Below are 64,270 nucleotides of genomic sequence, written 5' to 3'. Positions count from 1 at the left end.
TTAATTAATTGTTAAATAATTAAGATTATTATAATGTATCTAACACATGGATTGTATTCCTTTTCTTTTTTGCTTTATAATCATGATTTTGAAAATTATCAACTCTAGGCAATTTTTTTAGAAGAATACAGCTAATTCTTATGTGGGAAATTACTTTATATTGAGCCAGAACATTAGTTCACATAGTTTAATAATGTACATTAATTGACAGTAGCCTTCCAATATTTTATGTACATCTTAACTGTACTATCAGGAACCATACAAATTATATCCCCAACTATCCTCTTTAATCATCTGTTCAGCTGTGTCACAAAATGTTCATCCTTAACGTCAGTCCATAATATTGTTGAATGTTTTTTGGCTTAGTGTGATGTGTAAAGTTTAACTATTCTGGTGTAGTGTCAAATACAAACTAGGCCACCATTATTTGTTCAACAAAATTTTGGCTTGATTTTATGCATCAGTACAGTTATTATACAGTAATATATTCAACAAACAATCAGGGTCTGTACTAGCCAGGTGTTTATTTTATTCTGTGTACGTAATTCTTAGGACAGACTGAATTCTTAGGTATATACATGATCATTTAAAATTTTAAGACAAATATGTAAAATGTGTCCAAATGTGATTTTCTGAATTGTATTGATGCTTTTTTCCTCTTCTCTTTATATAGGTAGCATCAGTTTTGTACATAACTTCTATATTACTGTACCAAGGAATGTAGTATCATAGAAGATTTCTTTTATAGAAATTGTTGCCACAAAAAAAGCCAGACATGGCACGGGTAAGTATGTATATCGTTGTTTAATAAGTTGGTATGCCTTGTGTAGGTTAAGTAACTTTAGAGTTTTCATGCTTTAAGAATGGTACAAGTTTGGATAAATAGTCCAGCTCCTGTTGATTGTTAGGGTTCTAAAAAGAATTTTTGATAAATGAATCTGATTTATTAAATCATTTCTTAATCCAAAAAATAAATTCTCAGGATTATTAGTGTAGTTATCTTTAATTAAGTGTTCTTGATAGTATGTTCTTTTATTTTGAAAATTTAACATACTGTTGAATTGAATAATTTAGATAATCAGTAACTGTAGATCATGTCTTGCTTCTCCTTTAGTGGATTAAGTAGTCTAGTCTGTTTCAGTTTAACAAACTTAAAAATCTATTATTTCCATTTCATAATAGGGATATGATTTGAGAGTCTATTCTTCATTGAAGCAGTCTACTATGTTCTATCTACAGAATAGTTTTCTAATTCTGAGCATAGGTTGAATTCCATCAATGTTTTTATTGTTGTTATTGTTCCATTGCCACTTTGAAGCAAAAGAAGGAGATACTCAGGGCATAAATTACTGTTGATCATAGTTGTGGTTTGAAAGAAGCAGTTATGCTTAAAAAGAAATGGTTAGTCCTGTTCAGCCTTGAATTCCTTAATAAAATACATTTCATGTGTCTGTACATGTTATACAGGATGGAATTTCATTATTATCAGAGCTATATAATGTAAAAGTTTTCAAGTTTTTATGCTGCATCCAGTGTTAAAATGTGTGTTTACTTCCATTAACTGATATACTGATTAACTGATATGTGTCATATCTATACATGACACAGATTTGCAATGATTTGTAATGACTTGGGGAAAAAAATATAATATATAGAAGTATTGAATAGCAAGGAATAACTACACTAGCCTTGGTCTTTTCCCAAAAGACAATTCTTACTCTCCATTGTCTCACTTCTGATAAAACTTACAGTACGAACCTCAGAGCTGGCAAAGCACAAACAGGATCTCAGAGCCCCAAGAGAGATGTTACTTCAGCAACAGTCTGGCTCAAGCTGAGAGTGCAGAGAAAAGCTTTCGTGAGCTTTCAGTCAGTCTAATTCAGGCAAATTCCCAGAGGGACTTCCTCTTCTAAATAATCACACAAAGGAAGCCTAGGTAACAGGGAACTGGACGCTCTGTTGAAGACACCAAAAAGGCAATTCTGGAGGATTTAGCTATCCAGGCTAAGGCCATAATGATTACAGCAGCTCAGGGTTTCATGGTAGCTATGATGAAGAATTCCAGCCTTTAATAGCTCAAAAGTTATAGCTGGCCACATGCTAGATTTGGTTTTCTTTATTAGGCAGTACTGTCGTATGATCTGGAGATGAAGAATTTTATATATATTATCTGTCATGGCGCACTACATTTTGCTGAAATTTAGATTTATAGTTAACCATAGTTGTGCAGGATCTACAAGTGTAGGATCTACAAACGCCAAAGAATTCCATGAGACTATGGGCATTTTTCTGATTAGTATGGTGCGTGTGCTTCTGTTGAAGAATTATTACTTGTTTGTCGAAACAAATTGAGGGAAACCTGAAAAAAGGAACATGGGCTTTAGAAAAAGACATTTGAAGACACATTCCAGTTATAATCTGCCAACTTGAAAATAACATTTCCAACAACTCGAGGATTTAACACTCTAAAAGCATAGTTATTAGTTAGGGAGAACAAGATCATGAGAATCTGATACTTTTCATTTGCTTTCATTTTTAAAAAATTGCAACAGGTGATTTACTATAGTGTTTGATTGGATACATTTATATTTTGCCTATGCTTGAATTCTGATAAACACTTGTTAGAAAAATAGAACAAGTGTTTAAGACTGAAATGACTTCCCATATATTTTGAGGTGCAAAGAAACACATAAGATGATGAAATAGTTTAAATATGTCTCATCCATATAAGATTTCCTAATTTATTGTAAACTTCCTATACTTGAACTCTCAGACTCCTTATCCATTTACTGAATATATGAATTAAATATGGTTAGAGATCAAGAAGCACGGGTCATGTACTTGTTTCTCCATTTCTCTTGTCAAATGTACAGTGTATAGTGCAGAATGCTAAATGTTGCCTATAAAACAAAGGATGGAAAATGGGTTTTATTAAACTTCAACACCCTGGTTGAAGCATGGCTGATGAGGAAGGATGCTGGGCACTCATACAGTCATAATAACATAGCTAGAAATCCCATTCTTCTGTTTTAAATAGCTTGGGAATGTGATATGTCAAAGAATATATGGTATTTACTTCTGCCACTAGATAAGGTGCTCAAGCTTTACATTCTCTATTGGAAACCTGTCACTGGGTGTCTCTAAAATTTCTCAATTTAGTTGGGTGGTCTCTGAAAAAGGACTTTCTTTGATTTGATGATCAGGGAAGTTTGCAACCCACATATTAGCAGAATGAATGGTTTGCACAATTTAACACCTTCTTTGTGTGAATTCACTATCCCCTGATTTTCTCTCTCTCTCTCTTACATAGTGTTTAAGAGATGGAAATCTTTTTGTCCATTAAGACTATTTTCTCTCTAGTGAAAATATATATCTATATTATCTCATAGTCAACTATCACTATAGTGATATAAATCCTGCCTTAAATTATTAATTTCAAAGGCTGGATAATGCTATAAGATGCTAGTAAAGAGATAACCTGTGCCATCATAGTTATATGTGCTTCAAACCACTGCTGACTATTAAACACTAAAAGCCACCTTTAAAAAGAATAACTTCCAAATATGCATTATACTGAGACAGTGACTTTGTCAGCTAATGGGAATCATCCCAATGTAATTATATTTTTCTCCTGTTTGAATCTGCTACAGAACTGCTCTGGTTGTAAAGAAAAGAGACCTGCACACAGTTTGTGTACTAACTGCAACAAGTGGCTTTGTAGCTTATGTACAGAAGAACACAGCCATAGCAAAGAAGCTGGAGGAGAACATTTTTTGCCAGTCTCCTTGAAAGGATGTTCAGGTAGAAATGGAACCTGCTCATGTTTTTTCCCATTCTTATGCTGAACGATATATCTTTAATTCAATTATAGGACCTGTGTGTGTATAGAAACAGTGCCTTAGCTAATGTGATGCAGTTCTCAACAGAATTAAGTGAGCTTCCAACCACCCAGAGGTGGGTTTCAGCAGGTTCTAACCAGTTCTGGAGAACCGGTAGCGGAAATTTTGAGTAGTTTGGAGAACCGGTAAATACTATCTCTGACTGGCCCCACCTCCATCTATTCTCTGCCTCCCGAGTCCTAGCTGATTGGGAGGAAATGGGGATTTTGCAGTAACCTTCCCCTGGTTTGGGGAGGGAATGGAGATTTTACAATATCCTTCCCCTTCCACGCCCATCAAGCCATGCCCACCAAGCCATGCCACGCTCACCAAGCCATGCCCACAGAACAGGTAGTAAAAAAATTTAAATCTCACCACTTCAACCACCCCCACAGAAAAACCTCTCACCATGGAAACTGTCCCTGGTGCCCCAAAGGTTAGAGGCTGCTGGTCTAGAACTTCTATATCCTTCCTGAAAATTGCTGAAAAGGGCAATCAGCAAAGAGAAACTGAAAAAGGTTCTGAAATGTTGTGGACTCACCTAAACGCATATTCTTTCTCTAATTTTGTTTTTTTTCCTAGCTCCTTCCAGAGGAAGGACATAGTGTATTTTGAAGGCACTGTACAAAAAGTCACATTCTGCTCTTTTTTCCCTACAAGATTTTCAGTTCTAAATGAAAATAGTGGAGCATAATAAATTTATGATATTTGCATGTGAAGGATTTAGATGATTTACATATGAATGTGAAATTTAATGGATGTAAAAATACATGACTCCTGACAACCTGAGATTAATTTTATTAACTTTCAGAATTTACTATACAAGACCGTTTAGTAATCATACATTTATATCAATCTTTCTCTAAAAATCAACTTCATCATTTTATACCTGCATTTTCTTTCCTAGAATTTTTCCTGAAAATGCAGGGTCCACTTTTTTCAGTTCAACTGACTGCCAATCGATGGGCTGTGACAGGAATTGACTGACCAGCTTGTCACCCGAGCCTGATATTGTAGGCAATTGCAACTGTTCTTATTTTATAGCAATGTTTTCTTTTTCAGGAGTTGAAGGGGAAGCCAATGAATGTCCCTTGTTTTGTCCAATTCACAGCCAAGAGAGGCTTAAGCTGTTTTGTGAAACTTGTGACGTCCTTACCTGTCGCTGCTGCCTCCTGACGGAGCACAAGGATCACAGGTAGAAAATCAAAATTGCCATGTTGACTCACCCAAAGGTGGCTTGGTACAATAAGAAACACTTTTAAGACTTAGGCAGAAAAGGCAATTGTAGCAGATGTAACTTTTCAAGCAAGCTATACCTGCTGGAATTCCTCCCTCCTTTCAGTTTTTCAACAGCCACGTGCCCGCTCCTATTTTTGGCCACCCCAAGGAAGCTTCTCTGTCCTACTATAAATCAGTGCTGTAAGGCCAGTGGGAATGCATTTGAGGCCCTGCTCATTGTAAGCAGGACTAGAGTCAAAAATACATTTGTTTTTATACACTGTTTAATTCCTTTGGAATTGGAAGGGAGAATAGAAATGAATTTTAAAAGGATCGAATTTAGGAGGAGGGATTGGCAAGCTGTTGGGGAAACTGTCTGATTGGCCTTTTGAACCCAGGTAAAACTTTCAAGACATTTCTTTTTTTCTGTAGATTCAGGCATCTTCAAGAAGCATTGCAAAATCAGAGGGTTATCCTGGAAAACATAACCTGCAAAGTAGAAGAGAAAAAAAATGTAATGCAAGTCTCAGCTAAACATATTGAAGACAGGTAACTGAGGAGATCCCTCTTTTAAGAATTCTGTAATGACTTTTTTCATTGACAAATTGATTTGTAATCTTAAGAATTAATTCCTGGGACTACCTAGAGAATGATTTGGTACCTCTGCCTTTTTAACTCTGTAAATTCTCCATTCATGCAAATTCATAGCGTCTTTCACTGTGGATTGACATCATACAGTCATGCTGTTGTTTAAAGCACCATAGCTGTGGTGCACTAACTAATAATCCTCAGCTATGAGAGAATCCTCATATCAATCTTGAGCATTCCACATTTTTAAGGTTTCCTCTTTAATCTGATTTCTTTAGTGACATTTTTCTATGTTTACAGAGGTGTAACTATGGTATGGACTGTGACTTACTGGGCAGTAAGTAACCTAGTACAGGTTAGGACATTGTTGGCATATATAGCCTATATGGTGGCATCATTTAAATAACCTGTTTATTTATTTAGTTTCTGAAATATTTATGGAGGTTAAAATAGATTTTTATATTCATAAATATTAATAAAAAGAATGAAGCCATGTTCTATGGGTATAAAGTTATATTGTGTGATGTCACTCCAGAGAAAAAAGTGGTGGAACATTAGGTTGCTTTTTTTCAAGATGTGAAAATAGATACCAAAATACCCTTAAAATAAAATTGAAACACTTATTTGTGACAAGTAAATATTGAATGTTATACAATTAATAGTTGTTCAAAAGTCCTGGCAAATAAAAATTTAAAATGTAGTGCTTAATATTGGCAAAAATATTCTCCACTTTTGAGAAAAAAATGATAAGCCCATTAAGTATACCATTTAAATTGTTATCCGTGAACAAATGCTAAAAAGTAAATATTAGGTAGATCAATGCATCCTGCAACTTGAAAAATTCATTCCCTAAATCCATATACAAATTCATTCTGCACACATTATCTGCATAGATAACCCAGATAATCACATTTGTAACCTCCATAAATATGATTTCTTCCAAACATTTTGAAACATGATTATAATTATTGAAATTGTTAATCTTTCTCTACAGATTGTTTGAAGCAAAACACTTGCAACGGAAAATAGAAAATCAGATCAAAATGGCCAAAATGGTCCTAATCAGTGAAATAAATAAGCGGACAAATGTTCTCCTTGAACAGTTGGAGGTAAATAGGATGGTTCCTGAAGCTAAGAAGATAAGGAGGCAGGAGATGCCAATTTACTGCAGCACTGATTGGTTGATAAATTCACTAATTATATCCATGTTTTCCTAAAAATAAGACTGGGTCTTATTTTCTTTTGCGCCCCAAAATAAACACTAGGACTTATTTTTGGGGGTGTCTTATTTTTTTTTCCATGTAAGGGAGGCTCTCTTCTTCTGCTTGCTTGCTTGCAGCGGGGCAGGAGGCCTCCGTGATGCAGGGGGGTGGAGCTGCCCCATGCACACCGCACCAGCTTACCTTAGGGCCCCGCAGCCAGGCCACCCATGCTCCAACATGTTCCTCACCTCTCAGCAGAGACTCCACTGGCCCCACCCAGCAGGACCCCATGTGGCCATTGGCCCACTTCTGCTTGCTCGCAGCCACAATGGAGCAGGAGGCAGAGCGACATGCCAGTTTTGCAGCCATGAGGTGAGGCGGGGGTGGGTGGAGCTGCCTCGCTTAGTGGCTGTGGCATAAAGACATACCACTCAACCTCCTGCTCCATTGAGGCCGCAAGCGAGCAGAAGTCGGCCAGGGGTTATGTGGGCTCCTGCTGCACATGGGTGCTGGTGATGCCCCTGTGAGGCAGCTGTTGGGGCATGGATGGCCTGGTTGCAGGGGCCCTGAGGTAAGCTGATGAGGGGCTCATAAGGCAGCTCCACCACCACCCCACCTCACCTTGTGGCTGTGGCATCACAACAGCTGGATATTTATTAGATCTGTACCATCAATGGGATTCACAATGTCAACCTAGATCTGCAGTAACTTAGTACTGAAGGCAAGTTCTGTTCTAAGAAAAAGAGAACAAATGAAAACTAACTTCTCCCACTCTTTATTGGTTAAAGTGTTAGTATTTAATTATAACTTGAATTAATTTTCAAATAGTTTTTAAATTAGAAATAAATTAGCCAGTGTGCTAAAACCAAAACATCAGGCTCTTTTGATAATTGTATTTACAAGAATGCTTCAGGTCCCACCCAAGTCTTACAGGCCATCTTTAAAAATAAAAACAAAAAAATGGCTGTTGTATTGGTTGCTTGCTCATCTACACAGAAAAAGAGACAAAAATAAGCTCCAGTCATAAAATTCTTGAGATGATAGAGAGCTACAAAAACAGTTTATTTTTCTGGGAATGAATACTTTGTGAGTAGCTGTGCATACTGGGGGCCGTGCCTAAATGTTATGTGAACAAATCACTCTTGTGTGGCAGCCATTTTCTGAGAGTGTCGAGCGTAGGCATGAACCATTTTATTTGTGCCTATTGACTTAGCAAAGGTTCTTTACTCCCAATCTAATTTGTGGATTTTTATATCTCATTTTGAACATAAATGTCATTTATTACAAAGCGAACTATATTTTAAAATGACTGTTTGTTTCTTTGTTTCTGATTGTTGACAGCGGATCACCAGTGAAAGGAAGCAAAAAATGGAACAACAGCTTCAGGGAATCATGATGTTAAATAGGCAGTTTGAACACGTGCAAAACTTTCTTAGCTGGGCAGTATGCAGTAAAAGCACCGTTCCATTCCTCTTCAGTAAAGAACTGGTAAGGGTAAATGCTCATCCCAAGATACTTTAGATGGGCTTCTTGTCTAAAGTATAGTTTGGCCTTTTAAATGAACAGAGGATTTGCTAAAAGAATTACTCAGGTTGATTTTTCTTGAATGATCGGTGAAAAATTATGAAGAGAAAAATAAAATAAGTAGACAATGAGAAGAAGGTAGTACTGATAGATCAAAAGTGCCTTGTTCCTGTGAATAAAACGTTTAAAGGATTTTAAGCAAATAAAAATAGTCATATCAACAGAAGTAAATAGTTGTTAAGTCTCTAAGAAAAATACACGTAGTCCTCCGCTTATGACAGTTCGTTTAGTGACCATTCAAAGTTATGAATGCACTGAAAATGTGACTCATAACCATTTTTCACAGTTATGACCTTTGCAGCATCTCCATGATCATGTGATCAAAATTCAGATGCTTGGCAACTGGTTCGTATTTATGACTGTGGCTGTGTCCCAAGGTCATGTGATCCCCTTTTGTGACTTTCTGACAAGCAAAGTCAATGGGGAAGCCAGATTCACTTCACAACCGGGTTACTAACTAAACAACTGCAGTGATTTACTTAACAACTGTGGCAAGAAAGTTGTAAAATGGGGCAAAACTCACTTAACAAATGTCTTACTTAACAACAGAAATTTTGGGCTCAATTGTGGTCATAAGTTGAGAACTACCTGTATAATAAACTTTATTCTGGAATGGCTTTTCACACGAGCCATGTTGATTTTATCCTCATTTGATTACTATGGTGGCCAACCTTTGTTGCCTCCAAAATTCCTAATGCTGATAAAACTGAGTTAGTCTCTATTGTCTAAATGCAAGATAATTTATTTTATGGTAAATAGAGTTCTATTAATTTTTTTCTTTTCAGTTCATAATAGCTTAGGAATCTCCACTTAAATATGTAAGCAAGCCCATAGTGAATGGGAACAATATACGACTAGGTGCCCATTTCAAGTCCTAAGGTATAAGCAGCCAATTATATATTTATTGCATCAAACTATAATTCTCTGGTTTGTTACTAGATTGTTTTTCAGATTCAGCGTTTGCTAGAAACCAACTGTAATGCAGATGTGGGTTGTCCTTGGAAGATCAGATTCACATGGGACCCGTCTTTTTGGACTAAACAACTATCCAATTTAGGTAAAAAGTATATTGTATAATTGTACAATTTTTTGAAAAAATGTATGTATTTGTATGTGAGAGAGAGAAAGAAAGAATGAGAGGGGGGGTGTCTTTATCTCTATGTACAGTAAGTGATATTGTCCTTTCTCTAATGCTTTTGTGGCCTAGGGAATGAGGAAGCCAGCCCAGAATTGTTTCTTATAGTTCCAAAAAAGTTTTAGATGTGACAGAACAGAACACAATCAGAATCTAGGAGAGCCCATAGTAAGAAACTGCAGGCTGGGCATTTCCCAATAAAAGAGCTTTGTTCCAGCAGTTCTCCGGGGTCACTGGAAGGTTTTAGATGACTGGCAGAGCCAAAGGATTCTTTAGCACTTTCCTTCTTGTTGCCATATTGAAAATAAAACACCTCTGATTATCATAGTGATCCAGTCTCCTGTTTAACTGATAAATGGAGAAAGTAAAATATTATATTTTCAGGCTAAATGGTATAACAGGATTGCCAACAGTTTTCCCAAAATTGGTGTCTTCAGGATTTTGAAAGGCTCCTGAACCTGGGAATATGATATCCTGTTTTGATGGCATTTTGTTGATGCGCAGATGCACCCAATGTGCTGATAAGTACTGGGACGACCACATTATTATTTTGATTATTAAGGAGTTCCATGGATTGGTATTCTATTGATTACTATACTATAGTGCCCTCCTTCAATGTACATTAACTCAGTCTAGTGTTTTTTTGGGTAGACAATCAACAATGACCGCAATTAGAAAAGGGCACATTTTAGACATGTGTTTTATGGTATCCTTTTTTGATTCCTGATGCTTAGCATTTTGGTAAAATATCAACAATTTTAGTCATATATTAGTCTCATACTTACTTATTAAAAAATGCGAACTGATAGATTGGATCAAACCATTATTTTCACTCAGTACTATGTTTTTAGAGTAGATCTGTCTTTCAGAGTTTAGTTGATCAGTGCTGCTTTCCTGCTGCTCTTATACTTATTGTATAAGGTCAGCAGAATTCTAGGATGGAAAGCTTTTAGATGGGTATCTTCGCTACATCTACTGAACATGAAATTGTCCTATTCTGGATGTCCCAAAGATACTTTTTCAAGAGGCAACTGGACACTCTTGTTTTTTCTTTGAAGACATTTTGCTTCTCATCCAAGAAGCTTTTCCAACTGCTGTTAGAGCTGAAGAAGCTTCTTGGATGAGAAGCGAAACGTCTTCAAAGAAAAACCAGAAAGTCCAATCACCTCTCAAAAAAGCACCTTTGGGACAACCATGACCTGGATGACTGAGAATCTCCATAGACATCCTATTCTGGATAAAGAGTCTTAATATGGGGATTAATACTCAATATTAATACTGTCCTCCATTATTTCTGGTTTGTTCTTTTTAGGCCACTTGTCAATGGAAGGGGGGCCAAGCCACCATTCAGATGTACCAACCTATGCAAGTATACAAGGAATGCAGCCATCTCTGTATCACCATCATGGCCATCATTCTCCAGTGCCACAACATGACCCACTCAATAACCAGCCCCACCAATTTCAGCCTCCTGTCCATTGCCTGGCACCCATGTGCTGTGCCCATTGCCTTAATATCCCACATATGAACAAAGGGCAGCTTTCTCATCAAACTGTGAGCCATCCTCAGCCTTTCCGCCAGCCTTCTGAAATGCAGCAACACCACCCACAACATTTCCCTGTGCAGTACAGCTTGCAGCAACATGAGAGGGAGCAGAGGTGTGCCCCGCGAGTGCTGAAAAGCATGCAGCCGTGTGCTGAGCAGAAATCTCATCAAGAGCCTGATAGCCTAACTACCAGGTTGAGCAAGAACTCCCAAGAGCAGCCAATGCACCATGCCCTTCCACCTATTTATCCCCTTTCGTCACAGGATGGCCACCAAAGCAAAGGTAGTCACTCCCAGCAAATCCCTGCACAGTCTTCTCTTCACAGTCCAACAGTGCAGGTTCAAGTCAGTCCCCTCCAGAAGCTAAAGCTGAATAATTTGCAGCAACAGCAGCCACCGCCACAACCACAGCCACCGCCACCACAACAGGAACATCCATTGCCACCCCCACCACCACTCTCACCTCAACAGTCGCCTGCCGCAGGCCCAAATGAGAAGTCTCACGAACAAGTGATACAACAGAGCTTGGACATCATGCACCACCAGTTTGAACTGGAGGAAATGAAGAAAGATTTGGAGCTTCTCCTTCAGGCTCAGCAACCAAGCCTGCAGCTCAATCAGGCCAAGCAGCCTCAGCATGTTCAGCAAACCATTGTTGGCCAGATAAACTACATTGTCAGGCAGCCAAGCACAGTTCAGCAGCAAAACCAAGAAGAAGTGCAGCAAGTGAGCTGACTAGATTTATTTTCTTCTTCTAATGTTAATGAATATTCAATCTTAAACAGAGCTGGGGAAGGATTGACTAAAAGACAATTAGCCCAGATTTGACCTTATTTATTTCTTTATTTGTAAAATTTATTGGTCATCCATCTTCCCACAGGGTAACTCTTAACCTTATTTTAAATAAATCCAAGTAGATATGTTTATCAGGTAACTGATCTTTAAGCTAGGCTTGAAATATTCAGCTTTCCATTGAAATTTATGTGAAAAAATAAATTTACAGAACAGTTTCTTATGGATTGCGTTTGGCTCCCGTTCACTCATCTTTTTAGGGAAATCTGCAAAGATGTTTCTCTTTCTTTAGGTGAAGAGTTGTTAGATAATTGTAATATTTATTTAAGCTGTTTTTTTAATGTTTTAATGTTTGTTTTTGTTTTTAAATGTTTTGGGCCTCCTCAGAACAGAGCATGCTCAGCAGATCAGAAAGATGGGGTGCAAATCAAGAATAACATCAAGGAAAGGATGGTGGATTAATATTGTCATGTTACTCAGAACCCCATTAAACTGTGCCTTGATGTGATTTAGGATGACTAGATTTGCCAGGCTCTTAGACCAGTACAAACCCTAAAGAAGAATACTTAACAAATCAACAGTTAGTGCATGGTGGGGCAGAACATGGTGTCTGACAGGTCAAGAAAAGAATGAGGCTGGACATGTCACTCCAAGGGTCAACTAGCATTAAAGTTATACCAAACATTGTTTAAATAGAATCCACTGACAAGTGCCTAGTCTATCATTAGAAGTAAATTTTCTCTATATATTTCCATGCTGTAAGAGGGCTGACCTGTTAAGATGCTGGGCTTGTCAATCGGAAGTTGGTAGTTCGAGATCTAAGTAGCGTGTGACGGAGTGAGCTCCCATTCCTGCCCCAACTCTTGCCCACCTAGCAGTTCAAAAGCAAGCAAATGCAAGTAGATAAATAGCTATCCTTTCTAGGTAACAGCGTTCTATGCGGCTTCGGCATATGGTCATGCCAGCCACATGACCACATAGGTTTTTGGACAATTCTGACTCTTAGATAGATAGATAAATAACCTTTATTGTCATTTTTTACTTTGGGCACATATTAAAAATGCATTTCTGTTGCACTGCCCCCTAGAGTTGGACATGTTTGGTAGGAGAAATCTTTACCTTTTCTTTTTTTAGATAAAAAAAATCAGGATAAAACTCATCTTCCCAAGACATTAGTCCTTTTCTGGGAGGAAATCTGGTATTTTTCCCAGGGCCAAATAATAGTTTTTTTTTTTAATTTTTTATTATATTTTTATTGTTAAAGAATAACAGAAAGAAAAAAAATCAATACAAAAAATCAATAGTAAGGAAAGAAAAATTTTTTTCCCCCAACGTGCTATACAAACGGAAAGGAAGTTTTAGGAAATTGAAGTCTTCAATTCTTCCAGAAATCTCTTTGATAAGGTACTGGTGCCGATTCATCCAATCTCCCAAGTACAAAGTCCACAAATGGTTGCCAAGTGTTCCAAAAAACATTTTCTTTATATATACCACTTCTAATTTTAATATCACAAGTCAATTTATCATTTAATGCAAATTTCCATGTTTCATTGTACCATTCTTCTAATTTTAAGTCAACATTTAATTTCCAATATCTAGCAATTATAATTCTCCCCATTATAAGCAAAATCCTCACCAATTCTCTTTCTCCAGTTGTTAATGTTGTTTCATTCAATATTAATAATAATATGGTTTCCAATTTCAATTTGACCCTCTTCTTAATTATTTCAAATATTTCATTTTCTATCCTAGACCAAAAAAGTTCAACCCCATTACATTTACACCACATATGAGCATATGTCCCAAGTTCCACTTTACATCTCCAACACATTTTATCCACTTTATTATCCATTTGAAAAAGTCTTATTGGGGTCAAATACCACCAAATAATAGTTTTGAGGAAAATATGTGCTCAGATTCATTACCTGGGGAAATGATGTGAGAATATTCCGTAAAATAAACATTTTCCTCTTCATAATAGATAACATTATAAGTTTAAAATACCAGTGGAATGAAAATGCTGTCTCACAGGTGAATAATAATGAAATATTATTTTAAGATAGTACAATGTTTTATTTATAAAAGTTATTAATATATTTTCAGCTGAAAGGCAATCAATATGATTTACCATGTTTTAATTCAAATAATATTCTTTTTAAATAATAAAGTTGAACAAACAAAAGTAGCAAGAACAAAAATTCAAACTAAATGAGTGAGAAAAATAGGATCTGGGGACTATTTTTACCACTCTGCTGATTCCCAGCAACTGGTGGTCTCCCAGGTTTCCGTAACCTCATAAATGTTTCCTATATGTGAGAAATTTTGAAAGAATTATGAAGTTCATTTGAGAAGTGACGTGTTCACTGAAATACTGGGGTAAGGACATTTAAGAACCTCAAAATGGATACCAACATTTAAACTGATAGTATCTAGGCAGCCAAATGCAGGCAGGTTAACACAGAATATACATATATATGAAGCCTGAAAAGTATCCATTTGTTTGGATAATATAAATGATTTTATTTATATACTGTAAGTGATCTTGTTGCCATGTGCTTATTATTCGTTTATTTTGCTGGACATTGACTGAATAAACTATTATATCTATGTACTATTTCTTTATGAAAGATTGGTGAAGATTCTGCTGAATCAGAAGGTCAAAAACCAGCACTTCCTCTTGACAGAAATGTGATTCCATCTATGTCTCAGCCAGGAGATGAAGCCACTGTCAACATGCAATCTCCAGAGAGTATATTGAGTCCAGTCAGAAAGGTAAACCTTCCTTCCTTCCTGTAAAATAATGTGTTTTTTTTTTAAAAAAATTCTATATGACTGCTTTAAAAAAACCTCTTTCTCTACCATTATAAAAAATGAAGATGAACTTTTCACCTTTGTGGAGAAATTCTGTGTAGAAACCATACATGGTATCGTGCTATTTATAAGCACATTTGATCATTATGAATGAAGTAAAACATAGGAAAAAGCGGTATTTGTTAGATGAGCTTTCTGGATAAGATGATTTTGATATTTCTGTTGCAAAGTAATTGAAGCCATTTTAAGGTTAGGGTTAGTATCAAAATGCCTTTAGTTTGTTTTAGATACCATTATGGCAAGATAAAACTCTGAAAGGATTGTTTGATTTGACAACAAAATTGCTCAAATCACCCTATCAAAGCAGATTTGCAAGGTGAAGCAAGGACCCACTTTGATGTAATAAATTTAATAAATATGCAGTACTTTGATTTGATTTGCAAATTCAGAGGCTTTTCTGCTGCTGGGAGTGTTACAGACAGTACATTGTTGCAATTTCACTTCCATATATTGAGAATATTGGAAATGGGCAGAAATGATGTGAAACAGACTCTCTGACCTTGACATGAATAACCAGCATCTCATGTATGATTTCATTCAATTGCCTGCCAACCAGAACTCTTTTGGGATGATAAAGCTAACCTTGATTTGAGTTTCATTTACTTTTTCAACTGCCAGTTTCTGTAATATGGCCAACCGCAAGCCTTAACTCTGCTCTTTATCGTGCTGGTTATGGAATGTAACCAGTGGTGGAATTCAACCAGTTCGTACCACTGGTCGAACCGGTTGTTAAATTGCTGGCTGGCCCCTCCCCTTCCTGCCCCTTCCAGAAATCTCCATTTTGGCTCCCAGGGGGGTGCAGGGAGGCCTACTAGGCCCAAAACGGGTCATGGGAGGGTGCAGCACCCCCCCACGGCCCATTTTTGCTCTCAGGAGGCTGTGGGAAGGCCTACTAGGCCCAAAATGGTGCACAGGGCGGCAGTGTCCCCCCCACAGCCCATTTTTTCTCCCAGGGGAGTGCAGGAGACCGAGTGCTGCCTGTCACGCCTGCCGGCCATGCCCACCATGGCCATGCCCACCCAGCCGATCATTAGGGCAGAGAACCGGTTGTTAAATTATTTGAATCCCACCACTGAATGTAACATATCTGATGTTACAGTGCACCATAACTCTGAGCACTTTAATATGGGCTCATGGTTATCCAACCCACTATACTTTCCTGGGTCAACTTTTATTTTTAAATTCTTCATGAGTGGGGCAGGTTTAACTCATCCACTAAGGAATAAATGGGTGCAAGGCTAACATAAGCACTGTCCCAAATGTTTGCTGCTCTTAAAAAAATCTGTTTTATCTATGCCAGATAATGGCCTGCATTTCTCTCAAAGCCTGATGTTTTCTAGTGTCAGCCTGTTTCTACTGACAAATACTGTCTCTGCTGACAAATAACATTGTGTAACTTTGAATCCATTTGCCTTTGAATTACAACTAGAGCTGAATCATTCCCTGCCCCCTATCCACACCTTTGAATCTTTGAAATATAATTATACCAGAAAAAATCCACAAAGGTCTATCTTCAGTGATTTATGAGTTATTAATTTCTGGATGGACATTCATGTTTTAGGGGTGTTTCGTAGATTATCTTTGTTTATTTGTATATTTAAAATAATATTTTGTTTTGTTTTTATTTTGAAAGCATAACCAAAAAAAAAAAAAAAAGAGGGAGAAAAAGAAGTTGCAAAGAGATTTTAAAATTATATAAAACTGAAAAAAAAATCAAAGCAATGTTAGATAATACTGCATATAACAATAATCTTTTATCAATGTAGCATTTTAAAACCACAATTAAAATCAAATCAATACTTAATAATTAGCAAAGGCAGCCAATAAACAATAAGATTTAACAATCAAAACATTTTGTAGGAGCTTCTATCTTTTCTGGACAACTCTGCCCTTATTATCACAAATCAAGCAAGATCTGGTATTTTAAAGCCTTATGTTTACTTGTATTTTTTATTAAAAAATAACTTCAGTATTGCTCCTTCGTGTGGAAAATTATTTTTGTTTCTTTTATGAATAATTAAAATTTATAACTAAAGGCTTCTAACTAACATACAAAATTGGAGCAATGATGTTGGCAAATCTGACATGTAATATAGAAAAATGCAATCAATTGGAGACTGTTGTAAAGGTAAGAAAGGCAGAGAAGTAAAGAATGACAATCCTGATATCAGGATGAGGCATGTGGTTTTTTTTAGTTCCTACTTTCACAGGTTGTGGAATTATCACGTGGTTTAGCTCTTTCCAAATTCTTGATATGTCAGAGCTATAAATCTCAGAATCCCCTTGAAAGTGGCCACCGGGTATTATGTATTATTGTGAAGATAAGACTGCAAGGTGGCATATGCAAACTGGGAGGCTGCTCACAGAGCATGATAGTTTGTAGTGAGTACAAAAGATGGCCTTGAAAAGAAAAGGGAAGATCTGTTAGCAAGACAATGATCAGATAAATGAAGCTTGAATCCCGGCCAAAAAATGGTATATGAGAATGCCTCAGATAGCCCTTGCCCCCTACCCTACATTTTACAGGAAGAGAAAAAAGAGAGGAATACAAGGATTTGGTAGATTATTAAGGATTCTGAGGCTGAGGAGGTAGATGATCTTTCTTTGCATAATCTCAAGTGATGTCCCACTGCTCTGTTGTTGAGAAGAGTGATATTTTAATTATCTTCAGTGACAATAACTAATGATACATTTATGTTGATATCAATATAGATAGATTGGAGGGAAGTTTATGGTGTGGACACATAGGAAGAATTGTCCTTACTAATTGGTTTGTATTGGTAAAATATATTTTGTTTTTTAACATGCACAAAAGGTATTTTTCCTGATATTACATGTACAGCGAGACAGAGAAATAAATCATTAAGGACTGTACCAATGATTGCTATATATGTGATTGTTGTTTCAATTCCAGCCATGCATGATGGAACCTCCTTTTGAAATATAAGTAATATAACATTCTGAAAGCTGCTTACTTAAGTTGACAGATATGGAAATGAGACAGTTTTTCTTGGAATCACAACTCAAGCTCTTCATGTGTCAGCCTTGATGTTAGCTCTTCCCAGGTTCTTGGCCTTCTTCTGTTTTGTTCTCTTTTCCGTGGTGTACTTCATGGCCAGTATGAAATGCTTATAGATAATAAAGAAGGGATGCCTTACAAACCCAATTTAACAGTGAATTTGTTGGAGCCAGACAATTATCATTTGCAAAGCAACAAGCAAAGCAAAAAGGCATGTTTGTTTATAATTCTTACAGAAAAACATTGAAGCATTTTGCATATATTTGACTACCGGTAATTAGATACTGTTCATGTGTAATAGAAAACCACTGATAGATAAAACAGAGAAAGGCTATGATTGCCTCTTATTGCTCAATGTCCTTCATTAATTAGGATCTGAAGAACTTTACAACTGTCTTAACCGATAGATTGGAGATCAACACCCAGTACACCCATTCTGATCAAATGGAATTCATCCCCTGATGATACCTGATGGACAAAGTCTTCTACATTTTTGATATAATGCACAAGAGAGAAAAACCTATCATTTGAATCCCATGATAAGAAAGCTGTTGTGCTGAATTTACTCATCTATTTTCTTTGTCAGATGCTTTCTGGGTTTAACTCTACCATGGCTTTTCAGGCTAATTATTTACATTGCTATGAGCTGATTTAAAGAATTGACTTTTATGCTTTTCATCTCAAAAGGAATGTTAGACAAGCTATCTGTCGAACTATAACAACTTCTATACTGTTGTAATGAAGGTTATGTCAATGAAGCATGTGTCCATGAAATCACCAGATTGCGAATACGATTTGAAGAAAACTTTTTATTGGTGAACATAGTGAACCAAATACGAAACAATACGGCCTTTTTCTCTTATTGGACCTTCAACATCTTCCTATCAGGATTGACTTGATAGATTTTGTAAAACATCTGAATATAAAGCCAACTATTACTGGAATTCAGTTGCGCCTAAAGCAATTCATCAGTTTGTTCAGCATATCAAACTAGTGTCACCTCAGGTCTTTCTGGTACAATCAACAACTGCTTTTTAATCAACTGAATGCTAGAAACAAGTTAATCCATGGACTCTTCTATTATTTCATCAGTTTCCCTAAGTCAACATAAAACTCTTAAGGATAACTATGACTAAATCAGTCTGATACAACAGAATATGATTCATTGTATTTTACACCAACTCACTACAATTATTAACTGAATATCTGTATGTCTCTCAAAGCTTCAGCGGATTGGGCACCCCAATGCCAGTCACTTTACTCTAGATCAGTGGTTCTCAACCTTCCTAATGCCGTGACCCTTTAATACAGTTCCTCATGTTGTGGTGACCTCCAACCGTAAAATTATTCCTAAAACCATTGAAAATATGTGTTTTCCGATGGTCTTAGGTGACCCCTGTGAAAGGGGTGTTCGACCCCCAAAGGGGTCGCGACCCACAGGTTGAGAACCACTGCTCTAGATGCCTTGATTTGGAAGGTTTTTTTTTACTTTTTTTTATTTTAATTACATTTGTATGCCGTCCTATCTCCATAGGACTCAGGGCGGCTCACAACAATTAAGATATACAATCTCAATCCAAGTAAGAAACATGTTAAAATACATATTAAACGCATATTAAAATACATTAAAAATCAAAACCCCATCAGTCCAGTTCCTTTGTTTAGGAAATATCATAGGGATAGGCTTAGTAAATACTCAACATGTTTTCATTAAAGATACACTATCTGTTTGGAACTACTGAAAAAACAATCTGCTTTCTGGCCTGATGTTACATAGGATTTATCCTCTCCGCCAACTGGAAAGCAGCAAGAGCACATCAACTTCTTAAAGAAAATTCTTTCTTCTTCAAAAAGCTGAAGTAATATAGTTTCAACGTTGGCGTTTTCAAATGTACCATTTTCTCAAATCAGTCAAGTAACATGTGGAAACTTTACTGACAACATTTTAAGCATGTAGTTTAATAATGTAATGCTATCTTTCAAAGATTTTTTTGTCCCTCGATTTGTTTTTTTGTCTTTCAGTTTTTAAGAAGAAACTTTCATAGAAGGACATTAGAAAATGGAGGGGGTGATTTAGATTACCAAATTGGCAAAATATCTGAAACTCAATCTCTACTAACATTAATTTAAAGAAAATGCTATTTAAAATGCTTTCAAGCAACATCATTTAGTTCAGCTAAATGAGCTAGGACTTTATCTAACTGTGATGGGAGAATTTTTCAACTGACTAGCTGCACATTTTTTGCTAAATATGACTTTAAAGCCACCTATTCATAGAAAGCAGTCTATGTTTCCTTCGCAAAGTCTTGATGAAAAAAATAAGATAACCAAATGCCTAGGAAAGATTTAAAGAGTATTTGTATGTTTGGTACCATCAGGCTGTTGCCAATCCCTCAGGCACTGACATGGCAACACTGTAACTGCAGCTAGCAGATGCCACATATGAATCAAATCCAATAACAGATTTATATAATCACCTTCTGCAGATAGAAGATACATTTCAAAAATAATGCAGTTGCAAATTTGGAAACACTGTTTAGTTTCAGGATTTTTCAGATACTTTATGTGGCAGAGTGCAGTAGTACATATTCAGAGCTATTTCAAACAGTGATTGAAAATATACTGTAATTTGGCAATTGCAAGATAGCATCACAGCAACTCTTTAAGAACACAAGGATATTCCATCCCAGCCCAATAGATGGGGCTATAGTCATGCTGCCATTTGTTTCCTTTGTGAAATGTTAGTTAGACATACAATCTTGTACAGTCGGTTCTGTATAAAGAAGAGGTTAAATCTTGATACCTTGAGAAAGCAATTGTGTCATGAACACAGGAGGGAAGATGTGGAACTTCACGTGATAGTTGCCAGTGATACTGTATATTGCATTCTCAGTGTCAATGCTTCTGGGAGAAAGATCACTAAGTATATAATATTCTTTGACTGTTCAACTGTAGTTTTGTAACAAAAACTCTATTGTATTTGGTAATGTGTGGATGATATATAAAAATACAGTCATGTGCAACTCATCAAGATATATGTAAGCATATCAATCATATGGATTTGTTGGTAGAAAATTATACTGTGCACAAAGATGGTGATAATTATTTGTACTTTGTTTGCAATTGCTGTGATGACCTAAGTATCATACATGTAACCTGTTAAGAACCCAAAGCATCAAATGAGCCCAATAGCAATACTACTCAACTTTCATTTTAATTCTCCTCAAGCTTACCACACATGCAAACACTGATCATTTAGGTACCGCATACTAGGACAATAATAATAATGTCTTCACTTCCCTCTTATTAAAGTATTATCTGAAATAACTACTATAGCAGCAAAAATATGACCAGCATATGTGCAAGTGCAGTGTCATATGAAGACCATCTGTACATGATTATGACTGTCTGAGAAATCTTTAAATTGAAAATTGAGTACCATGTCAGAATGATTTAACAACAATACTTGTCTGGGGTTTAGGAAAAACAAATATTTAAACAGTGAACAAGAATTATCAGAGCAATTTAAATTAATTACAATAAAATTGTGTAATATCATTCTTTATCTTGGCTCTTTTAGTAAAATGTGTCCTTTCCAGGATGTTTTTTATGATGCAGTAAACCTATGCATGCTATTATTTTCTGCAAAAAAGAAAAGGCTACACGTAATCCTTCAATGTGCATTTATTTTCTTTTACATTTAAAATCTACAACATAGTGCCATTGTTATCATATGCAGAGGCTCAGTCAAGCTTTTGCAACCAGTGTAGGTGATCCATATTCCACTGAGGAATTCTTGCCACGTGTCTCTTGTGTTGTTTAACCATTTATTTTAATGTGAAACCAGCATAAAAACCAAGACAAGTATAGCACTTTTGGAGTCTTCCTCCTTCCCTTTCTCCTTCCTGAGTACTAGAAATCTGGGATTGTAAGATTAAATTTTCTTCAATTTATAACAAAAAGCTTTGGCACTATTGCGGATGTGAGGTTTCAAAATATATTGATGGTTGTAGTTCAGGGGTGGACAAATGTGGCCCTTTTACAACCTGTGGACTTCAACTCCAGAATTCCTGAGACAGCCCAGCTGTCTCAGGAATTCTGGAAGTTGAAGTCCACAGGTTGTAAAAGGGTCACATTTGCCCACCCCTGTTGTAGTTATTTGTGGCTAAATCCTAAATCTTGCTGCACTGCTAAATATGCAGCTGGCATAAGCTTACAGCTTTATCAGAGTAATTTTACCAGGTTTTCAAGCTGTTTATTTTAATAAAACTCGAATACGGATACTGATCTCCTAAAGACACCTCTTATCCCAAAGTCTTTTGACATTTAAACAGATTTGTTTCTGTCATAGATTTAATTTGATAGGTTTACTTCTGTTGTTTACTTCTCTTAATTCTATGAAAAGGCATAGTATAAATAAGTAATAATATTTTATTTGTTTATTTGTTTATTTTGTAAGCGTATGTGCCATCCATCTTGCTATCCAAAGCACCTCTACATTTGGAATTCACTTAAAATGATTAATGATGTGATAGCACAAAAAAGTAATTCTATTACTAATCAAGCGCTCAGGATGGAGTAAGAATTTAGCATCAGCCAAGTTGTTCTTTTCAGATCATGTCTTGAGAGAAGCTATTCTATCCATCTCTGAGTACATGCCTGGCAACTATCTTTTGTCTTCTTGACCATGTGTTTGAACAGGCAAGCTGGTTTGAACTTTGCAGAAAGGTTGCTTAGATTTTTCCCTTGTTTTAGGTCAGTTGGCAGTCCTAAATGTTAGAAATGATGGCTTGATGCCAGTGCATCACAAATGTCATGGAGGTAGATAGATTAGTTGAAATGGGCAAGGATCAGATCCTTTGGTCTTTAAGCATCCTGTGAATCTTGGAGCATTACAGAAGGCCAACTCATCATGTCTCCCACTCCCTTCTTTTTCTTTTAGGGGAGACAATTGTCAAATTATTTATTTTTATTGTTATTAAACAAATTTTTCATGTTATTTTTATTTGACCTGAAAGGAATATAAATAATATACAGTACCATGTGTTTTGTTGACTGTTTCTGGGGTGTTAAACCAACTCAATTTGCTCAGGATGAATTTTTACAGAATACAGAGCTGATTTTATACTCCCTCACGTGCAAACAGGAGTCTTTTGATCAGGAACAATTTATTTAAATTCAAGGGTAGGCTTCTGGTCACTCTGATTTAAACTTGAGCTAACTTGATTTGAATGACTGCATTTGTTTCAAGTTTACAGCATATAGGAGTTGCCAAGGGATTGTTCCACTTAGCTGCATCTTTTATTACTTTGTAGCCATTTACTCTCAGTAATTTCTCTGCAATTGCAAAGTTTCGATGCCATTTTAGCAAATCCCAAACCTGTTTTTTATTAACAGTTGTCATTTCTTTATCCAGTTTATTCTGTAGCTTGTTTTGCACACATTTTTCATTCTTTTCTTTCTTTTTACTGTTCTAAATAAGACTTCTATCTTTTAAATAGGCATTGTCCCTGCGTCATCACTTGATAGCTTCCTGATACTATAAAAACAAGAAAGTTAATATTTTCTCCACTTTCATGCCATTAACAGTATCATATCCTAATTTTTCCATATAAGGCTGACATTAAATGTATGGAATAAAGACAGTGGAAACACTGGTACCTACAATATTAAAGTTGAAATCCACACAGTAAACATGAAAGCAATTGTAGGAAAATAAACACTTTTTTCATTAAGGTCATAATTAATCATTTTCATTTTAGATAAAGAGCATCATTTCAGATGCTCCTGCAATTTATATGTTAGTGTAAGGAGAAATATAGAAGTGAGATAGTTCTTTCACGACATGAGTGGAAACAAATGAGAATGAGTAACAAGAGAAAATGTAATGATTGAGAAAAGTAAGCAAACTGCAAAGTATATGTGAAGTTGTAAACAGATGTGTTTGCAATATACCATATATAAAAAAGTCAAATGAATTTATAGCACAGGTTGCAGCATGAAAGCATATGACATGAACGTTTGTGATGTTGAAGGATGAGATATTAAATCTTTTTAGACAACATAAAAATAGGATAGAAGTATCATAATTTAGGGCAGTAAAAACCACAGGGGGAAGATTCCTCTCCCTTTCCTCCACTAATGGAAAAAGGAATGATAATTTTAAGGAGATAATTAATTGAACTTAATGAGCCTTACTCCTAATACATTTTTATTGCATCCTTGACAGTAGCTTTGTGAATCAGCATGAAAATGCATCAGATCTTGCTAGGATCTTAGATAAGTAGGCACACATATGTACAACATTCCACATACACATTTTATTGGGCAATGCATAATTTCTTCATTATTGAAATCACAAAATTAACTTTTATTCCAGAGAGAACGAGGCAATTTGATAGCTTCATTTCCTATTTCCCCGCTATTTTTCCTTCCTTCTTTTAGTAAGATTAATGTTTTATATTGACTTAAGGAGTTATATTTTCCATGTAACTATGCTACTAATAGAATTTAAATTCTTTAATGTTATTGGCAATTTGAGGTCTAAGTACCAAGTGTCTTTCCCAAGCTCCTATTCATATTTGCACGTAGTCACAATACCTTAACAGTGACACTGTCCTTACTTGTCTCCAAGATGTTGCCCTGATCTCATTCATGGGTGAGACTAGCTGAAGGCATAATTAGCTGTACCTCTAACAAAGAAATATTTCCTCACTTTTCAATGCCATCTAAGGACAGCTACAGTGTGCAAAAAAACCTTTGCAGTTTATCATGATGATATCTTGGATGGATGTGACCAGAATCATATTTTTGGAATGTACAGAGGCAAGGATATACCTCTTATCTGGTCACTAGCCAGCATTCATTTCGACCATTTCTCCCTCAGCCTTTGCCTTATTAGCACTTTATATCCCAAAATTAGTTCTAGATCTATAACTACTTCCCTCTTTGCTTTTGACATCATTTTTTCTCCAGTGTTTTAACAAGACAAAACATCATTCATCTTCACTATTCTATTTGGGAAAGAAGTAGGGGTTTACTTCCTTGCTAGTTTCCTTGTATTTGCCATGTTCTGTACCTTCTTCCCTTTCCTTAAAGGAAGAAAGGTATTGCTCATCAGCAAACCAGTTTTAGTTCTTCTACTCTAGTTATAAAACTAGTCTTCTGTCTTTTCTGGAGCAATTTCTGCCCTGGTGCCTTCCCATATATTTGTTATTTAAACTTGGGAGATGCCCAAGTTGGGTTCGGGAGGAGGGTCCATCAACCCAAGCTAAGGAAAATGAACCATGAGAGATGCCACATTGATGGTTTTTTCCCACTGGCTGGTGGTATGCTGAAAGGGTAGCAAGTCAGAGGAAAGAAACCAATAATTTTGTTTGTGAATGACATATTCTCAATCAGAATAGTATCATTTTGTAGTGACTTAGAAGTCATCCAAAGCAGAAAGCACGACAGGGTTTGGCAGGGAAGACATGACAATTTTAGCTGGAGCCAATCAAGGATGAGTGGTTAACACTTTCACCCAATAATACATGCAGTAGTCAGATAATGGTTCAATTACACAAAAGTCCCAAAATTTTGGGATATTTGGAGATACTTCAAATCCTGACTAGCACTTGGAAGCTCTAATATCTTGATTCCACAAATATGAAATCTCCAGTTGGGGAGAATTTTTTTTCAGAACCCACAGTGTATGAAAGTTCCACAAACCAATAGATGAACCAAAGTACTATAACTCTATCATATATGTAGTGTTCCACATTTTGTAACAGAGTTCTCTGATGAAAAATTAATGCAACAATTTATAGGGAAAATCTCATAATAATACGAATAAATAGACAAACTAATTTTCAAAGTATGCATATGTTTATTAGATTTAAAATTATTCATTAAAATATTAAGAGAACAATTATCGCACAGTAAGAATAGTTATTATTGTACCTATCAAATTCAAATTTTACAAGACCCCAGACAATGAGTTTTTGTTCTGGGAATTAATCTATAAGTTTTTAATATGCCAGAGAAAAGAAACTTCTTTTTTATAGTTTTTTTGTACATACTTCTGTAAAAGCATGAAGGATAAAGGGAGAACTCTTCTTGTGACAAGGCAGTTTTCATGCAGTTCTGTAAGAAAAAGCATTCTGATTAGATGCAAAAAACCAGCTGATTTAAGTTTGTAAATAAATGAAGAATTAAGAAAAACCGGAGGTTTTATTTATTAATGTGCCCATTATATTTGACTCAGAATAATGTTGCATTAGATTTAGAAGCACACCAGCTGGCTGCTGACTGAATAGTTATTTTGGGATGTCGTATCAGAAATACATGGTGCTAACATGTCCAGCATGCAGTGTCCATAGCTGCAGTTCATTTATTACATAATTCAGTTGCTACTTTGAGACGCACATAATACTCACAAACCATCTTTTTATATTTCTTATTATATATGTAAGCACTTTAATTTTCCCAGGAACTAGTTCCATTGTCTCAAAATATCCTAGGATTGGACCCATTGTCACCTTCCCATAGACATCAGTGGCAGAGTAGGAAAAAAAAAACAAGGAATAAAATAGGAAACTTAAGAAAAGAAAAGAAAAAAGAAAAGAAAAGAAAAGAGAAAAGAAAACAAGGAACTTAAAGAAAAAATGTCTTCCATCTGGCCAATTGTTGAAAATAGTGAATTTGATAGAATATTTTTACTGAGAGAAAAAGCTTCTTTACTAAAATCAAATATATATAATTAAATCATGTTTTAGATACATTGCAATTTTATTGTTAGTGGCTTTGAGATTTTTTTAAAAATAGGAAATAGAGTACAAATATTTTAAAACAAATAAATAGTTTTATATTAAAGATTGTCCCTTAGAATAGGAAAAATAACATTTTTATATAACAGTAGGAAAAAAAACTCTTTTTTCCTTCTATATAAAATAAATCAAAATATGAAAAAATCATAGTTTTGTAAAATTTGCTTGAAGATTACGTACTTGCAACCTTATTAACATAATTATTGGGAAAAGCCTTTTTATTTTGCTTTTAAATTTTATATCTGAGGGTTTTAAGTGTGTATAATTTCAAAAAGAAGCATTTTCTACTTTTAAATGAGATGACAAAATATCTTTTCTGTTAGGACATTGTCCATGAATGAATGAATGAATGAATGAATGAATGAATGAATGAATGAATTTTAAGAAAAACACATATGTTGACTGATACTTGAGGAACCTTTTAGTGGATTCAAACATTTAAAATAGGCCATTGTTATGATAAGCATTCAGAATGGTGTTCAACAAGACAAGACAAGACAATTAAACATTCTAATATTGCAATCAACCTACCAAAACCTTCCTAGTGAAAGAATTAATGTTGCAATGAATACTGAGCTTCCTATGGTCTTTTTTCTTCCCCCCAGCGGTCAGCTTCAATGAACATAGTGGGTTTTCCAAACATTTTAGAAGTTGATCTATCTTCATCAAGGGCATCCAGACAAGCTGATTCACAGGCAAAAGAAATCTGCAGTGCAACATCTAGCCTGTCCCAGAATGTACCTCATGTCTCTGAAGTGCTTCCTGAATCTGTATCTTCTTATAATCTGTCCTTGGATAGAACGAGGACCCTGAGTTCTGAAAATATCGAACACTTAGCAATTGGTGGCATGCCTTTGGTAAACCCAGTTTGCAAGGTAAGAACAGTTGATCCATCAGATAATCATTTGATAGGGAAAAAAAATCACAAGAATGGTCATTCTAGTTTATTTCATAAATCACCACACAGCTGGAAAATCTCTGTTGAGATTATTGGAACTTGAAAAATTGTGCCAGTATTTTTATGCAGATTTCATTTAAGTTATCTGGAACTTCAGTACTGATGTGCCTTTTTTATAAACCCAGTTAATTTCAAAAGCTCCTATGCAGATCACATTCCTGCCAAGAGTTTCTTATTTCTTGACTTAGAGACCACCCTAGAATCCTTGCGTGAGTTTTCTGTTCTTATGGCAAAAAGTTAAAAGTGTCCTTCAAGAAAAATTAGACTTTGGATTTTCATGAACAGTTCCAAGGAATTTTATTGGCAGCGTTATATAAGTAATTTGCCATTGCCACATAGAATTAGCCTGATACTGATAGGATATTGAGAAATTTGTGGATTTTTTTTGTAGATCTGTAGTTCAAAGATCTTAAATTATTGAACTCATGCTTTGTGTGCCCCTCAGAATGAAGCAGGAGCAATAATTTTTTTAAAAAAATTATTTTTATATGCCGCCCTTCACCGGAGACTCAGGGCGTCTTACAATGCGTTAAGCAATAGCCTTCATACTTTTGTATATTTTATACAAAGTCAGCTTATTGCCCCCACAAACCGGGTCCTCATTTTACCCACCTTAGAAAGGATGGAAGGCTGAGTCGACCTTGAGCCTGGTGAGAATTGAACTCGCAGTAATTGCAGGCAGCTGGATGTTAAATGCTGCCTTAGTAGGAGGCATTATCCTCCTACGCCACTCAGGCTCTTGCCACTCAGGCTCTTTGAATTATTAATTCAAAATAATTAATTGAAAATAATCAATTTTCAATTAATTATTTTGTTGATGTATAAAATATTTTGCAAATTTCACTTTTTTTTCTCTTCAATTATCAGCTGGAAAATGAAGAGTTTAGCCATGTGAGTTATCCTCTTGGGAGCAATATTGTCACAGCGCAATCAAAAGACATAAATGAAATGGCTCTTCCTTTACAAAATATTCTGGAAGAGCCTATTAATCTCTCAGTGAAGAAAACTCAGCCATGTACCTCCCCTCCCTTACTTATCAGCAACACAACCTTCATGCAATCTGTTCATCGCAAACCAAGACACACTGAAGGTACCAGACTTTTTTTTCTTTACATTTCATGGATGTTTAAAATCATATATTGTATAGCATAATTATTTCAAAGGATTGCTGCTGAAAATACAAATGCTTTGCAATGAGAAACCATAAATTAAATTATGATTTCTGTAATTGTCCCATGTTTTCTATTAACGTCCACTATACTGGCCTTTAGTAAACATGGAACAACTTCCTGACTAATAATGGGATACATAAAAATAGAATATTTGTCTAGGCTTGATTTAATAATAGAGATCTATTATATTAGAGTTCTATTAATTTGAATGAGCCAGATAACATAATAAATAAAAATGATACAGTACAATTTTAAATGTTATACTACTGTTCAGAAGAGAAGTAGCAGAGAAAAGTTTATTATGCATTAAGATAGAAAAGGTAGCAGGGAGTTTGGCTATTCAAGAATGACATTTTGGAAGCATCCAGATACCATCACCATCACTTGATCATCCTCCAAGGCCAGTTTACAGAATGTAAAAGTGATGTAATTTTGTCAGATGAATAGTCATTTTCAACAGATCTGCCAACTGTCATTCAGGTTCTAGTAACATCCAAATTAGGCTATATTTTCTATACAAAGATACCATTGAGGGCAATTCTGTATCACAATTCTTTCAGAATGAAACTGCTATTGAATTCTGCTATATCTCAAGCTCTGCTGGCTTGTCTCAGATAGAACAATTTTTTTTCTTTAGCTTTTTTGCTCCAGTGGATCTTTGAATTTATAATATTCTCCTTTCCCATTTAGGGAGGGGCTATTATTTATGGCAACTCCAGGGTTGGTATAGCTGACAGGACCAATTCGGTTCATTTGAGGGAATAGGATGGCTTTGGATCCAGTAGACCTAAAACTGACTCTTCCATGCCCCCACCCCAGAACACCCATTTTGTGGCTTCCTGCTGACTACTGCCGGAAGGAGAACTACCAGCAGATTTCCGCCTGCTTGAATGCAGTAAAGGTCTTCACCGTGGTTGGATCCCACCCCAGCAGTGCTCCTTGCTGACAGCAAAGGCCGTTGGAAAACCACCAAGCTCCTAGCTTCCTCCAGCCACTAACGTTGTTGCCAGTGGAGGACTTGTGCTCTCAGATAATAACTTTATGAATTTAAGATTCATAATTGAGAGTTGATAAGATTTTAGACTTGTGTCAGGTCCGAAATAGGGAAACTTTGTGAATAGATCAGCCTATTTTTAGATATGTTATATGTTAAATGTATCTCTAATTTTTGTAATGTTGCTTTATTAATAAAGATTTTTGTAAAAAGCATTTATTCTCTGAGGTCAACATATTGACACTTAATGATGGTCAGTATTATAATTAAGATTAGCAATGCCCCCTTCCCCAGGAAAACACAAAAGTAGATCCATAAATATAAAGAAAAACAAAACTATCTCTATATTAATAAGAGTCCAAGAACATTTTCTTCCAGCCCTTCCTGCCCCATGTGTTAGGATACAATCCTGAAACCCCTAAGAAGTTTCAAGAATCATAGATATTCTAAGTTTTCCTATGAATGAATATAGAAATTTGCATGCTGATAGGAAAGAAAACTTCAAATTCCCTTTGACTTCCAGGGATGAGCTCCACCAATATAGTGTGTGAGGGACTAAAAAGATCACACGAGTGACAGATTAGAGCAGAGTCTGTATCTGCTGGATACAAAGCCCATTACTTCTCAGTATCTTCCTGTAATTGGAGAAAACTATGTCATCCCTGGAGCTGTTGTAAATGTCAAAAGCAAACAATGAATAAAGTTTAAGGCAAAAACTCACCCTCCTGCTTTATGGTCTTTGGAGCATCAATTCAACAAGCATTAGGAGTTGTTCTGCCACGAATTCTCTCTTCTTACATGATTTCTCTGTTAATGGACTACGGAAGGAAGGAATTAAGGATATGCATATCAATCTAAGTCCAGTAAATGCGACATACTTTAAAAAAACCCTCCAGAATTACAACTTTCTGATTATCTGCATATCGTCGTCACAATGTAGCTATCTTTGCTCTGCATTCAGGGGTGGGTTCTACTTATCTTTACCACCGGTTTGCAACAGGATCGCACACATGCTTGCTTTGCTTGTGCGCATGCCTTGCTTCTGCGCATGTGCAGAAGCTTCTGCGCATATGCAGATCGCTGATGACAACATCCAGGGCGGTGGGCGGGGCCTCCTGCCAGTTTTACTACGGTTCTTGCGAACCGGGGGCAACCCATCACTGTCTGCATTCAACTTTTTCTATGCAGTTCAGTAAATTCCTTGTCCACGTCTTTTGAATTAAGAAATATTTTGAGACAACAGTAAGAAATTCTGTGGAATACACCTGTTCATGTTCCAGTGGATTCCATTGGAGCAAATCTTAGTAATTTTGATTGAAATTACAGTACAGATAATCCTAAATTTATGAAAATCCGGACTAGAATTTTGGTTACTAAGTGATGCAATCATGTGACCAGACTTGATTACAACGATTTTTATTGCAGCCATGAAGCAAACCACATGGTCATTAAGCAAATCCCATAGTTATTAAACAAATCACACAGACACACACTGACTTTGCTTGTTATAAGCTGGCTGGAAAAATCACAAATTGCAATTGTGATCACAAGGTCATAAATATGAGCCAGTTGCCAAGTGTCTAAATTGTAATCCTGGGGGGGTGCGACAGTCGTAACTTCAAGGATGTGTTGTATGTCATTTTTTTCAGTCTCATCGTAGCTTCAAACCATCATTAAACGAATTGAAGTTGAAAACTACCTGTACTTCTGTGAGAAATTTACTGTAGGTCTGTATTTTGGATGCTAAAAAAAACCACCTCTCCCCTTTAATCAAGGTAGCTTTGTGTTATTTTACTCATTTTATTTCTTGTAGATTGTCCTAACTGTGAAGAAGAACATTTTGAAAAGGAAATTAAAAGTAGTCAGAACAACAGGTAATCAGAATTAATGGATCTTACAACTTTAAGGCTCATTTCAAGAAATGATTTTTTTTTTCATTTAGAAAATATGTAAATTGGAATTAATGGATTGTTGAAATGAAGCAATTCTAGAGGAGAAAAATGTATGAAACATAAATAAATCCAAATTATACAGCAAATGGAAAATTGTAAATTTGTCTGTAAAACTGCAGATGTGAATACTAATATATCTAGCTACTATGTTTAGTACCATATCTAATAAGATAGGAGTGGCATTAATGACTCAGTACATAAAAGGAATTATATATCTTGCAGAAATTATAACATGGTTATAATTACACAAATCCATTTTTCAGTTTAGTTTATCTAATTTGAAACAATTGTATATGTCTTTTAAAATCAGATATTCCCTTTATATGCATTATAAGAAATCATAATATCTAATATATTTATATTGCCTGTTTTCTAAAAGGACTAGACATCATTCCAAAATTACTAATATATGGAGTCAGTATAAAAATTATTTGAGTGTGGAAATGTGCAAACAGCTTACTATTGTGTATGGGAATCTGTTGATTCTAAAGTAGAAATGATAGTGTAAAAATATAAGATTAATTAATAAAAGCAATGTTAAAATATCTTAATTTTTTAAAATTAAAATTGTTAAAACATCAGTACTGATGTTTTAGTACTGAATATTAACAAAATATAACATTTTGACTTAATTTGCCAAATTGTGTTGCAGTGGTAAAGTTTAGCTAGAGGAATGACCCATAGCACTGATAAAGTTGATCCACTATTTAACATTTTTTAGAATTTGTGCCAAAGAAGTAAAAATTCCTTATGTGCGATTGGAACGATTGAAGATATGCACATCAGAATCTGGAGAGCTTCCAATTTTTAAATTGCAGCCACAGAAAAGTACACATGATGGGACATTTCTGTTGATTATTGAATGTGGTGCTCAGTCTTCAAGCATGGCTATTAAGGTAAATTCAATTTATCTGCCTTAACTTGGTCCCAGCCCCCCACCCCCATTTTATTAAAATGCATTTAGTAGCATTCACTGAGGACCATTATCAGTGAATTTGATCATGGTGATATACTTTGAGTTCATTGAAACATTGCATTTGAGACCTTTGCTGGCCTCCAACAAGCAGAGTTAATGGAGAAGCCAGCAGGAGTGCTCTTACCATAAAACAAAGCTTTAGAATCATAATGAATGAAAATACAGTATCATCAGTGTGTTGCAACTTTCATTGAGCAGAGTGCCCTTTGAAGCTTCATTCAGCCTATGGTATATTCCTATTTCATTTCCCTTCAGGACCCATTATTGTCCCCTTGTCCCAGATGGAGGCTTCTGCAGATAAGTATTTGAAGCAGTGCTGAAGGCTGCAGAGAAAAAGAACAAATTGGCAAACAATGCTCTTCTTCCTCCCACTCTCCCATGAGCCTTTTCTTCTGTTAGGGCACAGGTGTCAAACTGGCAGCCCGAGGGCCGAATGTGTCATGCTCAGGCCACGCCCACCCCAACTCCGTGAATGGGGAAAAACATTGTGAAACATCACATTACAGCAATGTGACATGGCGAGTTTGACACCCATGTGTTAGGGTGTCTTCATTGAACCGCTCTTCCCTCTTTAAATGGAAGGAGTCTTTTTTCATTAAAAGGCCAATTTGGCTATAAGGAAGGGTTTATATATCTAACTTATAAGGTAAACTTCCATTCAGATGCTAACATTTTAGCTTTGTAATTAGCTGGTGACTATGTTGGCTAGGTCATTTAAAACTCTGGGCAAAATTAATGAATTATATGATAAGTGTTAACTGGAGATTATGTAAATTGAAACCTCAGGAGACCTCCGCAATTTGCAGTCTTCAGACGAAACTAATATATTACATTCTCTACAGAAAATGTACTGTATGTAAGCTTCTGCAGTATATCAAGCACTTTTTGTGAAGACATTTTCCCTTTTTATCCCAGGTCAATCAAGGACATTCATCTGAAAGTCTAAATTCTAAACTTGGAGAAAACCTGGAGAAAAGCAGGATCCTCACAAGCCAGTTGACTGAACAGGTGTTACTTCCTTCAGGAGATCACAGGCTTAGTAATAATTTGAAGAAATCTGGGCTTCCTCAGGAAGATCACACTATTGAGAATGAAGACTTTTGTGCTGTTTGCCTGAATGGAGGAGAACTTTTGTGTTGTGATTACTGCCCAAAGGTGTTTCATCTCTCATGCCATGTTCCTGCATTACTCAGTTTTCCTGTGTGAGTATAACAGAATTAGGTTCTCTCCTTTAAAGCTAGATCCTTGCAAGTGAACTGCTTTATAACATATATACCCAAATATTAAACATCTGTCCTTGAATGGATGTGTTACTTTTAGTGCTTCTTTCCTACTAATTTTGTTTGCTTATTTTGAAATCTTGACTAAATAAGAATTTATTCAATGTTAAGTTTGGATTATATAAAAATCTAACACAGGATAAATGTTTCCAATGGAATATTTGTTTTTGAGAAGAAACAAGGCAAACATTGCGGATAACTAGTTGGACAAACATCAAAAAGACTTGTTTGGGTATTTTTTCAGGTTATTACAGTCTAACTTTCTACAAACAATGAAATATGTTTGAAAGAATATCGTAACTTTTTTCTTTCTCCTGATGTTGTGAATTCTGTTTATGTCTCTGCCCTGTCTTATGTTATTACACTTGTTATAATAACTTAAAGAATGTATAATCTATATAGATTTCTCCAGTATTTGTTGCAATGGGATTTTTTTGCCAGGAGTAATGAGTAAAAGAAAATTCTTCCCTGATTTAGCATTTCAGATTTTAAAAAATTAAGAATTTTTTAGTCTAATGGAATGTTAGTTAAGTCATTGTCTACCATTGGCATTTTAATCGAACTGTACAGTAGCCCAATGCTGCATATTTTTTTTTTTTTTTGTGCTGCAGAGGTGAATGGGTGTGCACACTTTGTCGCAATGTGGAAACACCAGAGGTAGTGTATGATTGTGAAAACACACGATTTGACTACAATACACTCATGCAAGCAAGACCACTTTATAGCCTTGGTGAATATGACCAAACGGTAGGTTTGGGTAACAGTATTAATGACAAATCTATCTTCTTTGCCGATAACGTATTTTCCCTTTCTGTAAGTTTGCATGTCCCAGAAGACAGCACTGAAAGAGCTTCTTTAGGAATTGGGCAGAATTGAGTTCTAAGATTTGAGTTACAGTAGGACCTGGACTGACTTTTATCTAGATGAATTAAGCAGTTTTTGAATTATTTTGGCTTTCCTCTCTTTTATGAAATGAAAGGGGATAAGAAAAATATGTACAGCATATTTTTTTACATTGTACTAATTTTTAACTTAGAATGTATTTATTTAAATGATGTGTATGGCTGACCATTTCATAATAGTGATTCAGGGTGGTGTACAAAGATTAAAACACAAACCCAACATATAATCCACAATGTCCAAAATTAAAACAATAACCCCCAGTAACAAAAAAACAACATCTGCGGAGCTAGTCTTAACCTCCTGGCCTGAATGCCTGGGGAAGCGCCCAGGTCTTTATGCCATGCAAAAGGCTAATAGGATCAGGGCTACCCCATTCAGAGTATGTTACAGTAAACTAATTGTATTACTACATTGTGCTGAATTGTACTATAGATATTATGTTAAAACAATAGAAGTGAAACAGTGGAAGCCAGCCAAGAATTTGTTTTGAGCTGCACGTAGATCAACCTGTTTTAGAATTATACTACGAGAAACTAGGAATATTAAGAAATATAAATGTCTCTGTAAAAACTCTTAAGTGAAGCCAGTATAAATATTTGTACAGAATATAGATGTTCGTGTAGCCATTTAATATACATAAGTTAATTGTAGATTTGTATTTTATAGAAGTGTGAAAAATTGGTGCTTTCACTGTTCTGCAATAGCTTGAGTCTTCCATTCCATGAACCGGTCAGTCCCCTGGTAAGTACACAGAATGAAGTACCGTAACTTCTCTGGGCAGTATGATCTTATCAATCAATATTCCCCCCCCTTTCAGTCTGTACAGTCTTTTTTGTCTTTGCCTTCTACAATGAAAATGCTTTTATCAATTAAATGAGCAGAACTATTTCAACGAAATTGCCAGTTACGTTAGAAATTGATCTAATCTTGTAGTTGAGTCAGTTGGTAGATTTGTAAACAGAAAAAAAATGTGAAGGCAGTTTGGAGATTCAATGGACTTTCAAATACTGTTCCAGCTTTCTTTCCATATACAGTACTGCATGTACAAAGCCGGAGGAAGGAGGTACAATGTGCTCTTTGATATTGATATGAGTACAGTACAGGTAGTCCTCAACTTACAACCACAATTGAGCCCAAAATTTATGTTGCTAAGTGAGACATTTGTTAAGAGAGCTTTGCTCCATTTTACGGCTTTTTCTTGCCACATTTTTAAGTGAATCACTGCAGTTGTTAAATTAGTAACCCGGTTGTTAAGTGAATCTAGTTTCCCCATTGACTTTGCTAGTCAAGAAGGTTGTAAAAGTCAGATGGCTGAAAAATGGTCATAAGTCACTTTTTTCAGTGCCGTTGTAACTTTGAGCGGTCACTAAGTGAACTGTTGTAAATCGAGGACTACCTGTAGTTGGCCAGTAAATTTGATGACTTCTATAAATTCTGCTTACTTCAGGAATAATTGCTTTATTGTTTGTTATAATTTATTTAAGGGCATTTCTTTTGAAAGGAGAAAGTGTTGGTATGTTAGAGAATTGGGTATAATTTGCTTTCTTCATTTTTATATTAAATTAATAATAAATAATCACTTTTTTGTAATTGTTCTACAAGCAGTGCATAATCCATCATTCACAGAAAAGACCAATCTTGCCAATAAGCCATGCCAACCAATCTGCCATCCCAGAAAAAACAAGTGGTCATGGCTTTTTAAAGTTTTTACTCTTGGTTGGTATAAGATATTCATTCCATTGATTGGCTCAGCATGATTTGTCTATTGGTGCTTTGCTGAAGAGTTTTAAGGTTGCTATTCTTTCTCATCCCTGCTATCTCTCCTAAAGAGGTGCAGAGGAAATGTTTAAAATGCTTTAAAAAAACATATATGGCTAAAACTTCACATGGTTAGTATTGCCAAAAGCATAAGCTTGCTAGTTCTTTTGGGTCAATGTTCCAAAGGTGTCTTTTTCAAGAGGCAACTGGCCTTGAAGTCATTTTTTCCCCTTGAAGACATTTCACTTTTCACCCAAGAAACTCCTTCAGTCAGAACTGAAGACCAGTTGCCTCTTGAAAAAAGCATCTTTGGGACAACCATGACCTGGATGACTGAGAGTCTCCATAGACATTTTGGGTCAATGGTTGCACTTGAATGGATTGAGTGTGGCCACTCTCCTTAAAAGTAGGGAGCAGGGTCATGACAAAGGTAAATTGAATTTTATTCCATTGACTTTGACTAAACATTGAATTAAAATTCATTGAATTATTATGACTTTGTAGTCACGTATTTAGTAATTTTGCCCTTTTCTCCCAATAAAAATTAGTTTCAAAACATGACACCATCTTGAGCCCCACATCAACCAGTGGGACCTCACTCTAAAATATGCATCAGTAATGGGCTTCTATAGGCACCAGAGAAACTCGCAGGTTTTGTTAGAACTACTAATTACAAATATTAAGGAAATATTTGTTTTGTGAATGATTTATCATCATGGGATTTATCAAATATTCTTCTAATGGGATTCTGTACAGGCTCGCCATTATTATCAGATTATCAAGAAGCCCATGGACTTGTCCACCATTCGGAAAAAACTTCAGAAAGAAGACCAACTGCATTATACCACTTCAGAAGAGCTGGTAGCTGATGTGCGCCTTATGTTTTGGAACTGTGCAACGTTCAACTATGTAAGTTCTAGTATTCCAGAATTCAGCACACATTTATACACAAAAAGGAGATGGCTTTTCTTTTGCAATGGATATTTTTATTTGAGTTTTTAAATGAGATTGTAGATAAAGAAAATATGGAGTTGGCTAGAGGTAAAAGGAGAAAAGATGCATATAGAAGAAACACTGGTACTAGTTCTGGTTTGAATATTTTAATTTTGAAAAGTGTAATTCAAAATAATTTTAAGGGAAGTAAAGGAGAAAGGAGTACTTCATCCTTTCATTCTATGCCCATCTGTTTTGAAAGAAAAAAAATCAAGGTACAAAAAATGAGGGAACTGGTACCTGCTGTATTATTTTAGACTTTATAGTTGACATGTCTTCAGCAAATTGTAATTTGTTCTCATCTTTGCTTGTCCTCATCTGTTTTTTAAAAAAATTCTATTGGTAAAATACTGTATCTGAAAAACCTGTCATTCAACTGTAGGGCACTGGAGACTATTAATAGCTTTTAAAACTTTATTAATTTACAAAATATTGAGATAGATAAGAAATCTAGAAGAATGGTTAATCTGTGTTCTGTTTCAGTGTATAGGTGCCATTCATTTCCTATATTAACAAGAATCTATGCTTCTTATCACCGTTTTGATGTGCTGATAATTTTAAATTATATTCAATGTACACATTATAATAATATACTCAGCTTATGCGAGATCACATACTGATTATAGTCAATGACATAAAGCAGTCACTAAAATGATTCATTGGAGCATCTGTATAAATTACCATACGCCAGGTATGAAAAAGTAGGAACATATAGTTAGTTGAAGAAGTAGTGGATTACAAGCAGATTAAAATATTGTGGGATTTCTGAATATAAACTGATAAAAGTCTTGGCTGATAACCCACTGCATTTAACTGTGGTTGAAAAGAAAGTGTGGATAATTGATGTGATGAGATGGTAGAATATAAGAAAAAGAACTGGAGAACATCAGAGATATCGAGAGCTGAAAATCAAAATTGAAAGATGCATAAATTGGCTGTGGTGGTTCCAGTGGGTAACTAGTATACTGGGTGCCATACTAAAAAATCTTGGATGGCACTTAGAAAATGTGCCCATTGACAAAATTCCCTTTGTCAGTTGCAAAAGGCCAGATTGCTTGGATTCACCCATATACTATGCTGATACATTATGATATTTTAGTTTTTTTGAAAGAATTTGATGCATACCAAAGCCAACACCAGATAAAGAACTGGCAGCTCTAACTTCACATTGTTGTGAACAGATAATTTATTAAACTTATGTACCACCCACTCTGGGTCCATTACATAGTATATTACAGCGATTCCTTGGTCCTCTGGAACTCCTCGAATATGGTACTCAGTGCATTTTGACACAAAAAAATTGTCCCGGTACTCATTGTTTGTTTGGTACTTGATGCACAAACTAGAACTTGTTGGCGTTGGCTGCCTTGTGACTCATTACATTATTCCTTATGGGGAAAAAATATTCAGTTCTCATCAGTTTTGGTATTATCATGCCTCCTGGATCCAATTAATGACGAGTACTGAGATACCACTACATGGCAACTTGTATGATATATTAATATAGTATTGTTTATTTTGACATGCTATTGCTGTTGACCATTTTTCTTAGTCTATGTTGCAACTAATATTTTGGCTTTATATAAGAGCTGTAGTGGCACAGTGGTTAGAATGCAGTATTTGCAGGCTAATTCTGCTGACTGCCAGGAGTTTGATCCTCACTGGCTCAAGGTTAACTCAGTCTTCCATCCTTCCAAGGTTGGTAAAATAAGGACACAGATTGTTGGGGGAAATATGCTGACTCTGTAAACTGCTTAGAGAAGGTTGTAAAGCACTGTGAAGCAGTATATAAGTCTAAGTGCTATTGTTATAAGTATATATGTTACTGTAAAGTGATTTAGTTTTGAAAAATAAATATCCTTAATAGATAAAATAATAAAGATTTATTATCCTAAACAACATTATGACCTAATTAATTATGGCGTTTCTTTTGCAGCCTGATTCAGAGGTTGCTGAGGCTGGAAGGTGCCTGGAAATATTCTTTGAAAGCAAGCTCAAGGAAATTTATCCAGAGAGACGGTTCCCCTTGGTACAACAAGATGATTCTGATTTAGAAGATGTGGAACATGAGAATAGTCAAGCAACCCCGGAAGGATTGCAGTGGCCTTCATATAGGCAAGAGTGTATCCAGCCTAAAAGAAGACGAAGACATGCTGTAAGAATTCAAGAGCAAACTCCCCTCATAGCTAAATGGCCACAAAGCTAATTCTGTTCAAAGCTGTTGGTACAGAGTTGATGTGTTTGAGAATATATTCCCAGATACTGTTTAGATGAGGGTGCTGTTTTCCATATATTATCATAATGTAGAGTCTATTATTCAGGTACACCTACAGCTTTATTGTGAAGAGACCATTGAATAAATCAGGATATGTTAGAATTGCAGATTTATACATATCATATTTGTAATTCACCTGTTTGTTTCCTTTTTTTAAAACAGGAAAATGAAAAACCTAAAAGACCCATGTTTTGGCCTGCGAAAGGTTTCTCTCAAGTATGACTTCTGTAATGTTGCTTGGTATACTATGAACAACAGCAACAACAAAGGAACTGACTTTGTAAGAGGAGGTGGAAAATGTGTATTTAAAGGCTTAACATGAATTTCAGAGTGATTGATTGATTTTATTTCTGTGAAGGGAGGATACATTCTAAATATAATATATTTTAAAGGGCAGTCACCAAGTTATCTGTTATGTTTCATTATTTATATTTAGACAGACGTTTAATCATGAAATAATAATTAGTAATGGTATGCTATTTTTAAAATGATTTTATAAATTCCTTTGATTTATAATTTTAGGTAATATAGCTAGCTACCTGGCTGTTTTCTGTAGGCAGGACATATTTCCTACTTGGTTTTCTTGAAATAAAGTTATTAACTGTTATAGGCATCACTGACTAAGTCTATCCTCTCCTACACTGAAGAAACTGAATTCCACCTTGCAGTGCCATTCTAGGCATGTGATGTTGGCTAAGCAGTGGGTGGTTGACTATATCCTAAGAGGCTAAATGAAACAGGAGATCTTGGTTTTTTTACTTAACAGAATTCTAGAATGTGACTCTACAAGAAATAAATGGAAAGCACATCATGAAAGAATGTTACTCCTGAAGAAATTGGGAGGTTTGAATATCCTTTTTTTTGGTCTGATTTCACTACTGTTTCCCCCTGAAAATAAGACCCTATCTTATATTTTTTTGAACCCCGAAATAAGCGCTTGACCTTATTTTCGGGGAGGTCTTATTATCTTGGGGCACGTGGAACAAGAAGGGGGTCCTCTTGCTGTCATATCTGATTTCCAGCTCTGCGTTTAAATATTTTCAGGGAGGGCTTATTTTCGGGGGGATGCATGTGCTCAAAAGCCCGATTGGGCTTATTATCAGGGGATGTCTTATTTTTGGGGAAATGGTATAAAATTGAGAGGATGTTATTGGAGCCAATCAAGAAGTGCGAGTTTTTGTAACTATCGGAGTGATAGAGGAAGAGAATATTTTTCTTGCCCTCTTTTGATCAGTATGGAATCTAATTTGAAATATATTGAGCCCTGATCATGCTATGTTCATAAAGCCACCCATGTGCCTCATTCTCAAACCCAAGTGAATTATGTAATTCATACAGAACGACTGGAGGTATGGGTGATGGACGTTTTATCTTCCCCAGTTCTCCTCTCTTAAAGCAAGGGTGATTTAATAGCTTCAAGGGATAACAATTTCCCAGTTATACTAACTAGATGGTACTTTAAATCAGTGTTTCTCAACCCTGACAACTTTAAGATGTGTGGACTTCCACTTCCAGAATTTCCCAGCCAGCAAGGAATTTTAAAGTTGCCAAGGTTGAGAAACACTGCTGAACACCAAGAGGGATTTTCAGCACAATCTTTATGAATTCATTCAATATTGTATCCATGAATGTTTCAGTGGAAGGCACTTTAAGTGAGTTTATAGAGTTATTAGGAAGTTCGGAATATTTTCTCCATTATTGATGTGAATAATATTCAATATAAACTCTGTAGAAAATGTCTTTTTTTCAATTGTATAATAAACTAGTCTATGAAAGAAATGTAAATTGTTTTGCTACATTATTTCCTGACAGGTAAAGTTCTTAGGGCAATTCTTCCCAGCAGTCTTAATCTGCTTGCGTATGGTGCTGTTAACTTAAAAAATTGGTGTCTGGATTTCAAGCACTGATAATTTTATTGGCCAGGTGTTCTATCTTGATGGCATTGTCTATGGCCTTCAATTGGTGGATTCCCATACTTATTTGCCCCTCCCACACATGCTGCAAAAATAAGGACTGGTCACTTTTCTTTCTGTGGGTGGATCTTTGAGGATACATGGTTTCCAATTGCATGAGCAAACAATGGCTAACATCATAGAACCACAGTTATATGGAGTTGGAATGGATTTTAGAAGTCATCTACTCCAATCCTAGGCTCAGTATAGGAATTGTTTTCCTATTCAATAGTCCATCAAGGGGAAACCCACAGTTTCTTAGTTTTTCCAATCACCTGTTTTAAAAGAACAGTGAACTCTTGTCAATTTCACCCAGCTCCAAAATTTTCTTATTTGACAATTTGTACAGGGGAATGATGGCAGCAAGTAGACTCAGCACTTACCTAGGGATATTAAAAGAAAAAGGGAAAGCAATGTTCAATGTTTCAAAGCACCACCAGTGAACGTTAAAAAAAACACAATTTTATCAATGGGGCAGCTTGGTAACCCAGATGATTGACATGGAGGGCTGCATCCAAATTCAAAGGGGAGGGGCCATGCTAATCAAAAAATAGCTGTTTGGAGCAAAGGCATCACCTATAACAAAATGAAGCACAGTTTATCCTGGCAGAAGTGAGAAAATACTACTGTTGACATGGAGGTAACAAACATCAGCAGATGTTTTCTTCGTGGTAGGTAGCTCATGGGTTGAGGACAACATTATGCAGTTCTGGCCTAGAAAAACAGCAAACTGTCCTGCCTAGCACAGTTGGCAACTGGTCGTAAATGCAAACAGATTGCCAAATGCCCAGATTGCAACCAAGAGATCATGGGGTGCTGGGATGGCTGGAACTCTGAGGATTGGTTGTAACTATCATTTGATCAGCAACGCTGCAACTTCAATCGGTAGCTGAATCAGTAGGTCATAGGTTGAGGTCAAACTGTATTGTAAAGCTTCTGTTGCCTTCCTTTTATTTCTTTACATTACAAATAGGAACAGTAGAACTTTGTTTTTATGAAGCTAAACAATCAGCTCAACATCGGTATAAAGTTTCCATGGACCTACAGAGGAAAGTGGAAACGAAAGAACATCCTGTTCCTTATTACTTTTGATTATTGTAGTGTTGGAACCACAAGGGTACCAAAAGGATTAAAAATAAGAGTTTGTGTAAATGTTAAAAGGTGTAATAAGAGAGGACTAAATATCTCTCTCTCTCTCTCTCTCTCTCCCTCTCTCTCTCTCTCTCTCTCTCTCCATCTCCTTCCCTCCCTCCCCTCCCCTCCCCTCCCGTGTGTGTGTGTGTGTATGTGTGTGTGTAAAAGCATCCATGTATGTAAATATAAGGGAAAGGAAAAGTATAGGAAGTAATGACAAGGGAACAATCCCTGAAAGGAAAAGGCAGGAACTGATACACTATTCCACATAGAAGCCAGACACTGAGGTTTGCCATCTCAATCTAGTGGGGAAGAGCAAGGATCAGGAGGATTACCAATTAACCCTATAGTGTGGCCCGACCACCAGCCTGGCCTCATTGTCTACCTATTGTAATACAGATCCGAGTTTCTGAAGTTGGCAGGAGCAGCACAGGAGAGAAGTAGTTTGGAACTGCCCTGTTTCTTTGCTTCCATCCAGTGGTTTGCAGTTCAAATCCAGCAGTCAGAGTCAATGCAATTACTCTCTAAGCATCTACTAATTTTCTTCTTTTGTACTACTAAAAATTACTTTTTGTAATTGTGTTTAGAATAGAAATCTTAAGACTGCCTCACCTTAGAAGTAAATTTCCTTAAGTGTGGTGGATTTGCACCTAAGTATAAATCTATATGACTAGGACTGTATAGATGTATATAGAAGATTGATGATGGTATCTGTTCTTGGCGATTCTATAGATTAGCTCTCTCCACATTTTCTAATCTTGTATGGTTTCAGTTTTATGCCATGACTGGTGTCAGTCACTGTGTTTTTGGTGCCCTCATTTCCTTTTACTGCTGAGCATAAATGCCTTTTCCCAATTAGTTTGATCACCTGACATGGCCAAAATAAGTAAGGTGGAATTTTGTGATTTTTGCCTTCCGGTAATATGTCTGATTTTGTATGCTCTGTTACTTGCTTGCTTGTCCCCTTTGCTGACCAAGAAATGAAAAACACATTTCTTCAACACAACTTGAACAAGTCAATTTTTCTGTCTAGTTTTTCATGGTCCAAATTTTGCAACTCTAGATAGCTATGGGAAATGTAGTAGTGCAGACTAATCTGCATTTGGTTGTCAGGCTGATGTCCTTGCTTTTCCACACTCTATTTATGCTCATCATTACTAGATGCAAAAGCCAGTTAGTATATAGCTCTTTGATGAGAAGATAATACAAATCCACGCTGGCATAAGACCTATTGAAATGTTTTTGGCAACTCAACTTATTCATACAACACAACCCTTGTATTCAGTAGTAACTGAAATTTCCAGGTTGCCTTGAAATACCTGCTGGGTCATCTGTGGCCACAGACACAGTTCACTGGAAACAAATGAAATATTTGTTTAGTGACCCAGCCATTAGTCTCAACAGTGATGTTTGCACTTGATAAACAAGATAAAAAAACATCTTGACTAGAAAACAGACCTGAGACTTTGCTGAATTGAAATGTCTTTAAAGAGATAAAGTGTTTTCTAACATTAAGCACTTTACCAAAAAAAACACAAGTGTCATCCAAATTTAAAAAACAAATATATACACAAGTATATACTGTACTTCAATATAGCTTACCAGAATAGGAGCTGGTCAATTGTTTGAGAAGAAAATTTGATGAAAGTGAATGGGTAGATTGTCTTCAATTCTTCATAATTGCCTAAATGTATTCTCAAAATATTTAATATAGATCTAGCAGAGCCTTCAGAGCAGATTTTGCAGTACATAACAATAAATCATTCTCTGAAAGCAAGATGCTATGTCACCTACAAGCAAACTTTTTTGGCCATATGAACACTAAAACCATGAGTAACTATCCATGCATAATAACATATATATGTAATAACCTCTACATTGAGTTGTTAACTAAGTTCTGAAGGCATAGATGATAGTATATGTGTTTTCCTTGTACTAAATCCAAAATGACAATTAGCTATGGACATACTGAAACTTCTGTTATTAATATTTGCTCTTGTTGTTTAATTAGATTGTTTTATGGTAATGCTGAGTAATAGCTTTTGAAATTCAGAGTGTGAAGTTTTTGGTTCTTATAACAAATAGACCATCAATCTGATAAATGATGATACATAAATTTTTCCTAGGCAACCAACAAGCTGGGTTCACCTGGTAAACATTAAGATAATGTAATTGGGAAATTTGTGTTCAGTATATTGTGCAGTCCCAAGTAATTAAGTAAACTCATCTGAACTATGCAACCTTGATAAACTATGGCTTGGGTTTTGTGAGCAGAGTCACAACATTGTACTATTACCATTCCTTCTCCCTGAGTGATTGGATATGTTAATTCTTAAGCAAGATTAGTATAGGTAGTCCTCGACTTACAACCACAATTGAGCCCAACGTTTCTGTTGCTAAGTAAGAAATTTTTTGAGTTTTGCCCCATTTTACGACTTTTCTCACCAGATTTGTTAAGTGAATCACTGCAGTTGTCAAATTAGTAACACTGCTGTTAAGTGAATCTGGCTTCCCCATTATTTATTTATTGTTTATATTTATTGTTTATATTTATATACCGCCCTTCTCCCGAAGGACTCGGGGCAGTGAACAGCCAACAGATAAAACACAAGAAATACAAAATTTAAAAACAGTATTAAAATCCAATTAAATTAATTTGGCCCACAATTAAAAGCACCCCTGAATTAAGACCCATAATTAAACAATTTAAAAATTAAAACAATTTAAAAGAATTAGGCCAGCCTGGATTGCTGGAATAAAAACGTCTTTAGGGCATGGCGAACGGTGCGAAGATCCGGGATCTGCCGTATCTCCAGGGGCCGCTCATTCCAGAGGGTAGGTGCCCCCACAGAGAAGGCTCTCCCCCTGGGGGCCGCCAGTCGGCATTGTTTTATTGACGGCACCCTGAAGAGCCCCTCTCTGTGGGAGCGTACTGGTCGGTGGGAGGCTATCGGTGGCAGAAGGCGGTCTCGTAAATACCCGGGTCCTAAGCCATGGAGCGCTCTAAAGGTGGTAACCAATACCTTCCCCATTGACTTTGCTTATCAGAAAATCAGAAAAGATGATCACATATCCCCAGGACATTGCAATCGTCATAAATATGAAACAGTTGTCAAGCATCTGAATGTAAATCACATGACCCTGAGGATGCTGCAATGATTTTAAGTATGAAAAATGGTCGCAAGTCACTTTTTTCGGTGCTGTTGTAACTTTGAATGGTCATTAAATGAACTGTTGTAAGTCGAGGACTACATGTACATTCTACGGAACTAACACTTAACATGTATGTTTGCCATGATTCTAGGTGGGAAACCGTGCCACATAATATTTCTACAATACACTTATCTATGGTTAATTATAGAATTGACTAATTTTCAGTAAACTAAAATGTGGTTAGCTAATATGTGGTTCAGTGTGTCATGTAAACAATGATTATATATGGTAATCATCTCATGTAATCCTATAGATAAGGATTTGATGAAGCCAGCTGCTCAGCTTGGAGCTTCTAAATAACTGCGCACAAAAGAAAGGCAGCTGCAGAACTGTCATTTCTTCCAAAGAAATATTGGAAAAATTAATGCTGGTTGATTACTTTGTATCTTTAAAAATAGCTTCGGAACATTGTACTGAAAAATAAACTGTGGATTTACTTTGGAGAATTTTTTTTCTCCTTACAGCCCTGTAATCCCTTGCTTCGGAGTGGAGTCGGGGCAACTGAATGGAGCTGAGCATTTACTGGACAGATGTCCTTCCCGATGTTTACGGGGAACTCAGAGCAGATATTTTCTGTTTACACCCTGATAGAGAAACATCTATCACTGCCTAGGATTGAATTCTCAACCTTCCGAGTAGGAGGCAAATGTCTTTGCCTTTAGGCCACCGTGCCACTCTGCTTTGGAGAATGTTCTTAGGTATTCGAGCTGTGATAAATAAATATATGTGGCAAATAAATATACATGTGATAAAATAACATTTGGGACAGTGGTGGGATTAATTTTTTTTTACTACCGGTTCTGTGGGAGTGGCTTGGTGGGCGTGGCATGGCTTGGTGGGCCTGGCAGGGGAAGGATACTGTAAAATCTCCATTCCCTCCCCACTCCAGGGGAAAGTTACTGCAAAATCCCCATTTCCTCCCAATCAGCTGGGAATTGGGAGGCAGAGAATAGATGTGGGCGGGGCCAGTCAGAGATGGTATTTACCGGTTCTCCGAACTACTCAAAATTTCCACTACTGGTTCCCCAGAACTGGTCAGAACCTGCTGAATACCATCTCTGATTTGTGGGCTTTTCAGTCCGTACAATGATTCATTTCAGGAATCACCTCCTTTTACATGAATAAGTCTTTGTTTCTGGGGCCTTTTACTCCTCAGAAAAGAAGTGCAGCTGGCAAAGGTCTTTCTGTTGCAGCATCTGCATGATGCAATAGCCTTTAAAAAGTTTGTCGTGATTGCCTACTTTGGGTTTCATTTTGATGAAATTTTTATATTTTCTAACAATTGCTTTAGCTATAAACATACTATATTTCTAAGTACTTATACATAGGATTAAACTGTCAATATTTTAGAGGTCTCTATGATGTTACCTGTTTATTCTCTTTTATTGTTATAAAAAATCTTAAATTTCTGCAATTTGCTTGCTTGCACTTGGTTATGAATATGGTAGTGTAAGTAGGACAAAACTATACACAAGATACAGAAAATAGTAGTAGCTGCTTATATTAGATATATATTATTTAGAACTTAGAAATACATATTTACATGTCTGTTTACAAAACGATGTAATATTTTCTACAGGTGAAGTACCTTTGTAGGTGTCCCAGTGTTGTACGCACATATAAAAGTGCAGGGCTTCTATCCAAAGTTGTGTCTGACACCTTAAGAGCTTTCCTCCTCTCCCACCACTCACTGCAGAGGCCTTTTTAGGGATTCAGCTGCCACACTTCTTTAGATTGGATTTCTTTGGGAAAAAGCAGAATGTTTATGTTTCTTTAGAAGTGGAAATGATAGCAATAGCAATAGCACTTAGACTTATATACCCCTTCACAGTGCTTTACAGCCCTCTCTAAGCGGTTTACAGAGTCAGCATATTGCCCGCAACAATCTGGGTCCTCATTTTACCAACCTCGGAAGGATGGAAGGCTGAGTCAACTTTGAGCCTAGTGAGATTTGATCTGCCAAACTGCTGTCAGCCAGCAGTCAGCAGAAGTAGCCTGTAGTACAGCACTCTAACCACTGTGCCACCATGGCTCTGATGATGAAACTGAAGAGGCGCTCTCAGCTTCATTAAGAAAACCCTAGATTTTAAAGTCACCTGTTCTCTTTTTCCAAGACAATAGACGTATGAGAGAGGAAGCAAGTGTTTTTAGTACTTCTGAAATGAGAATTGAAATGTATGACAATAAATTTATATTGTGCGCAATTACATAAACTAGTAAAATCTAGATCAACATGCTATAAAATACTAACACAGAAACAAGCAATTAGAGCATTTATTTATAACTATAGTATCTTCCATTGTCAGGTAATAAAATAGGAATAATTACACCATTTATACTGGAACTGGATCTCAATAGTGTTCACTCTGGAGGCTGAATCACATAATCCCTAGCACCACCAGAACCATTCCTTAGGGTCAGGCATTCTGAAAATAAGGTATACACAGTGGAAAATAGAAGGCTGTTATCATCCTTACTGTATTTCACTTCTTTTAGGAACTCACTTTTCATTAAACTTATTATTTTAAATGTAATAATGTTTTGCAGTGAAGGACTAGAAATCTGCCAGAATCACATAAATCATACTGTATCAGCTGACTATATTTTCTATAATATCAGGGGTTTATCTTTCAGCATGATATACAGTATTACAAATATTACAGTAGTAATATTTATTACTAAGGAGGTCTGGCAATGCATACTACCTTCCATACAGGAGATACCATTAATATTCATACAAAAGAAGAAATGGATTATACATCTGATACCGGTATCAGAAATGGCAATATTCAAAACTCAGTGGAAGGGGCTGTTCCCACTTTTTGGAATACTCTGAGCCTTATTTCAATATGAGGTAGGTAGATTTCTGTTCCCACAGCAGAAATTTCTCTTTTATTTTCTACTGATCCTCATTATATGCTTCAAAATATTTAGGCTTTTTTAATAAACAGATAAGAGTGTTATCCTATATATTTTAACTAATAAGTAAGCTCCAGTGAGTTTAGTAAAATTTATCTTCCAATAAATGCATGTAAGATTGCATCATAAGTAATTGAAGTTTACTGAACAATGACTGTTACTATAGCTAAAGAACACAAGGGTTTTATTAAATTGTACTTATAATTATCTTGAACATTCTATTGATCTAATGCAAACAGATTGTTTAACTTTCTACCATGGCTGTCAATAGTTTTGACTTTGAAAATGATCACAGTACCACAATCCATTGTTCTGTGCTTTTAGTAATGCACTATCATGTTGATCAACATAGTTTGTATTCTGAAAGCCTATACATTCTAATCTGACATTGGATAGATGAATGGATTTTCACTGCCTGATAAAATAAGCATTGCTGGCATGCAAAGCCATTGTCAATCTCTAAATGGCAGATGATCAGTTCAGGTGTTATATATATATATATTTTTTAATGAGCTACCTTCTCTCCAGTTGCTGCCTCTTTCCTCATATATATTGAAGCTACTTTGGACTTCACACATCACATGATACACTACTGTGATGTGTTTGGTTTTTGCTCAGTGTGTAAGGTGAACCTAATCACTGAAATCTGTAAACAGATGAAATAGTGCAATGTGTGAATTTAGTTCATTGTAATTTATACAAGAAATCATGCTTGTTGTCATGCGAACCAAGCTTAAATACAGTACTATGTATATGAACACCGATCACATTAAGATCAACTTCTCCCCAGAGTGTTCGTGTTCTGGTTGCTCAAAGGAAGGTTATCCCTTACTAGCATCTATTCTAGACCTGATACTGTTCAAAAAGAATTGTATCACATAATATTTTGGTATATTTGAATTTAACCATCTTGGTAGTGTATTTTGGTAATGTATTTTCATTTTTGCAACATCACGACATCACTAATTCTATTTAAAAAGGCACCACAGTTATTCCCATAGCAAACCACTTTGTCCCAACCTGGCTCTTTTAGAAAATTGCACTATAATAATGCACTTGTCAGAGTATTTTACTACTGAAAAGTAAAGAAGTCCATATCTTTAGAAACAGAAGATAAGCAAGGAGACTGAGTTAAGTAGCTCTTATAGAATCTGGGATACTATTAAATTTGACAGCGTAGCAGACAGATATTATTGTAAAACTTTCCACTATAAACACTGCTGTAATACATAGAACATTACAAAATCAATAAAGGAGAATATTTGTAGCTCAACACTGGTGATGTTACCTAGTTTGGGTAATAGCAAACAAGCAAGTTCAGAGAGCATTAAGGACCCCACATTTCAAAACAGAAAAGGGTGGAGTTGCAGCTTTGATTTTGAAAATATTCTGAGTTTGTCTTTAACAGACAATTTGGGACACAGTTAAACAAACATAATTCCTATTAATGCATCTTTAGTTTTCTGCATTATATTTCACTCCATGCTTCCTTTTAAAGACGATTATCAGTATTTCAGAGAAATATGTCAAAGAAATGTTTTCCGCCTGCAACAAATGTAAACTTTAGCACCCAAATAACAAAAAGAAATTCGGGATATTTAAATGAGAGTTACAGACCCCTAGATCAACCTACTGTTTTCAAATTAATTTTTATCAGTTCAAGGAACAAGGCACCTTATTTATAGGATCGGGGCATAAGGCTACCACAAAGGGACTGAAAAACCCCGTTTACCCTTTCACGGTAATCCCGTGGTGGCTCGGAGTTTTGAATATGATACTCCAATTGGAGAAACATAAAAAGTCAATCAGCTGTCATCCCAAACATTTTTTCTGAATTCACACGCACACACACACACAAAAGAGACGCTCCGAGGAAGGCGGACGAAGAAAAAAAAACTTTCCTGTTCAGGCGCGGGCCAAGCCCCACCAGGGGGCGGGAAGACTTAAGGAACGACTCCGCGTCGTGAACTAGTTTGTCCGCGCGCGGCTGCGGTACCATCTGCGGCTCTCCGGCTGTTTGAACGCGGGGAAAAGTTTCTGCAACGCGATGGTGCCCAAGTGTGTCAGAAGAAGACCGCCGCCCGGCAGGTCAGCGAGGGTGAGCTGCAGGGGGAGGGGTGAGAGGAGGAGGAGGTGCCGGTGAGGTACAGAGGGTCGAAAGCGGGCGAAAGCGGGGTCGTTTTAGTTAGCGGCTGCCGCCGGGACGACGCGGAGAAGCTGCAAGTTGTCCAGTTGCCATGACGACGTCGAGGATGCTCGCCGCCTTGGGGAGCCCGGAGCCGCCGGTTGCAAGGGAAGGGGGGGGGGAGGGGAAAAAGAGCAGCGTCTCTGCCGGTTTATCCCACGTGGGTGGGTACGCTTGAGACACCCCCGCCCTCCCTTTCTAAACTCTGGTTGTTTATCAGGCTACCGATGTTCGGGGTGCCGCTGCGTTTGTTGTAAGGAAGGGGGGGAAAAAAGCCCAACAGTCCTGTGATAACTTTAAAGCTATCATGCTTCTTGCGACTTTTGATGGCTTGGAGTCCGATTCATGAACTTGCACGAACGACAACATTGTGTCCCTTTTGGTAAATGTGTTTTTTTCTACAAATGCTGTTAAAATGGGCGGGGGGGGGAAATGCGTGAGCGATGCATTCAGAGGAAGACAGCCTGCAAAAGGGGCCGACTGCATTGCAATAAAAGCCCATATTGCACTTGGCCTTCTGCGGTTTTGTCCTGGCAAACGAAGTAGTAAGTTCTACAGAGTTCTGTGAGTCTCGCTCCTAAATAAAACTGATTTGTGATTCAAGCTTAAATGTATACAAAGTTAATGCAGTGATTATTCACATTGGCGCCAACAAGCATATTGGGGTTCAGTTGACATAGGCAGTAAGACAAAAATACTTAACCTTTATTAAGACATAAAATGATGGAATTGAGCATCTTGTTAAACAAGTAATTTAGAGCAGTGTTTCTCAACCTTGGTAGCTTGAAGATGGGTGGACTTCAACTCCCAGAATTCCCCAGCCAGCGCACATAATCCTGAAAAATGGAAATGTTTCCCCACTAATTTCCACATCTTAGTATTTATCATGTAAATTTACACTATTAATTGATTGGGTGGTTATGTGCCATCAAGTTAATGTTGGTTCTTAGTGATCCCATAGATATATTTTATCCATGACAATCTGTCCCTAATATGGTCCTTCAAGTATGTACTGTTACATCATTTAAATTGTCACATTTAATCACAACTTTCCTTTTAGGGTTTCAATTAAACTGCAACATTGTCAGTGTCATAATTTTTTATCTGGACTCTGAATAATTTTAAAGGTTTATAATGTTGGTATTTTTTCCTGCTTTGCTTTTACCAGTTGTGTAATTACATACACTCTTTTTCCAAAAGAATACTTTACTTTGCAATATTTGAAAATTTGTTATAGATTAGCCCCACATTTGTCTTTCTGGTATTGTCACATTTCTAATTATTTTATGTCTACAGTCTTTCCGGCTTCTCTGTCTTGAAGTATGGTTAATGGAATGATATATATAGCAAAACTGGCTTTTGATACTTCAATGTAGGCTTGTGTATTGATAGAAAGGCAAGCAGGCAGGGCTTTAGAAAAGTTGGATAAGTAATGCTGAACAGAGGAGCAAGAAAAGAAAGAGTTGAGTCCTTTTGTTATTTAAATTAAAGGTTAGTTTGATCACGAAATACTGATGTGGAATATCAAGTTTCGTAATATGAGTTTATGTAGCTTAATGATATCTGGAAAGAATTATTTCATATCATTTTGGCTCCTTATAATTATTTTTTTTGGCAGAGTTCTGATATGATATACAAGCCTAATCCTTTATGCATTCTAAATTTAAACACAAGTCTTGAATTCTTATACAGAATACATTTGAGTTAAAAAAGAAAATGTGTCTTTTGTTGCTTTATTTTAAACTATTCTGTTCTTCTAAGACACCAGTTTGTAGCAGTTTGAAAAAAAAAAGAACTTACAACACTCACTTCATCCATCTGCAATTTATATAAATGGAATTTTGGGATACAGTAGGATTTTCATACTGTAAGCATCTTTCTCTCTCTCCCTCCCTCCCTCTTCCTCTCTCTCTCCCTCTTTCTCTCTCCCTCCCTCTCTCTCTCTCTCTTACACATAAAGAAAAGAGAAGGAGAGTTCTATCTATGTAATCTTATTTTCTTCTTGCATTTGTACACAACTCAGCACACACTAAGAAAAGCTTTGTTAGATCAGACTCAACACCAGTTTAGCTAATGTCACAATAGTTACCTACCAGAGACAGACTACATCAGATAACGGAGGTAGTATTTGCTTTCAAGTCTAGCAACTCTTGATAATATCTCTGGATTTGTATGGAGCTCTTCTAAGCCAGATATTATCTTGGTTATGAATTCAATACATAATTGATGTTCTTTGCAAAGAAAAGAGTTTTGTTATGTGAAACAAAAATATTTCTATGGATTTAAAAAAAAAACATTAAAACAGACTTATATAAAGAAGAAAGAAGAAAAAAAACTATATTAAAATAGCACAACATCCTAGGAAATGGAAAAGAGTATTAGAATGAAAGAATCAGAATATTAAAGCTATGTAGAAACTACTAGTCATTGTTAGTAGTTCCTGAATTCAAAATTACTTCGCTATACCTATCTACAAATTACCACGGATCATAGGAGATTGGATATTTCTAGCTTCATTACTAATACAAATTATAAATTGCGACCATCCTTATAGTTAATATTTCTGCTCATCCTCACATGGTTTGTTATGGCCAAGTTCCATACCCTCATGGTACAGATTAATTGAAATTCATACTGTATTTCCATGAGTGGGCTATAATTTGATAGGCAACTGGAAAAAATTCAGTTACTATTTACCTGATGACTCTTATTTGCAAGTCACCAGAAACTGATAATAGAATAACAGAGGGCTTTATAAATAACCCTAATAGGTTTATTAATCCTGAAAAATTACAGTTCAAGCATTTTTAATGGTTGAACATTGCCTGTCATATATGATTACATGTACTGGCCACAATTTTTCTTCCATTATAAATTAATATTTCTCTAACAAATGTACTGTATTCTTTAGGATTTAAGGAACTTAATGAACCATATTGTATTCCCACTGTTTTCAGTGTGAAATAAATTGTATTTAGCTCCTAGATATTTCCTCTTTCCTCTTCTGGGTTGGGGATTCTATGCAGATTTATTTCTGTCTGTCCTATTTCAGTTTTTGATAAGAACTTGTGTGCTTATCAAAAATAAACAAATCTACGAGGAATCATTTAGACACAGTTGATTCCATTTCCAATCCAAAATTAAAATGATTCCCTGTAGTGATAAACTCTGTATGTCTCTATCTCATCACATTTAAAATAATAGGCTTTTATACATTTTATCCCCATTCTCAAGTTTTCACAATAAGCCATACTTTTGTTGCAATATTATAAATCTCACATTTTTTTCAACTCAACAGTATTCAAATATCTTAAACTGGTCCCATCCAGATCCCGCTCACATACATGTTCATAGATATTGAACTCCAATTGTACAGGACTGGTGGAATTACCTGAGGCACATTTTTGCCAAGTTATCTGGGAAGAGTTCTGCTAACCTGGATAAAGTGGACAGGATGATTGGAGTGGTAAATGCGACTGCTTGTCAATCCTAAACCCAAAGACGACACAGCAAGATCCAATCAAATCCAATCCTTATTGCTTTCACCTAATAGACAGAATCTTGCCAGGCTAAAGCTATAATTTTATTATGTAATAGATATACTCTGGGAGATTTAGCACATGTGGCCTGAACTTTTTCCTCCATCCCCTATCCAGTTCAGTCTCTTGCTTTGGGCTCCTCTCTGCTACCTTCTCCCTGGGAAGATTCAGTACTATTGCTGACATTTCCCTCCCTTTTTCAGCTGCACATTCCCTCACACCACCTGTGCCTCTCCTGGTTGATTAAGGTCTCCCAAAGGGTGGCAGACAGTGCACTGCTGGAGAAGAGGCAGTTGTCTGCCCCCTCCTCAAGAGACCACTGGACTGAACAGATCTAGAACCAGTAAATGTTTGTCCAGTCTCTGACCTTCTCTTTCTGAAAGAAGCAAATTATCTGTACTCTTTACAGTTGGGATTCAGACCTTGTTATAAAATACTGGCAGCATTGGTTATGCTTGTCAATGTGGCAGGCTTGGGATAGGGGTAGTGCATCCATCTTGGCTTTTCTTGGTCTCTCAGCAGCCTTTCATACTATCTGTCATAGTATCCTGCTAGGCGAGCTCAGGGGATTTGGGTTTGGAAGCACTGTGGTACAATGATTCTCCTTTTTTCTCTACGGTCAGTTCATTTCCAGTTGCTGTTGGTGGCGGGAGGGAGGGGGAGGGAGAGATTGAACCTGAAGCCCTTGCTTTATGAGGTGCCTCAGATCTCTACCCATTCTCCATTCCTAAAACATTTACATGAAGGCACCGTGTGAAGTTATCGTTGGCACAAGATATATGTTTCTTCCCTGGGCTGACCAAACAATGCTATCAAGGTCCTTTCTCAGGACCTGGGGGCTGTGTATGGATGGGAAGAACAGTCTTTGACTCAACCTTAGTAAAATGTGGTTTTGTTTTTAAGATTTACTGGTTCCAGGGATCAGGATCTTTAACTTTGCATGGAGGTGCATTTCCCTAATCAAAGTTGGTATGCATTTTGGGGATCCTCCTGGATTCTTGACTCCTGTTCAAAGAGCAGGTGGTTATGTGGACAGGGAGCTTTTGTACAGATTTGTTTTTTAGTTAGTTAGTCTTTATTGTCAGTGCAGAACATATATACAATGAGATTGGTTGAGCTCCCTCAGTGCACCCCCCCCAAACACAATACAACTCACAGTGAAGACAAAAAAAATCCCTAACCCAATAAATCATATTAACAAATACCCAGTCCTATTACAGCAGTGTGAACATCTTAGACATTGCGCCGGCCCTGCAAGTCTATTGTACTACGTAGTTATGTTACGCCTTATTCATAATGACTCCTGCATTAGTCACATAATTAGTCCATGCAACCCACTGTACATAGGATTGGCCTTGAAGATTACTCAGAAGATGCAGGTTGTCGAAATGCAGCAGCAGGTAGGTTTTGGTGTTTATTATTATGCCAATGTAGCTATTGCTGTAGAAGTTGCAGTGGTTCTTAGTAGGCTACTGATGCAATTCAAGGTGCTGACCATTGCCTATAAACACATTCATAGCATCGGGTTCGGTTACTTGAGGGACTTCCTTTTTCCCATGGTTTCTGCCCACTCCACAAGATCTAGTTGAAAGGGCAAACTTTGGTCCCCTCTATTAACCAATGTCATTTTGTTGAACAATGAAGTATCTCCTCAGGGACAGGACCTGTACTATGGAACAGCATCCCCTGAAGATTTAGATGGCCTAGGGCTGTTAGCCTTTCACAAGTCATTGAAGACCAGGCTGTTTCCCCAGGCATTTGGGTTGGGAGTGCATGGGCTCCATTGTTGTTGTGGGTAAGTTGACGAATGGTTTTCATCATTTTTAATTGATGTTATAGTATGTCTTCAATGTTGACTCTTCATCTTCTTCTGGGTCTGCTTTGTGCTTTTGACCTTCTCTCTTTTTGCATCTGCCTTATATGGTATCAAGTGGTATGGTATCACCACTTTATTTGCTGTTTTTGTATGTAATTTAAGATTGGTTCTATGCCAATTCTTTCTCTTATGATCTCATTTTTAATCTTATCTTTTCTGGTCACTCCAGCAGCTTTCCTCAAGCATCTCATTTCTGTGGTGACTAACTTAGTTTATGTTTTATTGTAAGTGTCCATGTTTAGCACTGGTAACACAAGATGAGGATGAACATGCTTTGTATGATAATCTTCTTTATACAGATCGGTACTGCCCTATATTATAGGAGTTGAGCTAGCTATCCCAATACTTGGTTTGCCTAACTGCATCGTATGTTAATCTCTTCCATTTTACCATCTTTGGTGAATGTTGTTCCTAGATATTTGAACTTTGATACTTGTTTTATACTTGTTCCCACTATTACTGTATTTAAGATATACTTCCCCCCCCATTGCCATTATTTCTGTTTTCTCTTTGGTGATTCTCATATTATGTGTCTTGCATTCTTGGTTCATGGCCATAAGATGCTGTTGCAGTTTTTTTTAGCTATACTTGCTATCATTACCTGATCGTCTGCACAGACTACTTTGTTGATATTATTTCCATTCTTGAGTTTGGCTTCTTTGTTTATGCTGTCAGTCCAGGTGATAAACAACAGTGATAATAGTACATATCATTGTTTTACTCTGAATGTTACTGTGAAGCGTTCTAATGTTCCTTGGTTTGTTCTAGGTTCTGTAATTACCATATAGCTTTTGCATAATCTATTAAGAAGTTCCTTAGTCCATATTGAGTCAATGTTTGCCATAGCAATTTCCTATCAATTCTATCAAATGATTTCTCTTGGTGTACAAATGTGACAAAGAGATTCTTATTGTATTCCATGTTTTTTTCTGTTAGTTATTTAAGGACAAAAATTGCATCTGTGCGGCTTCTATTTCTTCTAAAACCCATCTGCTCTTCTGCTAGTTGAGGTTCTATAAGTGGTCTTAATCTTGTTCTCTTATCTTGGTCTACATTTTTCCTAATGGCTCAAGAGTGAGGTGCCTCTATATTGTGTGCATTCTCGTTTGTTCCCTTTGTTCCCACAGTGATATTATTATTGCTTATTGCCAATCAATAGGTGCAGCTAGTTGTATCCATGCTGTGTTAAAAATTATATGTAGCTATCTGCTGCTTGAATTATTTCTGTTGGTAGAACATCTGTTCCTGGTGCTTTGTATTTGGGTGAATTTTTAATTTTTTAACAAGTCTCGCTACTTCCTCAATCAGTATTTCTGGTTCTAGCTCTGTTATTTTGAGGTCTTGTGTTGCTTCTTCTAGGTATCTCCTAGGGCCGTGATTGCGAACCTATGGCATGCGTGCCACAGGTGGCATGCGGAGCCATATCTGTGGGCACGTGAGCATTGCCCTAGCTCAGCTCCAGTATGCATGCGCGAGCCGGCCACCAGAAGTCGGGAAATGGGCCGTTTCCAGCCTCCGGAGGGTCTCCAGGTGATGATGATGGAGGAGGCTGTTTTCACCCTCCCCAGGCTCCAAGAAAGCCTCTGGAGCCTGGGGAGGGTGAAAAACGGGCCTAGTGGGCCCTCCGGTAACCTTTTTGCCATTGCATGCCAAAAGTGGGGGGAGTGCTGGGTGGGTTTGCGCACTCATGCGTGGGGGCTGCAGGGGGGGCATTGAATTATGGGGATGGGCAGTGCATGCGCGACCTCCCCCCCCGCTTTTGGCATGCAATGGCAAAAAGGTTAGCCATCACTGTCCTAGAGGATTGAGGAACTATTTGAAGTCTTCTCTCCACCTTTCTATTGCTTCTGATGGTTCTATTAGTGGCCTTCTGTTCTTGTCATTGATTATTTCTGTGAAAATGTTCTGAAAAAACATTCTGCAGGCTGATTTCTCATTATCTGCTAATAATATTCTGAAACAGGAATTTTGTTTTGTCTTCTTGATCATCCTGTTTGTATCTCTGCATTGTAATCTGTAGTTTATATAAGCTTCCGTTTTCCCTGATTTTATCCAACATTTGCATAATTCTTCTTTTTAACTTTACTGCTTCTTTAACCTCTTCACACCATCATGCAGTGTGTTTGGTCCCATTCTGTCTTTTTCCACTTTTCCCTTTTCTGCATAGTTCTGCAATGTTAAGCAGGGTAGTTCTTCCATTCATCCTCCACATTTCCCACCTTTGGTGACAGTTGTCGAAATGTTGTCTCCACCCTTGGTTGTAATTTGTCTACTACTTCTTGTTTAAGTTTTGCTATCTTAATTTGTTGTTGTTAGTTGCGAAGTCGTCTCTGACCCATCACGACTCCATGGACAACATTCCTCGGCCTTCCTGTTCTCTACCATCCTATCTTAATTAATTCATAGTTTTTATTTGGTCTTTTTCTGTTAATATTAGAGTTGTCATATCTTGCTGTTAGCTCTACAATCTTATAATTGGTGTCACCTATTCCATTGGGGATACTTTTTGGATCAAGATTCTGAATCTTCTTTTTACTCTTGTTAATATGTAATCCATCTGACTTTTAATGGTGATGTTATTCCATTTATACCATGTATAACATTGTGAGTCTCGGTGTTCAAAAATGTGTTAGTGATAAAAAGTTTATGTCCAAAGCCCGTTCTCATTCCTTTCACTATTCTTAGCAGCATGTGGGCTGATGAACTGTTAATACTCTTTTTTGTTAGTACCCACTGGTAGCATTGAAATCTCCCATTACATACAGTGTACTGTGAGCTTCCACTTTATCTCCTCAGATAGTTCATCAAAGAACTCATCCTTTTGTTCTTCTGTGTAATTATCATTGCATGGGGCATATAAGTGTACAAATGTTTCAGTTTGTTCTCTTCCCTTGATTTTCAATATTATTATTCTGTCCGAATAGTTGATGTCCAGTGTGCGTTTTGCTATGTCTGGATGTTCAAGAAGCCCAATCCATTTTTTGCTGTGGCCCCTCCTCAGTAAATAAACAAGTATCCTTTGTGAACTTTTTTACTACCATGTGGTTTGCATCTTATATCGGCTAGTCCCATTACCTTGATCCTTCTTTGCATTATTTCTGCAGTTTCCTCTGTTTTATTTCCCAAACCGGCAGTGTTCAAAGTTTCTATTTTGTATTTCGCTATTCTGTTTTTTTCGTACTTTAACATCACTGTGATTTTTTTTTTATTTGCCCATTTGTATCTTATTATAATTTTTGTAGCAATATATTATCCATTGCCCAGCCTGCTGGGCCTGTCTCCTCTTCACCAGAGCCCCTTTAGCCAGGTTGTTTCAGGGTGACCCAAGATGTCCTTTATGGCTGCCCTAATGGTCCTGTAGCACAAGGCCACGCCCTACTTTGCCCACTCCTAGTAATCCCTTACTTTGGCCTGTTACCACCCCTCATGATGTTGATACAGGATTGGACTTTAAGGAGGCTGGTTGTAATTGTTCATTTTTAACATTGTAAACCAACCACAGAAAAATATATTCATTTGTTACGAGTTTCCAGCAATATTCACAGATTCTGTGATTTGATGTTACTTTTTTCCCCTTAATTTCTGGCAAGATACTTGGTCCTTTCTTTAAATTTTATAACATCATCCATTCGGTGAATGCATTAAATTATATAATTCTAAATATTAAATTCCTTATGAGTGGTTGAAAAACAAGTTATCTAATGTCCACAAAAGCAATATTGAATCACAAATTAGTTATATTATCTTAATGTTCAGTGGAATCCTATTCATTCTCTCTAAAATTATTTGAGCAGCTTATAAAATAAATGAGTGTTTTTAAATTCTTTATTTTATAAAACACATTGAATTTAAAGTTTGAAGAATGGAGAAATATATAAATTCTGTAGAAAGAAAAATGGCAAAAGAATGAATAGATCTAAAAGAAAAATATATTTCTTTTGCCTAGTATAAGGATAATTTTACAATATTGTTGCTTTGTACCCTTTCAAGAATCCTACTCTATTCTTCATGGACACTTTATAGTTATAGTACATGAAATTTCTTGGGAAAAACATTGAGATTACCTGAAAGTGAAGCAGCCGTTCCTGAGAATAACTTTTTATTTTCTGATATGAAATTTGCTTCTGAATTTTTATTATCCCTGCAATTTTTGATTTAAAAAAAATTAATAATAATGATAATGTTAGATTTTGCCAGACCAAAGAACAATGCTATTCAGTCCTATATTCATTTAGTCCAATTACCTTATTTTCCCATGGTTACTAATTACATAATTAGCCTTTCCTAATAGAGAAAAAAATACTTGAACTTCCTGATTCTTGAAAACTGTTGTACTTGTGATCCATGGCAATTGAAAATCAACTTTCATCTATTTTGTTGTTTTATGGTGAGAGCCAGTTTTGTTTATTGTTGAGCTGCTGGGCTAGAAACCATGAGACTATGAGTTCTAGACCTGCCTTAGGCATGAGAGAATGATCAAGTCATTCCCCCATTGAACAAATACATGCTAACGCCATTGAAAGAATTTAAGATCTCTGTACTACTTTCTTACTGGATGTAAACATAAACCTAGTTTTAGATTTGGTACATGTTTATTTGGGAATAAATGCTTAATTAAATAAATTGATTAATTTCATGTCTTATCCACATTATCCACTTTTCCCCATTATATTTATATAAAAAATTGAATATTGGCAAGTAGCTCTGCCCAGAATGGAGACAATCTTCCTAACATGTACCTATTAAGAATAAAAAGCCTGCTAGAAAAAAAGTGAGATCCCTAACAGTGATGAAGTACACAGGAATTAAAATTTGGAGTATTTGAAATTAATTCTCAAAATTTTCTATCTGGATGAAAATTCCTCCCTCCCTCTTCAAAACTGTTGTGAATGTTGTGCATGTATATATCTCCAGTACAGATTGATATCTCATGATGGAAATAAGAAAATTAAGTATATAAATATTTACAGTTAGTGTGAGGCTGAAAGAAAGAATAAAGATTCTTTAAATAGCAAACAATGCTAATATATTTTGTTAGGTTAAGTAATAATTTTCTGCCTTTTCTAAAAAAATGGATTTGGAATGAAAAGTGTGCTAATTTTATTTATTTTTTAAAAACTAGATTTTTGTACATTGGTAGCCTGGAATTGATGATATACAATGATATTAAATTTGATAATGTTGAATATATCATCACTGTGTTTGTAAGCAATAGTTTATGGTTTAGCATTTTGTATTCCATTTCCAAGAGCATGTTTCTCCTTTTTTCATCTAGGGAGGTATAATATTCTGCCTTTTTAATATTTCCTAGAATATTCATTCTTCTAGGAAAAGGTGGGTGCTAACTTCCTACAGTATAAATCCGGCCATTGTGGCTTGTCCAATAAATCAAGATTAAAAACAACATTGTTTAGTGTTACGTATGAAGCTAGCCAAAATGTATTTGCAGGGTTTTAACTGGATTATGATAGCTGCTTAATTATTCAGAAAATATTTCTGAAGCCAAATTTTGATTTTTGTAAATGTGTATTTGTAATTCTGCATATGTTGCTTGCAATATATAAAGTGTGACTTGTAAGAAACTAATTAAACGTATCTTTTTAAACAAGCCTTAGGGATTTTGATGCTTAATGGATGTAAAAGTGCCTATTGTTTCCGATTATAGTATTTTATTTGGTTGTACTCTCAGGTTGCTTGGTTGAGGTTCTTTGTATGCAGCACCACTTAGAGTTGTTGTATAGAAATGTTGTGAAAGAAGTGAAATCTGCTGACATTTTAAAATAATTTAATATCTGTAAACAGGGAAGTTCAAACTGCTTTTTAGAGAAGTCTCTGTAGGGTTAAATATGTATATAAAGCCAACTTGAAAAGAAATAGAGCAATGCTACAGCAAGTACTTGCGGAACTAACTAGGCAAGAATGCAAAGATTCTATTGAAGGCACTGCTCCTAGCAACCAACCACGTCTGTACGAAACACAAGCATGGTGAACTCCTTTGTTCAATGGATAATTTTTCCATTTAACAGGAGTCTTATCTAGGCTTGGTTTTATAAGCTGCTTGTTTACAGAATGTTTTGCACAATTCATTTTTCATAAGATTTTTTTTATTATGATTATGAATTTAAGAGCCTGATCTGAAAAAAATGCTTAAAGTATTCACATTATATTGGAATGATTTTATAAACTTGTGAAGGGCAAACTACATTAGTACACAATGGATTGTCATAATACAGGGTGTAGTTTCTTATGTTATGGATTAGTATGAATCCATCCATTATAGCTTAATGCAGTGGTTCTCAACCTTCCTAATGCCGCGACCCTTTAATACAGTTCCTCATGTTGTGGTGACCCCCAACCATAAAATTATTTTCGTTGCTACTTCATAACTGTAATTTTGCTACTGTTATTAGCCCCCACCAACTACCCCTCCTGGCAAATTTCGCCGTTCCCTGGCTTCGCATGGCACCCCCACCCGACACCCAGCACTGTGCTGCCTGCGGTTGGGCCTGTCACCCGACCCCCATCACACCTGCTCCTGCGCTGCCAGCCCAGCCAATGCCGGAGAAGGAGCAGCGGACGGGGCAGCGAGCCGCCCAGCCAGCAAATGCTGCCCCGTGCACCTGTGCCGGCCAGTCGCTCTTGCCCTTCCCCCTGCAGCATGCGGCTCCCAGCAGGAATGAGTCCAAGCAAGTCGCGCATTTGGAGCTTCCCTGTTGGGGCCGAGAGCACTTCTGCTGTACGCTGCCGTCACTTCTCCGGGGAAGAAGCAAGCTGCTGGAGGGGCAGGGAGCTGGTCGGGCGGCCTCCTCCGACCCAGCTGGCCTGCTCGCCATGATGCTGGCGACAGCGGCGGCTTGCATTCCTGCTGTGAGCACAGTGCACAAACTTTCCCCGATGCTTCTGAAACTTCGCTGTGGGGCTGAGGGTGGGTGGGAGGCAGAGAGGGAGGAGCAGGCAGCTGCTATGCCTTGGGGCTCCAGGGAAAGGTGGCCGAAAGCTCCATGCCAATCACGAGCCCCAGGGGCAACTGCTTCCAAGGGAATGGCTCGGCTACTTCAAAGCAAACAGCCAGGAAGCTTCCTCGCCAAGAGAGGGGTAGACGGATGCTGCACTTAGGGGGAGTGGCACCACACACTTCCCTTTCCCCCTGGCTGATTCCAATCCCAGCCCTGCCTCTCCTCAGCCTCTTTCAACTTTGGAGTTTGCCGTTCTTCACAACTTAGCACTGTTTTCAATTGGTGAGTGAGGCAAGAGTGCGCGCAGCGTCCGTCTGCCTGTCTCTCAGCTTCCTGTCCGCTTGCTTTGAAATAGCCGAGCCGTTCCCTTGGAAGCACTCCTGGGGCTTGTGATTGGCGGCCTCCACATGGAGCTTTCGGCCGCCTCTCTGGGAAGCTTCCTTGCCAAGAGACAGGCAGATGGAGGCATGAAATCCTGAAATCTTTTGAGACTAAACTAAAACTGATACCTGAAGAATCTGAATCTCTCTCTCCCTCCCTCCCTCCCTCCCTCTCCCTCCCTCTCCCCCTCCCCCCCCACCCCCCTCTCTTTTCCT

General features: G+C 36.7%; 1 protein-coding gene across 1 annotated transcript; it reads left to right on the top strand.

Annotated features, from left to right (window-relative positions):
• The first annotated feature begins 3,563 nt into the window (after positions 1-3,563).
• Positions 3,564-40,256, top strand: TRIM66 (tripartite motif containing 66). The gene is made up of 18 exons (XM_070935180.1): positions 3,564-3,801; positions 4,941-5,073; positions 5,529-5,645; positions 6,679-6,793; positions 8,228-8,374; positions 9,410-9,527; positions 10,918-11,876; positions 14,571-14,714; positions 27,245-27,514; positions 28,465-28,687; positions 31,577-31,637; positions 32,437-32,611; positions 33,607-33,893; positions 34,583-34,718; positions 35,541-35,615; positions 37,389-37,541; positions 39,562-39,780; positions 40,063-40,256. Exons 1-18 carry the CDS (start codon positions 3,564-3,566, stop codon positions 40,120-40,122), a joined length of 3,630 nt encoding a protein of 1,209 aa, XP_070791281.1. The 3' UTR covers positions 40,123-40,256.
• Positions 40,257-64,270: the final 24,014 nt, after the last annotated feature.

Source organism: Pituophis catenifer, unplaced genomic scaffold (assembly GCF_029215685.1).
Source record: "Pituophis catenifer annectens isolate HBS135680 unplaced genomic scaffold, rPitCat1.0.hap2 SCAF_1, whole genome shotgun sequence".
Classification (NCBI taxonomy): Eukaryota; Metazoa; Chordata; class Lepidosauria; order Squamata; family Colubridae; genus Pituophis; species Pituophis catenifer.
The sequence above is the reverse complement of the archived record's forward strand: the minus strand, read 5'-3'. Positions and strand labels throughout refer to the sequence as shown.

What these genes read in the sequence shown, in the direction of transcription:
- TRIM66 (XM_070935180.1), top strand. Translation starts at nt 3,564, where the DNA reads ATGCATTATACTGAGACAGTGACTTTGTCAGCTAATGGGAATCATCCC. An exon ending in GCATTACTCAGTTTTCCTGT is followed by an intron (nt 33,894 to 34,582) that starts GTGAGTATAACA and finishes TTTGTGCTGCAG; the next exon opens with AGGTGAATGGGTGTGCACAC. An exon ending in TTGGTGAATATGACCAAACG is followed by an intron (nt 34,719 to 35,540) that starts GTAGGTTTGGGT and finishes TGTATTTTATAG; the next exon opens with AAGTGTGAAAAATTGGTGCT.